This window comes from Aphidius gifuensis, linkage group LG5 (genome assembly GCF_014905175.1).
Source record: "Aphidius gifuensis isolate YNYX2018 linkage group LG5, ASM1490517v1, whole genome shotgun sequence".
NCBI classification, from domain to species: domain Eukaryota; kingdom Metazoa; phylum Arthropoda; class Insecta; order Hymenoptera; family Braconidae; genus Aphidius; species Aphidius gifuensis.
Genome location: NC_057792.1, coordinates 8,090,438 through 8,162,526, shown reverse-complemented (window position 1 = coordinate 8,162,526; position 72,089 = coordinate 8,090,438). Strand labels below are relative to the sequence as shown.

General features: G+C 27.6%; 2 protein-coding genes and 1 long non-coding RNA gene across 3 annotated transcripts; 2 read left to right on the top strand and 1 right to left on the bottom strand.

Moving 5' to 3' along the window:
• Positions 1-10,213: 10,213 nt before the first annotated feature.
• LOC122856332 lies at positions 10,214-13,538 on the bottom strand. The gene is made up of 3 exons (XM_044158019.1): positions 12,781-13,538; positions 10,465-12,627; positions 10,214-10,232 (listed from the first exon to the last, which is right to left on the bottom strand). The coding sequence occupies exons 1-3, from the start codon at positions 13,536-13,538 to the stop codon at positions 10,214-10,216; spliced, it is 2,940 nt and encodes a 979-aa protein (XP_044013954.1).
• A 30,179-nt stretch (positions 13,539-43,717) lies between these two features.
• LOC122856331 lies at positions 43,718-44,878 on the top strand. Its single transcript, XM_044158018.1, has 3 exons — positions 43,718-43,735; positions 44,043-44,503; positions 44,725-44,878. The coding sequence occupies exons 1-3, from the start codon at positions 43,718-43,720 to the stop codon at positions 44,876-44,878; spliced, it is 633 nt and encodes a 210-aa protein (XP_044013953.1).
• Positions 44,879-71,063: 26,185 nt separating this feature from the next.
• On the top strand, positions 71,064-71,843 carry LOC122857487. The gene is made up of 3 exons (XR_006374203.1): positions 71,064-71,172; positions 71,241-71,418; positions 71,494-71,843. It is a non-coding gene; the product is annotated as an uncharacterized LOC122857487 (long non-coding RNA).
• Positions 71,844-72,089: the final 246 nt, after the last annotated feature.

Here is a 72,089-nt window from a genome sequence, read left to right as displayed (position 1 = left end):
ACCTCATGCCGGAATAATTTCTCCGCCATCAATTTCATGCCGGAGTAATTTTTCCGCCATCAACTTCATGCCGGAATAATTTCTCCGGCACGAATCTCATGCCGGAGTAATTTCTCCGCCATCAATTCCATGCCGGAGTAATTTTTCCGCCATCAACCTCATGCCGGAGTAATTTCTCCGGAAATGGGCCAAAAACGGAGAAATGCCGGAGTAATGCCGGAATAATGCCGGAGTAATGCCGGAGTAATATTTCCACCAGGGATGGTGTAAAAATGGTATCAAAAAATTGAAAAAAATAAGCTTGTTTTTTGGACCAAAATACACCTTGAAAAAAATTTTCAACTGAATCGGTAGGAGTCAGGCCGACGACTCAGTGATTTGACCTGGAAAGCCCCTAGGAATCAAAATATATATAACATAACGAAAAGTTAAATAAAATTATATTAAATTATATTTTAAAGAAGAAAAATAAAAAAATACATGTTTTTTTATTTTATAATACTATCTTAGTGCCTTAGTAATAAAAAATATTCAAAATTTGGCCCTATTATTGGCCTTGTGACAAAAAAAATGGCCCCCATCTGGCCCTTTAGTACCACGCCAGTAACGCTTTGCCTTCCCCAACATCTGGCAACTCTGCTCAGTTCTTCAATGATTGAAACGATTTCATTAGTATGGTTTGGATTACCGGCTGCTTGAGAAGCCAATATTAAGGGATTACCTCGGACAGATTTTGGGGTATAAGAGAGGGGATAAAGCCTATGTTGAATACATTGGTCCGAGAGTCATTGCCAACCTCAAAAAGATGAAGTTTTCATTTTTTTTTTTTGATAAAACAATAGTTTTTTGAAATAATTATTGTAGAATAACCTAATATTATTAATCCCTGAAATATATTTTATCAACTTTTTACGTCACATTGCATCGCTGGCTTTTGTAATCTGATACAGATTAATTCTTTCTTCATCAAACATTTTACTCGTCATGTTGATGCTTCCACACTTACTGTATAACTATTTCTATTTCAAAAATTCTTTGAAATTTATAGTAACAAAACAGTCATATCTTTTACGATATCGGCCATTGTCAATTTCACTGTCCTTATCGAGAACAACGAATCCATGTTTATCACTATCCCAACAAGCTAGACATAAACTTCGAAATAGAGTATAGGACATGTAAGAAAGATAAAAAAAATAACATTTTGATGACGACCCATACAAAAACAAGCATTTGTTTTACCACAATTACCACATTCGACTGTCTATTTTTCTATAAATACCAGGTTATTAAAGCTTTGATTTCATTCATGACAAAACTATGCTTGTGCACAGACGTCAGAAGAAAAGAGGTAAAGGTCTTATTAATACTTCAATCAAAAAACTTTCTATTGAACTTTACGTTCCGGGTTATCAGTACTGTGGACCAGGTACTACATTATAGAAAAGGTTAGCTCGAGGTGATCCTGGCATGAATCAGTTGTACGCTGCCTCTAAACAAAACGATATTACTTGTTCTGGAAGCCGAGATAATATCGGTGACAGGAATCAAGCTGATCCGAATCTTGCTGAGAGAGTTTGGAAACGTGTAATGGCAAAAGACTATCTTATTGGTGAAAAAGCAGCGACGTGGAATGTAGCCAACGCAATGAAAGCTAAAGCAGATCTAGGTATGGTTCTATAGGAACGCAGAAATACAAAAAATAAAAGTCAAAATGTACAAATTAAAAGAAAAAAGATTGGTGAAAAACAAAAAAACATTATTCAAAAAAATTATAAATGCATCGAAAAAATGAATGAAACAAGGCGAAGACGTAATTAAATGTGCACTGGAAGAAGCACAAGATGCTGTCCAAAGTCATATGATTGGGGAGAGAAGAAGCCACATTAATATGAAGAAATTGAATATGAAAGACTCAAGGATGATGAAAAATCAAGTTTCTTTTAAGAGGAATGACAACCTTTCATTTTGACCTAACTGTTCCTTCATTTTTACCAGCAGAACCACATTCGCTCCATCTGTGGGTCCAAATTGTATTCAATATTGGGACCATACTTTAGACGATCTGGCGGTAAAATCACTTGTATTTATTTAGCAACATTCATTAAATATACCAATTTGTCCGTACATGCATTATAAACTATTATAAAATATTAATATTAATATTTATTTTAAACCTTATTTTATTTAATTTTTATACAAATTTCATGCGTATCAACTATCTATATATATCCCACCATTGCATACTCAAATGTAACACTTTTTTTATCAGTCAGAATTTATTAATTCATGATAAACATCAGGTATTCAGGTATTCTTTAAATCGAAAATTAGAATTTTTCGATGAAGGTCCACCTAATTATATAAAGGAGCAAATTTATATAAAAACTAGCGCATGCATTTTCTATATATGCTTTTCTTATCTGTGTTTATCGTTCCGATTTTGAATTTTTATGTATAGTTGAAAGTTAAATATTATCTCAAAATACTAAGAACCAATGCAAAATTTTACAAAATTTAAGATGTTAGAATAAAAAAAGAAGTTTAAATTTTGAGGATCAGTTTTCATGCATTTGATGCAATCGTTTCCCAAAAATAACATGCTGCCAATAAAATGTCAACCAATAGAGAAGAGATTAATTCTAGAGCTTTGTCTTACGATTTTTCCAGTCATATTTAGATTATCCACGATAAATATGCTTTTTTATATACTGATTCTTTTTGATTGTTCTTATTTTATCGATCAAGTTATTCATAACCACAAACAATTACAATGCTTACACTTGCAGTTTTATTCTAAACACTAATCCGATAATTAACCATATGTTTTGCGTTTCAAATTTACCTAACTTACATTTGATTAAGTATAAATTACTTAATTATATAACCATTAATTAATTTTAACTTTTTATGGAATTATTTTTGTTAAATAAGTCCCAAAACATAGCAAAAATAGCATACCCAGCGCCACCAATTTAATTTCGAGTTCCCCCGGATAAAATATCATTGCTGGTAAAAAAAATTTTTTTTTTGTAAAAATATAAAAAAAATTTTTTTAGTGTTTTGCAAATAAAATAGTGTCATGCACTACAGAATAATTTTTTAATCAATCTCGTAAAATTTCATAAAATTTAATTAAGTTTTAGAATAAAAAAAGTTGTTTGGAAATTTATTTATTGTAAACTCCGTCGATAAACGAATCTTTAATTTTTTTTGTTAAATAAACAAATTCTGATACTATCATGCACTGCATCATAATATTATTGAGTGACTTTACCAAATTTTAGGTCTTTATATTGTTTTTTACTAATTAAAAAGTTGTTTAGAAAAAATGACAGATAAGGTTAGATCTTCAAAGGATGTCATTCCTCTTAATTCGACACCTCAAATTCATATGATGTACACATGGTTGTATGCATACGAAGCTGCACGATGTAGAACATTAGAACAACTTGCTCGTGATCATGAACGTTTCAACATAAGAATTCAACGATTGAGTTAAATCATCAGTTCAATATTAATAAAAAAAATATTATCAATTTGTAAGACCAACGATATGGCACTGCGGTAACGGTTCGGACTTTGAGACAGGAGGTCTCGAGTTCGATTCCGACCACCGACGCCATGTATCGAGTGGTAGGCGCAAGCCGGCTGTACTGCCCAGGTTTTTCATGGTTTCCCTGGGCTATAATAGGAATCGGGTACAGTTCGAACGCATTACAAAGTCGACATCCATGTCTGTCGCAAAAATGGGTTGTAGGAATTGACGGTTGGGAAATGTTTAAAGAAGGAGAGGCACCGTGCAAGAAACTTCCTAATAAGAAGTATAGCACGTTAAACAATTCATTTTTATTATCAATTTGTAAAATAATATAAAATAAAAAATTTTTCCTGAAAAAATATGAAAGTTATTGGTGTTGTTTTTCATTTCACCTTTTTTATATATAATTAAGATAGGAAAAAAATTTGTAGAAAAAAAAATTTAAGTTTCAAAAATTCATTATTTTTCAAAGAGCTGATAAAGATCTGTCAGTCATGGTCGTGTTGTAGACAAATAAATCAGAGGTGCTTCGGTACCATACAAATCAAATACTTCTTCCTGATTTTTGACACCGAAATCTTTTCTTTGAAGCTTCATACTTTCCGAAAAGAGTTGTTAATTTTCACGAAAACTTTTTAATTGATTGAATTTATGGATGTATGTTGAGTATGATGATAAAAATTTTGAAGAAAATGTAGGTTTACCCTAGCAATCTACTTCTAATAACCTAAAAATGGAAGTTAATTTTTTTAAAATTAGATAAAATATTATTTTGACATATAATCATTTTTTATTTCATTGAACATATACTTACATTGATATATCCCAGTGTCGTGAATTCAAAACGTTTTTTGCAGCACAGTTTATATGCGCAACGTTTTCTCTACGTTTCATCTTTCTATATCCACATTTGTGATTTTCATAAAGAGGCATTCGTATTTTTTTAAAAGCTGAAATACCATAATCATGAAGATCAAGGACTTGTTTTGAATAATTGATAATATCTCCTAACCGCTTTTTCTTTTCCAATCCTTTGGCACAAATAAACTCAGCTTTTTAAAAAATTTCATTGATTTTTTTGAATGAACTTTCAAATGGTACATCACCTAGCCAGAATAGTGCATGACATTTGTGTTGAGTTTAATTATTTTATGATTGAAAAATGTTTCTATATTGCTAGGGAAATTTTTCGTCTTGTTTTCTTTGAGTTGGTAACATTGTTATTATTATTATCGAGTTACTTGAGTATTTTTATGTCCCGATCTCGACCCCTGCTCCGTAGAGCAAGCTTCACCCCCTTACCACTGCTCCAGAACCGGCCCTGTATAACTACTTGCATGTAGAACAGCATTTTGCCGAATTGAAAATAAATCAATCTGATAGAGTAGAAATTGAAAAAGATACAAGATCTCAAGCTTCATCAGCTTCTTGAAAAGGATACCGTAAAAATTTGATTCCAGCAACAAATTTTGAGGAAATTTTCCGTCTATTAGCAGCAACGTCATGTTCAAATATAGTTGAAAAAATTCGCTTTAGTATGAGCAATTGTACTAGCCAGGTGGATTTAGAAAAAGATTTCGAAAAAGATGCTCATGAAAAACTTTTAAACTCAATTGGCTAGAAAGTAATTCAATGTAGATTATTTATCGATGAAAATCGTAGTTTTCTTGATGCAACACCAGATATGTGCATCGAAGATAAAGAAGACAGATCAAGTTAAATGTCTAGCATCGGCAACTGAACAAACTGTAGACAAAGCATTAAAATTGAAAAACCGATGATCGACGAATTTCTGACAATAACGAGTTAGATAAAATGAATATAAATCATAATTATTATTTTCAAAGTCAAAAATAGTTGCATGTAGCTCAGAGACAATACTGCTATTTTGCAGTATATACATTAACTACTAAATTTGAATATCTGACAAACGAGAGTTATTGTACAAAGTATGACAATATGGAAATCTTTGATATAAAATATATTAAAGTCTCAAAGTACATTGATTTCATGAATACTATGGAACCTCCTCTTGAAAAATTTTTACATGAATTGTTCACTTCCTGAAATTATTGATCCAAAGTATGAATTAAAACTGCCAATATGAGATCCTCAATACATAATTGAAGCTCGAAAAAATATAGCTGAGAGAACGCCAGTTCAAAAACGTCGAAGAAAAGATAATGATATTATTAACGTAGTGTCTCCTATATTTAAAAGAAAGATTCAGGACAGTGCTAATAAAAATAATAAATGCCTTGACTACGACAATGACAAAATGTTCAGAAAAAGAAAAGACAGAAAACCCTAGGATCTTTGAAGGATAATGTGTCTCAAATACCTAGTGAGCTTGCTCAAAACTTGGTTGAAAGCATTGAAGCACGTTTTCTAGAAATGGATGATAAACTATGTCAAATAGCAACATTTTTGGATCCGAGATATAAAAATTTTTTTTTGGCCTCCCCCTATTGGAATGACCTCATACTCGCCCTGTATTTGTGGCGCAAAGTGACTGTTTGCGGCCCTCTTAGTAACTACTGATGAACTTGTGTTTCCCGCCCTCTCATTGCAGCACTAGGGCGACAAACGTGTTTCTCGCCCGCTATCCACATTGAAAAGAGAAAATGTCAGTGTGTGTGTGTGCGCGCAGTGAATGTGTGATGTGTTTATTTAATTGACTATTGCCTGTTGAAACCTGTCGACCTGTCGTGAACGAATATATAAAAAACAGTGCAAAGAAAGTGATATTAAATTATTATAAACAAAAACTAACTTGTGGAATAATTTTATTAATTTTTTGTTCTTATTATTCAGTTTTTTTTTGTTTATTAATTTTGAAAATTAGAAGTAATTTTTTTTTATTAAGTGGAGTCACTGAAAAAAGTGTTATAAAAATTTCGTTTTTTCTTCTCATTCAGTTTTCATTTTTGTTTAGCTTCGTCATTGAGTAATAAAAATTTTGTTTTTTTTTCTCATTATATTTTTTTTTTTCATCAATATGTTTTTAATTGTGTGCCATAATAATAAAAAAAATATTAACAATAATTTTGTCTTTATGTAATTTTTATTTCAACAAATTATTAATTTTTTTCAACAAATTATTAATTTTTTTTTTTTTTAATTCTGGGAGGGCTTCGCCTTTGAAAGGATCAAAAATTTATTGTTGAATGAGTTGATCCCCACTGAAAATATCTCGTTCCATGGAAGTCAAAGCAGCCATCACTCAAGTAACCATAAGAGTAATAATAATAGTATGTTATTTTATTTTTCTAGTTTTTATCATTCATTTATTTACATAAATTAGTTAATTTATCTTTTGATTTTTTTTTTTAAATTTTATATATTTATTCATTTTTTTTTTCAAATTTATTTATTCATGTTTGAATTGGTTTTTAATAAAAGTAATTATAATTATACAATTAATTATAATCTACATTAATTTTTTAATGATTGTTATATAAATCTATTCATGATTTATTGTGGTAATACTTTTATAGATGTTAGAGGGATCTGGGATATTTTATTACAACTTCAAGTACCTAGAACAACGTCTGGTGATACAAAAAAAATACTGATCACTAACTTGAATGAGCCAAGGATCAACCCTATCTCTGATTGTCCATTGGAGTGGTGGAAAAAAAACACCGAAAAATATCCACAGCTAACTCTTTTGGCTCAGAAATATTTAGCCATACTCTGCACATCAACTGAGAGTGAAAGACTATTTTCTGCAGGTGGAGAGATCGTTGAAGATCGTCATTGTGCTCTAAGATCAGATCGAGTTGAGCAGCTTGTTTTTATTTCAAAAAATAGATAGATAAATTTGAAAATGAAATTATCTAATATTACTATTATTTTTGATTATTCAATAATTAATAATAAATTATTATTTGTTTTTATTATTATTTATAATATATATATAATGGGAACATTTGTGAATGATTTATGCTCAATAAAATAAAGTAAATCTCAGTTGAGATGTATATTTAAGTTATATTCATTATAATTATATTTTTTTAAATATAATTATAAATAATTTCAAAACAAAAAAAATATAATGTTGAAAGAAAAAAAAAATAAATCATATATAAGCATATTTATGTTATTTTCCCATGAGTATCCACTTACATTAAATATCTATATTTTAATAACTTCGTTTAATCTATAATTAATAACTGCTAATATTTAATTTTTTATTACTTCTCGATTTTTTAAAAATATTTTTATATATTCTCGAGAATATGTAAATATTTTATATATAAAAACTACAAATCTATAAAAAATGAAAACCAAAATTACTGTGTAAGGAAAATTAAATTATTCAAGCTATTCGAATTATCGAATAGTTTCAATAGTTCGAATAATTCAAAGCTATTCGACTATTCGAAAATCGAATTATTCGAAATTTCCAATATTTACCAACTTCTATTTTTTTGTATAGAAAAGCATACAGACTTTACCGGTAAAACGGGACAACTTGTGTTTCCTATTAAGTAAAAGTCATCGAAATCAAAAAATTGAAAAAAAAAGAGTTTTATTTTTTTTTTTCTAGGAAACTATGAATCATAAAAGAATAATTTTATATACACTCCCACGGAAATACTTTATAAAAATTTGGCAAAAATTATATAAAAGTCATTTTATAAAATCACTTTGTAAAATATGGGCAAAAAAATTTAAAAAAGTATGTAAAAGATTTATAAAATTTTTATAAAAAATTTCAATTTTTTTTTTATAAATATTATATATATAATATATAAAAAGTTTGTAAATATTTTATAAATTTTTTGTAAAAATTTATCAGTTTATTTCGAGTATTTTAACTCACTCCTCCCCCCCTTTTTTTGTCAAATTTTTATAAAAGGATTATTTAAATTTTCAGAGAATAATTAAAAAAAAAAACTTTTCAACGAAGAATCGAACCCAGACTATCTTGATGACAAGCGGGTGCTTTACCACGATGCCACAAATCTTTTTAGAATCTTCAATAAAAATGTACATCACACAAAAAACAAAAATAAATTTTTGTACAAAAAGGAGAGTCAAGTATTCGAAATTAATTTTTATTTTTTTTTTTTAAACATACAAAAAAAGAGGATATCAAAAAAGTCAAGTACAAAAGTACATATTTCTTTACAAATCATTGACCCATATGAAAAGTCTTAACTTTTGACAAAATTTTATACTTGACCCCGCCCGGCGCTTCCCAAATAAAATTTTAAGCCTACACACTTTTATAATTGTTCATAATATATATTGACGACGACGCTAGGTGCTTTCTTTTGTGTATTTTTTTTTTTTTACTTTAATGCGCATGATCATGCACATGCGCATATTATGCAAACATGAGGAAGAGCAGTGGCGTCGAACAAATAATTCTTAAAAAATAAAAATTGAAACATGGCTGATCCAGCCCCTCATACCCTACGCTGTTGCAAACTGACTTTTTGCTGACTGCGCATTCGATTGCGCATGCGTGAAAATAAACAGGAAAAAAAATAAATACACAAAAGAAAGCACCTATTAATGATGTTGTTGCTCTACGATTTCACTGGATTTTCCCTTGTAAGGTGGTGTGTCCACAAGCTAGATTATTCATGCAAGTTCTAGTAGAAAGAATTCATATCACTCGGTAATTACTATTATATTTTACCTAGATATTACTGAATATATTTTGGTCATATCTAGTGAATAGTGATGCTAGATTTTGCATTGAATTTAGAAGTCTAGCATGTAAACAAACCGCTTTATACTGACCAGTGTTGGTAAGTATGATACTGGTGTATCATTATACATACATCTGTAGTTTCATACACATTAGAAGCGCCCCTACATTTTACTTTTAGAACTATTTTACTGACGTCATTTTTTGGCTGATCACGAACAATTGGAGAAAAATTTTTTTTACACATTTCTCCGTATAGTTTAATTTGCGAGAGATTCAGACTAATTATGGAGAAAATCGAAGTATACGTGGAGAAATATTATCACCAGTAGTTAGCTAAGTATGATAGTTCAGTATTATATACATATTTTTCATATGCGTGTTAATTAATTTGATACAGTTAAATTACTTCTACCTTTCACTTTTTATTGAGCCTACATTTGTGTGAAAGACTTAAAATTTTATTTGGGAAGAACCGGGCGGGGTCAAGTATAAAATTTTGTCAAAAGTTAAGACTATTCATATGGGTCAATGATTTGTAAAGAAATATGTACTTTTGTACTTGACTTTTTTGATATCCTCTTTTTTTGTTTAAAAAATAAAATTAATTTCGAATACTACTTCCTTTTGTACAAAAATTAATTTTTGTTTTTTGTGTGATATCATATCTTTTTGTAAAGTCTTTTAATCGTTCACAAATAAAAAATAACAACCTATCATACTTCCAGATCGTGAATCGTTATTTAAAATTTATTGAGTGAGCTTTGTACCCTTTTGAGTACGTTCTAAAAATAAAATATAAGAATTTTTTGCATTTCTTGGCCAAGATTCATTGGTAACAAACTGATCATCAATTTTTATCCAACGATTTTTATTACGGATATAACTTATGAAATGTTTGTTCGATCTACCGCTATCAGTGAATATAGCGTAATTAACTTTATATATAGATTTACAAATTTCTACTTTAGATGTGGGTATCCCTTTTTGCAAACGACCATTTTGATTCATTGACAAAGAGTTGACCTTTAAAACAACAACATCATTTGTCTTAAGAATTTCTAATTTTCTAAAAATTTTCGTTGAAGTTAAACAATCTAGACATGTACCAGTTCCTTCGTGCCACAATGAGAACGATTGATTTATAAGTTCTTGTAATGTGAAAGTGTTATTTCCATTTGGTATTAAAAGATTTATAATGTACTGGTTTGACAATGAGACATTTACGTATGAACAGGATTCACATTTTTCTAAATACTTTTCTTCATGGCCTAAATGCTTGGTAAGAACATGATCTTTTGTACAGAGTGCTGTTAAAAATTTAGCAGGATCATCTTCGTTATTATGGTTGAACGCTTCACCAACAAATGTTTTAATTTCATCTGCTGAAGAAGTCATTTTTGAAATGTACTCATTGAAAAATTTAGCTACTACCGAATGGTGTGAGTTGCTAATGTTTTTTAATGACTCATTTATAACTTCTGAGTGTAATATACATTGCATCACAGAGTTTACATAGCTCGATGAACCATTATCATTAGATAATCCATGTACATTAGACAGCGTGTTGATAACTTTGGATTTTTTTTCACATTCTATATCAACCAAAAATGATTTGAAACACCACTTGGTATCAAAATTTTTCGGAAAACTTCTATTCGAAATTGGAATTTCTTTCAAATCAAGTTTATAAATTTTCCGCAAACGATTGTATTCTTCGATTGCTTGCTGACTTGCTATTGCTTTTGATGGGTCAAAATTTATTAAATGCAAACCATTTAATGTTGTATCTCGCGAAAGTGCAACGTAAGTCATACCTTTGGCAAAAGACGTTTCACCGACGTCAACAATAGCACACTCTAAACTAACTCCCTGAGATTTATGTATTGTCATTGCGTAACTAACACAAATAGGAAATTGTGAACGTATTACGAACACTCCATCAGACAACTGGAATTTCACATCTATTCTTTCAACTATACAATCATGGCCTCCTTTAGTTAATTTAACGACAATTGATTGCAAGTTTTTACCATCCATACTCTTTGAAACAGATACAACTGTACCAAGTGCACCATTGACCATGCCTAATGTGTAGTCAATATTTCGCCTAATCATGATTTTTGCACCGATTTTATTTGTTATATTTTTTGCTAAACCAGCTGATCGACTAGCATCATATTCATTGTTAGCTTTTTCTGCATTTTTTCGATAAATAGGCTTACAATCGATGGTATCATTTGCACAGAGATTATATACTTTTTGTGTTTTTATTTTGTCTAACATAGCAGAATTTATTGCATCACACATTTCATTAGTTGGTAACAAGCATACAGCAGATGAAGGCAATTTTTGTATATAATTACACAGTTCATCGAGTCTGTCACCAACAGGGAATATATCTAAATTTATATTCCGAGTGCTTAACAGCTGAACATCTTTTTTCGTCATAGATCCAACTCTCAATCGAGACAAAAGTTTCCCATAGGCATCATCATTTCGCTGACGCATATTTATAGTAAGTTCATCATATTCAACCAATTGTTTCCAAATATTAAAATGTCCCATAGATTCAAGACATTTTTTCGTATCATCGGATGATAAATCCATGTAAACTGCGTCTTGAGCAACTGGCATAAGTTGCATTAGATCTCCAAAAAATAGGATATGTTTTTTACCGAACCATTCATTTAATTCATCAGAAGTATTAAAAATTTCATTCAATCTGCGATATACATACATTAACGTAACATTAGAAACCATTGAAATTTCGTCAACAATCACTAGTGCAATGTCTCTTAACTGTTCACGTAATACCTTAAGAGCACCGTCAGATAAAGCCATGTACTTTGGTGTACCTCCATGCTGAACCGGCAGTGAAAAAATTCTATGCAGCGTCATACCGTTAATACCAAATGCAGCAAGGCCTGTAGGAGCGGCAATTGCAATTTGACGATTTAATGTTTTTCGAATCCAAGTTTTAATAACGTAGATTAGAAAGCTTTTACCTGTTCCACCTTCTCCACTAATATAAATTTTTAAAGGTTCATCTTTATCATCCGTAAAAACATCAGTCACTTTCTGGAAGACTCTTAGCTGATCAGCATTCAACTCGCTGATCAGTTCATCTAAATCAACTTCTTCTTCTGCATCTGCATTACCAATATCTTTAAAATCTTTCATCGCTTCACCAGCAGCTTTTTCCGTAATACCATCATTTATTGGATCTTCTAGTTGATCCTCAGGTTTATTTCCGATAATTTCATTTTCTTTTTCTTCAATTAGTTTTTGCATATGATCTAATCCTTCTTGAAAATCATCTAGACGCTTGTAATAATTACACGCTTCTTGAAGTTCATCTTTTTTAGCATTAAATGAATCAGCGAATGTCTCAAAACCATCTTTCAATTCATCAGTGTTTCTCCAAGGTTTAAATAAAAATAGTAATGAAAAGTAAAAGTCTTTAGGGTGGGTTTTTATATTGTATATCCAATGATGGATTAAATAGCCTCGAGATCGTTTTTTGACCTATAATATAGGGTTCCCTTGATCATTTATTTTGTGTGTATAATACTCGACTTTATCAGACACAGGCTCAGATCTAACAACGTCCCACTCTTTGCAAAACTCATATAGACAAAGATTTTCCAAAACAACAGGACGTGAAGGATAATGGTCATCAATTAAAGACGGGGCAAAAATATCGGTTGAATCTTCATCCAATGTTTTAATTTCCTCAAACGGTTTTACTTTACGCCCTCTAATTTGTCTCACATTCAACCATTTTATTTTTGTATTACTATCAGTTCCACTCAAAAAAGTTCCTAATAATGTATCTGCTGCTTCAAGAGCTCCAATTTCTCTATTATTTAAACTTTGAAAAGCGAAATTCCATAATCTGGTGAGCAATGATGCTGTGGAGTCAATATCATTGACCATCGCTTGAGTTTTTGATCGCTCATGTTTCGTTATATATTTTGTAACATACCCTGTTAGGGCTGAGGAAGTTTCACCTACATATTGAATATCCACATTCCCTTCCCAAACTGTAAGAATAACAGGATTATAATCATTAATATTCCCTTCATCTTCGGTTTTAGGGAGATCATATAGTTTATTCTTAGACCGTGAATGTCTGTGATTTGCGATTGCGATTGCTGGATCACGTAAGACAAATGTCTCGGTAACAGGTCTAGGAAATCCAAATCGACAGCGTTTAATCGTTTGTCCGTATTCATTTTTTGATGACCTCATACAATAACCATTATGATGATGATTTTGATGAGTCGTTACCCTACGATGCAATAATGGTGCCAAATTTTTATTTGGCATTTTGCAGGTCACATATTTTTGGATAAACCCAACTATTTCTTCAATTTCGTTTGCACCTATCATAGGCGCATTATCAACCCATAATAATACAGGGTGTACGGTTAATGGCGCACGTGGGTAACATTACGTTATTGTTGACAATATTTAAAGAAAAACAGTTTTTAAAGCTAAGCTCTACGATCCTTTTTGGCCCTGTAATTAGGATTTTAAATTGGCCAATCAGAATCAAGCGTCGGTAACCATTGTTATTATGCCGTCGAAAAACATGTGCTGAATTACGCGCCACAAAATCAATCAATAATCCCCGCCATAATATTTTTAAATTCAAATTCATCCGCAAGATGTAGCTTGATTAAAATTATTGACAGTTGTAAATAATATAAAGGTAAGTTTATTTATTAATTCATATTAGCAAGAAAATAATAATAATAATAACAATAATAAATAATAATAATCATAATAATAATAATAATAATAATAATAAAACCAAAAAGATTAATTGTAATTAATAAATTAATAAACATAAAGCTGAACGTCTGCGCAACTCGTAACTCACTGACAGGTACTCACACATTCATGACAACCAAGTTAGCCCTCACCGACAAGCACTCACACATTCACAACAGCTAATAGCGTTCATTTGGCCCATTAAATAGATTTAAATTTAAAAAAATGTTAAATAATTTATTCAACAATTTATTTAACAATTTATTTAATTTAAAAGTTAAAAAATTAATAAAAAGTTAAAATTCTTTAACAATTTTTTAACTTTTAAATTAAATAAATTGTTAAATAAATTGTTGAATTGTTGGTTAAAATTGTTGTTAAATAGTAACTCGAAGTTTAACAATTTAATTAACAAAAAAAGTAACACGAATTTTAACAATTTATTTAACAATAAATTTAACAAAATATTTAACAATTTAATTAACAAAAAAAGTAACACGAATTTCAACAAAATATTTAACAATTTAATTAACAAAAAAAGTAACACGAATTTTAACAAAATATTTAACAACAGTTTTAACAAAATATTTAACAATAAATTTAACAAAAAAAGTAACACAAATTTTAACAAAATATTTAACAATAAATTTAACAAAATATTTAACACGAATTTTAACAAAATATTTAACAACAGTTTTAACAAAATATTTAACAATAAATTTAACAAAATATTTAACAATTTAATTAACAAAAAAAGTAACACGAATTTTAACAAAATATTTAACAACAGTTTTAACAAAATATTTAACAATAAATTTAACAAAATATTTAACAATTTAATTAACAGAAATAGTAACACGAATTTTAACAATTCAACTGTACAGTTAATGCCACAAAAAATAACAACATATCTTTATAAATTTACATCATTAAAAGATTTATTTATAATTTATCATTTATTTATTGTTTCACATTGAGTAATCCCGTGTGTCCAGATAAATATTGTTAAATGTATAGAAAAAAACAACATGATAGAATTATAAAATAGTTATTCCAGAAATTACATATTTATAAGTTTTATTTTTTTCAATTTTAATTACCGTTTCATACAAACAGTCGCCAAAGTTATAGAAAATCACGTAATAGAAATTATTACAATTGCAAATATAGATAAGTTTTTAAAAAAATAATATTACTATTTATTTTTAAAAACAAATATTTAATTTCCAATAAATGGAAAAGTTGAAACTCCTGGTAAATTTTTTGAAAATTGAACAAAACCATTGCTGATTCATTGGCGTACAATTATTGGCAACAATCTATACATTACTGTAAAAAATAATGATTATTTGAGCAAATCAATTGAAGCATACCCCAAAAGTATTGCATATGCACCAATTGGATCCAGTGAATTGTCATTGGCTTATTCAAATCGTTCAGCTGTATTATTCAAAGCTAGACTTTACGAAGATTGTCTTCTTGACATTGAACGTGCATTTAAATCAACAGGCTATCCAGATAAATTAAAAACAAAATTATTGATTCGTCAATCATTGTGCTTGAAGGCTTTAAATCTCAACTCAAGGCTTGAATGATGTATATCAAATGTAAATGCAATTGAGTGGCTCCCTGATTTAATGGAAAGTTATCCAAATTATAATCTTGAAGATGAGTATTTTAAAATGATGAATTAAATTGAAAAACCACGTGATATAATTAAATTTTCACCAGAAATAAAACATGCTAACTTAATAATAGTTAGTGGATCTGATGCAATTAAATTAAAAAAAACAAATGACAATAATCAATATATTGTTGCAACAAGAGACATTCTGGTGAATTTATTTACATTTTTAAGCCATTTGCAACAGTTTTATGCATTTTCTCCAATTGTTTGAATTTATATATTATTTTTATTAACAAAAATGGGTTGTAGGTTTTTTGTTTGCAGAATAATTTTTTTTTAAGAATATTATCATTGTGTACAAAATTTAAAAGGTAATTTTTGTTTTTTTTTTAAATTATTATATAAATCTTTTCCTCATTGTTTTTAGCCCTCTAAATTTTATGTACATTTTATTTTTTTGCATTGTACATTTATTACGTAAATTAAAAATTATTAACGTAGCATTTGTATATGCTTTCGTAAATATTCACGAGCCTGAAATAATTTTTGATTAATATATACATTTGAAAAAATAATATGATACGTTATATGTGCTATTTGAGCATATATAAATAGAATGCTTATGAAATCGTTCTATTTGATACCAAAATTTTCCTGGAGAAGATAATATCAATTTGAGTTAGAATTATTTAATTTTATAATCTTATGTACATATTAAAAATTAAAAAAATATGTGATACGATAAATGAGAAATGAGAATAATAATATTTCGTGTTTTAATATTCAATGAAATTTTGTAAACATATTTAATCACAGTTTTGAATAATAATTTGTTATTATATGAGATATATTAATTATATATCTGTATATTCTTTATATGTTTATAAAAACAATAACTGAGAAAAAAAATTATTTGGTTTTTTTTTTTTGTGTAGTTAATTTTATGTAAAGAAATTTTTTGTTTTTAATTATTTTTTAGGAGGTAGTTATTGATCTTGTATCAATTTTAAATGAGAATTAAAAAAAAAAGGAAAAAGCTAAATTTGAATTCGGCAATTTTAGAAAATATTAAATATTCATGAATTTGAAATTAGGAAATTTTTTTTCTCACTATAATTTATGAATTATTGGAAAATAGATCAATTTTTTATAAAATTAATATTCATGTGTATAAAATTGACTGCACTAATGATTTATTCAAAATTATATTTTTATTTAAAAAAAAAAAGAAATTTTTTTTTCTCTCAAATTTTTAATGTTGATTACACATAATTTTTTTGCACAATGATAAAAAATATTTTACTATGTGTAACGGTTTCAAATGAATATAGCTTCATCAGATTTAGTAACGATATACTTTTTTTTTTTTTTCGAACATTTTATAATGTCAAGTAGATGTCAACAACAATAATTAAATGCACATTTTTTTGTTGATAATATACTGCAAGTAAAGAAGTCCTTACAGATATTTAAAATAGAACAATTTATCTAGAATTGAGTTTTAAAACTTTTGTAAAACATATAATAGTTTAAACAAAAAAAAAAAAAATTGTTTAGCAATTAACTCCAATTAAAAGCATTTGGTTTATTAATTAAAAAAAAAAAGTATATAAATTTCTCTCAAGTATCTTAAAATGTTTAAAACAAAATTGCGATTGTTTAAAAAAATTACCAGTATATTTATGTTGAAAATAACCCTCGAATAATAACAAATTAATAAAAAAATTTTTGTAACTTAAATTAAAGTCAACAAAAAAAAATACTGTATGATTTACTGATTTTTATTTTTCATGTACTTGCTTGAGAAAATTTGATAAACTATTAATACTTCATTTAAGACGTATAATAATAATATCAAAATTATTTTAAATTATGTTAAATAACTATATAAATCAATGAACAATATTTTTCGAAATAATTAATAATTATTGTCTCATCTGTCCTTAAACCAATTTATTTCAATTTATTATTTCAAAGTGAAAAGAAAGTTCGATGAATTTTGAGAAGAAAAATCATGCTGATTTTGTAAATCTATCAATTTTATAATTCCATTTCCCATGGTAACAGTGCAACCAAATAAACTGTATAATTTTTTAGCATAAACCGTCCGATTAAATTTTCATTCACAAATAATGTGTCTGAAAAGCGATATCTATAAGCTGCGTACAATAATAATCGAGCTTTCATTTCACATAATTATATAATTAAAAAAAAATAAAATAACAAGCCCAAAATGAAAAAATCATTTTTCTTTTAAATAAATCTAAAATTTCCATACAATCGATTAATAAATATAATATACTAAATAAAAAAGCGAAAAAACAGAATTTTATTTCAATAAAAATACCTGTATTGGCATAGGCTTTTAATAAATTTTTTTTCGTTAATCAAGACTCTATTTATTGCATTTTATTAAAATTTTTTTTGTGTCTAAAATTCTACATCTTATCATGTATCAAATATTACATTGGTAAAATAATTTTTAACACACAACATGTCCAACAAAATTGCTGTCGTCAAACTTGCGCTCAACATTGTTCATCAGAATGCAAAGATGCAGCTTGGAATGAATATCATAATCTTGAATTTTTAATATTCGAACAACTTTTAAAATTCTCACAAATATCACTACACTATTTATTAACTGTTAAAATTATTTCAAAAGCTATCAAATCAGCAGGTGGTTTCATTGAATTGAAAAAAAAGAATACTATTCGTGTTAATTGAATTGTTAAATATTTTTTTAAAATTGTTGTTTAGTAAATTGTTAAAATTTGTATAAAATATGGCTACTCTAAATTTTACAACACAAAATATTAAAAATTATAATAAAATAACAACAGCAAATAAATTTATATTCATTTATTTATTTCTTGCGCAGGTTACGGCAGTATGCTGAGACAATTTCACGATACGCTATATCAGTTAATTTTTTATTTATATCAATTGAGTTTACAAAACCTGAGAAAATAAAAAACCAAATAGAATAATAAAAAATGAATGTTTTAAAAAAAATACCAACTTAATATGGCTTTATATGGTCTCAATGGAATTATATATTTTCCCTTTTGTCCAACTCCATAACCTGTCATATTTCGCAGTTTTGTATCTCCTATTATGAGTTTTAAAAGCTTGCCAACCATCTGTGGAAGACTTTCAATACATTGAAAAAATATATTTTCCAATAATTTTATTTCTACACCTCTCAAAACTGAAGAAGCTGCAATAACTTCTCGCAGTGTTTGAGGAAGAACATGTTTTTTTGATAATGGTGCTGGTTTTGATTCAATAAGTGGCTGTGTTTGAGATCGAGTAAGACTTCCATTACGATTGACATCGTAAGACGAAAGAAATTCCCGATCATCTAATGAAAATTACCGAAAAAGAAAGAGAAAATAAATCATTTACGTTCAAAAAAAAATTAACTACGATATCGGTTTACCATGTTGCATAAGCACTCGTCCATCATATGCTTTATTGTTATGGCTCCAAATTATTTTCGTTTTATTTCCAACTACTCGGACTCCATTTGATGGCTCAATGCTAGTTGTTCCATTTTGCCACAATATTATTGACCACATATCTATTTTAGATGATTAATGATATATCAAAAAAAATATTAATAATATTTAATTTTAATAACAAAAATATATGGCCATAAATTATGTAGCCAAGCAACCAAAATCAATAAATTTAAAAAACAAAATATATAAAAATAACAAACTAATTAATAAATTTATAATCGAATGATAGTTGATTAATTTAAATCGTTTATTATAATTGTTTAATTTAATAAATCTTATCTTGCATTTTTTTTATTCTACGTCATTTATGTTTAGTTTAGTGTTTAGTTTAATGCTAAGTTTATAATGTTCACGTATATTGGTGAATTTTGACAGTGCAAATATCGTGACGGTGTGCTGAGTTGGTCAGAAATGCCTTGGGCTGTTGGATAGTAGCTGGTAATTAATAAAAAAAAATTATATATCTTCAAAAATTTTTATGTATTTTTAATAAGCTTTTCTTTGTGTTTTATAATTTTTTATAATTTAGGTCTTGGATGGCTTATTATTCCTCTTGAAATATGTTACTATAGTGATTCATTTTTTTTTTTTCAATTCATGGAATATTTATATACTTAATGCTGCAATTTTAGCACCATTAATTGCATTGTGGATTGTATTTTTACCTGAAACACCAAAATATCTTGCTGAAACTGGAAATTTTATCACAAATGTATAGAGAAAATACTGGAAAAACTCATGAAGATTTTGTGGTAAAAAAAGATATTTTTTACTTACTAAATAATTATTTTTAATATAAATATATTATCGTTGCAGGAAAGAATAAAGAATTTACGTAATCCAGGTTTAGATGATTTGTTAAATAGTCAAGATTCAATACCAGTTAAAAAACCATTTAGTAAAATATTAAAAAATTGTTTAAGACAAACAAAAGAATTATTGAGACCACCATATTTAAAAACAACTGTGTTAATGTGTATATCAGCATATTGTATAACATTATCATATTTTACAATGGTTTTTTGGTTACCAGAAATATTTTAACGTTTTGCAGTATTTGAAAAACAATTTCCAGGTCAATCAGCATCTGTTTGTACAGTATCAACAATTCTTTATTCAAAAAATACAACACCAGTAAGAAAACTAATTATTTTTTATTTTTTTACGTATTATAATATGTGTATATTAATTATTGTATTAATTTTAGATTGTTGAAAATAATTGTACTAATTGTAGAAATACACTTAATCCAACAGTATTTTCTCACAATTTAATTGTTGGTGTGTTCCTGTTGCTCTTTGGTTACTACTGTGTGTTGATAGATTTGGGTACAAATTACACTTTAGTAATAATAATTATTATATAAATAAAATTTATTATTCATTTAAATAACATTATATAATTTAATTAATTTCTATTTGTTTTTTTTTTTCAAATTGGTGCATCATTCTTGGCAAGTATATTGGCTTTTGGTTTATTTTTAGTTGAAAATTCAACGCAAAATTTAATTTTATCATGTCTGTTTGAGGCACCTGCATCAATATCAATTACCATTGTTATGTGTATGCTTGTTAAACTGTATTCTACATATATCAGGTAAATATAATAATTAATTTTTTTGATTGATAAAATGATATTTTTCAATAATCAAAAACTAATGATATGGAAAAGAAAGAGAAATAAATTAACAAATGAAAATACGCCACAATAAAAATATAAATTAGCAAAAAAATAAGTAAATAATTAAATGACAAATTACTTAATCAGATTATAGAATAATAATTGAAGCAAATAATATATAATAATAAATAAAATAAATAAAAATTTGATGGAATATTTAAAATGTAAAATATAAATCAAATTAAATTAAAAAGAATATCAACATCAAGTAGCTAAAATAAAATAACAAATGAATTTATTTTTAAGCTAATTAATTTTTAATTTATCCAAGATGATATGATAAAAGTAAATTTAAACAAAAAAAAAAATCAAATAAATTATTAAATTCATGATTTATTTATTAATCATTATTTTTTTGACATTTTGAATTTATTCCATCAAATCATTATATTTATATTTGACTTGGCTTGGATTAATTTTATAATGATTAATTTTCATTTCAAATATATCAAATGTTTTTTATACACTAATACCTGCTGCATGATAGCTTTTCTTTTTCGAGATAATTATTCACCAGGATAATTAAATTTTTCAATTGTAATACCATATTTCTTTTCAAAGTTGTTGCTTCTGCATTTGCAACATTTATTGGTAGAATTGGAGCTTTCATTGGCATTTTACTCTTGGGTTATCTTATCGATGATTATTGTGTGCCACTTATTGCTCTCGTGGGAACGCATTTAATCAGTAAGTATACATCAATAATTTTATAACGATAAAACTAATAAATTCACTAAATTCACAACTTTTTTCACAACTAGAATTTAAATATGTAGATTTACTTTACGTCATGAGCGTATATTTTTTCTAAAATGTTTAAATATTACGTAATATAATAGTCAAGATAATAACCCTGGAAAACTTAACAATAAATAAATATTTCAACATCATTCTCCTTTCAAAGCAACAAAAATATTTAAATTGCTCATTACCAACGAAATAAATTTTTGTTTTTTCATCATTTTATTGTCAGCGATAATCATTATAAAGTTTTTTATTTTATTTTTGAGATTAATAAAGTTAAAATGGTTCTGTCACCAAAACCAACAAAAAATCAAAATCGCAAGTTATTTATTTATTGAAATTTAAATTAAATATATTTAACTGATTATTTATTTGCATTTTTTAGAAATTAAAGAACAAGTTATTTAACTGGCTGTTGGTTTAACTGGGTTTGGAAAATTTAGTATTAAAATAATATTACTTTGTGGATTTATATTTTTAAATTTGGCATTTAATTTTAGCAGTGTTGGTCTTGTGTAACCATCAACAGCATGTGATTTTAATCTCACGACAATTGACAAGGGTCGCATAACTTCATCACCAATGTTGGGTAAATTTAAAATCTTCATTTTATCAAAATTATCATCCACATGTACCATCAGAAAAAATCAGAAACACTTAAAATAAAAAATGTCAAAAAATAATTTTTATATTTGTCAATTTTTGTTTAATAATTATGTTAATTAAAATTTTTTTTTTTCTAATATCATTTTTATAATTGCACATTTATCCCACAAAAAAAAAATAAATTTTTATTTTTTTAATTTAAAAATTAACAAGTGGACGTCGATTTAAATTTGCCAAAATCTCAGCTCAATTATTAAATTTTCACAACAATTTCTAGGTATGTTATTTGGATTACATTTTTGGGGTTGTTCGGCTGATCTATCTGGACGTAAATCAGCACTTTTATTATCTCTACTAAGCCATGGATTATTTGAAATAATATTATCAATAACCCCAAATTACTGGATATTTATTGTCCTAAAATTTTTCAGTGTTTTGTGGTAATTTAAATAAAATTACCTAACTTAATTTCATAATAAATATAACATTTATTAACCCCTTCAATATGTATTTCAAGTGTAAAAAGACATAGTGCAATAGTATTCACATACCTGGGTGAATTTCTAGCTCCAAAAATACGTGAAAAAATATTATTAACAATGGAAAATGCCTGGTCAATTGGTCTTCTAGCAATGCCACGTAAAAAAAACTGTGTTCCAATGGTTTTATAATTTCATCAACAAAATCAATATTTTTACTGTTATTTATTGCTTTTTCAATTATTTTCATACTTTTATTATAATTACTTACTTGAACTTCAATAATAACCAATGATTCTTTTGATAATAATTAAATTTTGGTTGACCATTTTTTTTCAAATAATAAATTATCATCTAGAGAATTTTTTGGACTTTGTAAATGAATTTGTATGGATCTCATTACTTGTCTTCACAAACATTCTAAGTCTCAAAAGTTTTGGTACTTGATAATATTTATTTTTATTTTTATAATTGTTATTTATTAATACAGTCATTTCATCAAAATACTTTTCTACAATTAATATTCTTTTAATTAATAAATAATAAATGACGAAAAAATTATATTAAAAAATGACTGAATTTAAAAAAGAAAAATTGGATTATTATTTATTATAAGTTCGGATGTTTCGACACATCTGGCCAAGACACTCTCGATACTGAAGTCTTGTTAAAATATTTCCTGGTATTTTTTGATCCACAAATTCTAAAAAAAAAATAAAACATTTCATTAATAAATTTTTTGTAAATTATTTTATAACGTTTGTAAATTTATTTGTATTACTTTTAACAGCTTTTACAACGTCATCTGGAATTGATTTTCGTTCTTCTCCTCGACCTGTTAGTGTCATTTTTTTCATTTCATCAACACTGAATAATTCCTTCATTAATATAACGGCAAGTCTTCTGGGATTTTTAATTTTTCTTCTTTTAATCTGTGCAAGCTCATGCTTATAAATGAAGACTTGCTTCCCTGGAACAAGCTGAACACGGTTTTGACCAGCTTTGTTCCAAGATATATCATCAATATTTTCACGGTCATCAATCATATCATCATCATTGCTATTATTTTCAACAACATCGTCATTATTATTATCATTATTTTCAACATCATCGTCATTATTAATATTATTTTCAACAACAACATCGTCATTATTATTATCATTATTTTCAACATCATCGTCATTATTAATATTATTTTCAACAACAACATCGTCATTATTATTAATATTATTTTCAACAACAACATCGTCATTATTATTATCATTATTTTCAACATCATCGTCATTATTATTATTATTTTCAACAACAACATCGTCATTATTATTAATATTATTTTCAACAACAACATCGTCATTATTATTATCATTATTTTCAACATCATCGTCATTATTATTATTATTTTCAACAACAACATCGTCATTATTATTATTTTTATTTTCAACAACAACATCGTCATTATTATTATTATTATTTTCAACATTATCGTCATTATTATTATTATTATTTCCATTGCCATTAATTTCATTATTATTTGAAATGATTGGTGCCCCCCAATCATCTAATTCAATTGAATTTAAAATATTTTTATTATCTACAAAAAAAAATTTTTAATTTAAAAATAAATATATAAAAAAAATTTTTTTTTTTCAGTACTTACCGCCTATCGCCAAGACGCGACCCGCATACAATTTTCCATCTTCCCCCCATCTTATTTTCGTAATTTTTCCTGCACGTCGAATAGCTGTTGCTGGTTCCACAGACTTTTTAACTCTACCACCTCTCCATTTAATTAACGCGTACATGGTTTTGAAATATACTTTTTCAATCAGTAAAATTATATTTTAATGGTTATTTTATTTTATTTTAACAGAAACGTTTTGGTTTAGATGATATGACGTTTCAACTGTTTTTCAAATAACATGAAACTAGGCAATTAAACAACATTTTATGATGACGTTTATTTATTTATTTTTTTTTTTATAAATAAATATCAAATTAAGGACCCTAGAATTATTAGTAATAAGACCGTTAGTATTTGTCATTAAATATTTTTGACGGTACAAAATTTATTATTAAGTTTAAAAATGTATGGGATTTTTCGTGTCCCAACACTGTCTTTTTCAATGGAAATCTTGTTATTAGAATTTTAATCATGATTTTCAATTATGTATTTACTTAAATGAATTTAAAAATTACTTACCTGATTTATCAATATCCCAAATAACAACATGAGCACCAAGTCCAGCTAATTTAATTGCAATTAATCTACCAATTCCACCAGCTCCACCAGTTTTTAATACAACCTCACCTTGAACACTTTTACATTTATATTTGTTTGACAATTTTTTGATTTCTAAAGCCGAATAAAAATAATGATATACATGTAAAAAAATGTCAAATCAACATTTTTCTTAATTTTTAATATTTTTTTTTCATTATTTATTATCTAATATTTTTCTGAATTTGAAATTTTAATTACAATAGCTTTGTTTTGAAAATTTAAATACCTAGATAAAATAAAATTTATCGTGAGGGTAATTTATTTATTTAATTAGTAATTTCGAACAAGTAAATTCAAACATTTCGAATTAGCTTTCATCAGAGTTATGTACATTATATAATGAATTTTAAAAACTGATTTATAAATTTGTTTTGTAAAAATTAGAATACGAAAATAGTTTAAATAAAAAATATTATTTCTATAATACTTCAACTAATTTATTATACATAATATTAAAAAAATATATATATACATTTAATAAATTAATTTTATTAATTTAATTTGATGAAACAATTTTTCTTTTATCATCAAATAAAAATTTTTTTCCATCTGATTCATCATGTTTTTTTAACATCATCGTTGCTTGAGGACTTTTGACAACATCATGTATAAATGCCCATCATAATTTTGCCGGTAAAATACTGAAAAATAATAATTTTCATGTTCAATAAAAATTTGCATTACCATTTATATATTTATATTTACAATTCGTCTGGAGTAAAATCCATTCTAAATTTTGCATAATACTCGAAAACATACTGACCTTGGTGTAACGTTAGGAAACATTCCTGTGTTGATGACATATGGACATACCAGTGTCATATTGATGCCATGATATCCATGTACCTGATAAGTAATGTATATCCTGCATTATTAATGACAATAGTTACCTAAAATAGTTTGTATAAAAAGAGAAAAAAAATCATAAACGATAAATAAAAACCGGTTAAACTGATAAAAAATAATTAGAACGTTCAATGAATTAATAATTACATTTCCAATTTCAATTTGAACGGTTTTAGCAACTCTGTAAACCTCATTTTTATCTGATATATCACAGACATAGCCACTGCATTTTCCTTTCATTGATCTTATTTCATCAATCACCTCTTGAATACCTGAAAATGTATTTAACGTTTATGGAAATATTGATTGTTCATAGTCATACAATTATTTCCGGCAAGTTTATAAAAAAATTAAGTAATAAAATATAGAGTCATTTCTCAAAATTTCTTTATTGCAATTGTACATAGATTAAAAATAAAAAAGGAAAAACGACAAAGTCAGAGATCAGTTGCAATGTCAAATGGTTAAAACTTTCACAAAATAATGATGCATCTTTTTTTTCATGATGATAATTTATTCAACAAACAAATTTATTAAATTTTTATAAAAATATTTATTTGTCAAAAATGAAAACTGAATAAATAACTAAAACTAGAATAATATTTGATAGTTTTTCAGTCTTTTTTGTATTGTGGTATTTGATAAATAATGAAATTTGTTTAAGGAAAGATTTGGCTTTGAGGATCATTGCAAATAACCAAATCAAAGCCGAATTTAGGTAAATTTTACAAACATGGTCGGCTAACAGTTATTAAAAAAATCACGTAATTATAATTGCATCATTTAATGTCAAGTTCTTTCACTGCTGCAACGACTTTTGTTAATATAGTAATTAATTTTAGTGTTATACTAGTGAACAAGTTTTTAAGAGTCTACTATCATCAGGAAACTGTATAGATTTGTGTTAATTAATATTAGAAAAAAAAAAAACAAAGTTCTTTCGAATAGAATTGTTTTATTATGCATTTTATTAATGTCGCATTTTGTATTATATTAAATGTGGATAATAAATAATAAATAACTATTGATTTGTTTCAATCAAAAAATATGTATTTAATTATTTATTTATAATTCAAAGAAATTTTTGTTTCGTTATAAAAATGGATAAAAAATATTATTATTATTCAAATACAAATAGAAAATTCACATCATCTAAATAAATTTTATATAAAAATTTATTTCTATCCGATTTTTAAATAAATAATATTCAGTATTAATCAAATGTTAAAATTACAAGATAAAAATTTCTTTTTATTTTTCTCAATTTTAACATGTAAAATTCAATTATCCATGAAATTATTAATGATGAAAAATTCAGAATAAAATATATTGTGGCTTACCTGATTCATTGATATCCCAAATAACAACATGAGCACTAAGTGGAGCCAGTTTAATTGCAATTAATAACAATATTAAATTAATAAAGGTTGTAACATCCAAAAGTTATTTTTATATCGCAATAGTATTCTTCACGATACAGTTAAAGCTTTGCGTTTCTTTGCATCTACCACTGTCCATATGAATAGTGAATTTCAATATGTATTGTTTAGTCAAGTCAAAAATGAAGCATGTGTTACGAGAATACTCAGTATATGTTAAAGTATATTATTCAATAAATATGATTATAAGCAAAATAAATATCATCAAATTTAAAGTCGTTTTTATTTATTATAAATTCATGCATTTCGGATTTAATTTGTTCATCAATTTATTTATCAATGTTTGTTTTTTTATTGGAAAACAGTCTTTATTGGAAGGTCTTTAGAGATTTTTCAATAATTATTACGTCTTTGCTGGCATTAGTTTAGATAACACCGTTTTTTCAGGGATCTCTTGCACTCACTGAAATTTGGGGAAAAATTGATCAAGATCTACATGTATTTATTGTTACTAACAATGGCAATGGTAATATGTTATGTTTTTACATTACCATTGTAAGTGTTATTTGAAAATAATTATCCAAAATCATTTTTCTTTATTATTTGTCAAATGATTTATTGTTATTATCTAAATCCAAATAAATTTTTTTTTACTGGTAAACTTTATCGAGAATCACATCGTCAAATAATGTTTCCATTTTGTAAAAGACATACATCAGTTAAATAAATAATTATGTATTTTATAATTTATAAAAAATTTTTTTTTATTCATTCTAATAATTCAAAACTATAAAAAGTGAAAATGTAGATAGATCTTTTTTTTCAATTAAATATAGATAGTGAAAAGGAAATAAAATATTTTAAAATTTAATCTCATTTCTGTAATTTTCATAATATGCAATTACAATTTTGCTATTTTCAATCAAAAATTTATTATTTTTATCCATTAATTTATTAACAATAATTTTATTTACTAGGCAAAACAATCTACGAAAAAATACAACATTATGTATCATAAATGTATGTATTTCTAACTTAAATCTTTCAAGCTGGTTTGCTATTATGACTGTCACAATTAACAGGTATTTACTTTAATCTTACAGATTTTTTTTTCCATTGATAATTATAATGTTTATTTTTTCCCGGTATATTTTAATATGTAAACCAGAAATATTGCTTTTTTAAACAAAAAAAAATGAAGAAAAACATTTCTAAAAAAGCATTATTTAATGGAAAAATTTTGTATAAATAATTTATTTTTATTTAAAAACTAATTATAAAATTTAATTAATAAATTTTTTTTGTTATTTATTATTTATTAATTAAAAATAATTTAAGTAAATGGTGAATACATTTTAAACAAAAATAATTATATATATTAAATCAGCTATGTGTTATTTGATGATCATTTGTTTATTAGTGAAATTAACTAAAGCCAACTTCATGGTTTATTTGTTCATTTGTTTTAAAAATATAAAAATAATTAAAACATATGTTATTCAACAAAATTGTGTTTACATTTAAATTCATTTTGTTTATATTCATATCGTTTTATCGTTTTAAACAACAGGTATGTACATATTCAAAATCAAAAAATTAATAAATAAATAAATATGTATAAATTATAAAAATAAATATAATAAATAAATTATAAAATATTTAATTAATAAATTTTAGCAGTCATGGAGTATGAAAATATTGAATATTTTAATATGTTGATGTGTTTGGGTCGTGCCCTTGGGAATGAAGGTGAAGCAGCAAGATTATACGCTGAAGAATTTCCCAGACTTCGTCATCCAGATAGAAATGTAATAGTAAGGTTGCGTGACCGTTTAGTAAATCGAGGAGCTTTGCAACCAGTCTATGTTGACCGTGGTCGTCCACCAGTAGGTGATGAAGAAGCAATTCTGGAACATTTTGATCGTAATCCTCGTGACAGCACGAGAAGAGCAGCTAATTTTCTGGGCGTCAGTAAGACCAAGGTGTGGACAACGCTAAAACTTGACCAGAGGAAGGCATATCACTTCACGAAGGTTCAACACCTTGAAGATGGTGATCCAAGATCAAGAGTAGCGTTTTCCACATGGTTTATTAACAGACATCAAGAACGCCCTGATGATCACCAACGGTCCATCATGTACACAGATGAGGCAATCTTCAGCGAGAATGCTGTTATCAATGTACATAATGAACATACCTGGGCTGAAGAAAATCCTCATCTGACGTTGGACAGATCATATCAGCACCGCTTTTCTGTTCAAGCCTGGGCTGGAATGATTGATGGTCAATTGGTTGGTCTTAAATTAATTTTTTTTATACATTATTTGTTTATTTTTTTAGCATTAATTTTTAATAGAAAACTATTTAACCAGTTCATCAGGTTACTTCCACTGAGACTCACTGGTTTAAATTATTTGGATTTTTTAAACGAAGAAATGCCAAATATCCTGGATGAAATACCACTGGCTAACAGAATAAATATGATTTTCCAGCAAGATGGGGCACCTGCACATCGAACCAATGCTGTTATTGATTTTTTAAATATTCAATTTGGACAAAACTGGATTGGACGAGGTGGTCCAATTAATTGGCCCCCACGGTCTCCAGATTTAACCCCATGTGATTTTTTCTTATGGGGCTATATGAAAGATCAAATATATAAAACAAGGGTAGTTAATGAAGATGATTTGGTACAAAGAATTCATCAAGTAGCAGCGCAAATTCCACCAGAGATGATTCGACGAGCAACACACAGTGTTTTACGTCGTGCACAAGCTTGCTTACAACAAAATGGTCAACATTTTCAACAACTGCTGTGAATAATTTAATTGTGTTTTTTTTTTTTTTTTTTAGAGTTTATTCAATTTCAATAATTCAATTATTTATTCAATTGTTATATATTTTATTTAATTATTAATTCAATTTTATTTATCAGAAATAATATGCTTATTTTTTGTTTTAGAATTTATGATTATTTATTCAATCATACAAGAATTTTATTGTTATGCTGGTTAAAACAATGTTATAAATTTTTTGTTCATAAAAAAAAAAAAGATTAAATTCACAATAATTATAATTAAACTATAATATACGTGACTTGTATTGTATAAAAACAAAAAATTTCTTTACATAAAATTAAGTACAAAAAAGAAAAAAAAAACTATTAAACTATTAAAAAAATAGTTTTTTTTCTCAGTTATTGTTTTTATAAACATATAAATAATACAGATGTATATAGATTTATTATTATTATTAATATATCTCATATATTATAACAAATGATTATTTAAAACTGTGATTAAATATGTTTACAAAATTTCATTGAATATTAAAACACGACATATTAATATTCTCACATTTTATACAACCCAACATTCACACATTTTCATTTGCCTCAAAAAAATTTCTAAACATCCATTCCTCATTTATCGTATCACATATTTTTTAAATTTTTAATATGTACATAGAATTATATAATTAAATAATTCTAACTCAAATTGATATTATCTTCTCCAGGAAAATTTTTGATATCTATAAAATTAAAACCAAAATCAATAATTAAAAAATTACATCATAATTCACGAACATTTATTCAGGGAATGAAATAATAATTATTTTTTTGATGTACAATATCAACAATATGATAATATTATCATTGTTTGTTTAAAAAAAAAAAAACTGTCAATACAACCGTCGTATAAAATATTTGCTTTAAAAAATAAACAACCAAAATTATTATACACTTTGGGTAGATTAATTATTACACTTGATATTTATATTATTTTTTTTTTTATGTTATTATTAATTATTATACCGATTGCACTAGAAAAAGTAAGTCGTCAGATGAAAAAAAATTTTTGTATGTGGTTTGGGCCCATTTTGGAAGTGATGATAATTGAGCCACATGAAATTGAGGTATATATATTTTTTTTTCTTTATAAATTATAATTTATAAACAATACTTTATTGAAGAGAAATAATTTGAAAAAAAAATTTTCCTCTTAAGATTATACAGACAAGTCCATTGACAAATGGTAAAATGTTTGATAAATTGGTGGGTCCAACAAGTTTACTTTCAGCAGAAGGTTGATAATTTTAAAAAACTTATTAAATGGATATTTTTTCTTTTTTATTAATTTATTTAAAATACAAAAAATTTGAAAAATTATAATAACATATCCAACAAAATATAAATAAGAAGTCCATGAGTATAAACTAATTTTTTTTAATTTAAAAAAAGCAAAACATTTTGATTCAGTAATTATTTGTTTTTTTTATTTACTTGAATAATAGATAATAAAAATATGTCTTGAAAAATTAATTTCTTTATTACAGGTGATAAAACATATCGTAGTGATAAAAAATTATTTATGTCAATAATTAATATTAAACATATTTTTAAATTCATTGATACATTTAACTATTATGCAAAAGTACTTGTTCAAGTACTCGAAAATAAAGATGACAAAGGGGAATTAGACGTGTCAAATAATATATCACATTTTCTAGGAAACATAGTGTTTGAAACAATATTTGGTATACCTCCAGGTAAAAAGCAACACAGCTCTGAAGACGAATTCATCTCTCTTATGAAAAGGTACATGAATTCATTATAAAATATATAAATTGACTGTATGTTTTATAAATTTAAATTTTTAATAATTATTTTTATATTAAAAAAAATAAAAAAAAATAGAATATGGGGTTACTCTATCAAAGAGCAATGAATCCATTATGGCATTTCGATTTTTTATTCAATTTATTAAGCAGACATTCAAAAGAATGATATAACACGAAAACTATAGGATAGATTTATTTACTGGGAATGTAATATATAAATACTTTATTTTGTATTTTATTTATTATATCGTCTTTTTTTGAATTATTTAATTTGAATTATTTAATATTTTCCAGTTGATTGCTGAAAAAACAAAAAATTATCTAAAATGTGAAGATAATTGTAACTGTATCAATAAAAAAATTAAAATCATAATTATTGTCATAAAAAAATAATTATTCTTCGTAAAGTAATGTCTGTTTTTTTTTTTAAAGGATATTTTTGTTGGACGTGTTAAAAATTATTTTACCAATGTAATATTTGATACATGATAAGATGTAGAATTTTAGACACAAAAAAAATTTTAATAAAATGCAATAAATAGAGTCTTGATTAACGAAAAAAAATTTATTAAAAGCCTATGCCAATACAGGTATTTTTATTGAAATAAAATTCTGTTTTTTCGCTTTTTTATTTAGTATATTATATTTATTAATCGATTGTATGGAAATTTTAGATTTATTTAAAAGAAAAATGATTTTTTCATTTTGGGCTCGTTATTTTATTTTTCTTAAATTATATAATTATGTGAAATGAAAGCTCGATTATTATTGTACGCAGCTTATAAATATCGCTTTTCAGTCACATTATTTAAAAATTATACAATTTATTTGGTTACACTGTTACCATAGGAAATGAAATGATAAAATTGATAGATTTACAAAAGTAGCGTGATTTTTCTTCTCACAATCCATCGAACTTTCTTCTCACTTTGAAATAATAAATTGAAATGAATCGGTTTAAGGACAGATGAGACAATAATTATTAATTATTCCGAACAATTTTGTTCATTGATTTATATAGTTATTTAACATAATTTAAATGAATTTTAATATTATTATACGTCTTAAATAAAGTATTAATAGTTGATTAAATTTTCTTAAGCGAATACATAAAAAAGAATTAATAAATCATACAGTATTTTTTTTTGTTCACTCTATTTTAAGTTACAAAAATTTTTTTATTAATTTGTTATTATTTGAGGGTTATTTTCAACATAAATTTACTGGTAATTTTTTTAAACAATTGCAATTGTGTTTTAAACATTTTAAGATACTTAAGAGAATTTTATATACTTTTTTTTGTTAATTAATAACCCAATACTTTTAATTGGAGTTAATTGCTAAACTATTTTTTTTTTTTTGTTCAAACTATTATTTTACATATGTTAAAAGTTTTAAAATTCAATTCTAGATAAATTGTTCTATTTTAAATATCTGTAAGGACTTCTTTACTTGCAGTATATTATCAACAAAAAAATGTGCATTTAATTATTGTTGTTGACATCTACTTGACATTATAAAATGTTCGAAAAAAAAAAAAAAGTATATCGTTACTAAATCTGATGAAGCTATATTCATTTGAAACCGTTACACATAGTAAAATATTTTTTATCATTGTGCAAAAAAATTATGTGTAATCAACATTAAAAATTTGAGAGAAAAAAAAATTTCTTTTTTTTTTTAAATAAAAATATAATTTTGAATAAATCATTAGTGCAGTCAATTTTATACACATGAATATTAATTTTATAAAAAATTGATCTATTTTCCAATAATTCATAAATTATAGTGAGAAAAAAAATTTCCTAATTTCAAATTCATGAATATTTAATATTTTCTAAAATTGCCAAATTCAGCTTTTTCCCTTTTTTTTTTGATTTGCATTGAAAATTGAAATAAGATCAATAACTAATAAATAACCTCCTAAAAAATAATTAATTAATAATTAAAAGCAAAAAATTTCTTTACATAAAATTAACTACAGAAAAAAAAAAACCAAATAGTTTTTTTTCTCGGATATTGTTTTTATAAACACATAAATAATATACAGATATCTAATCAATATATCTCATATAATAACAAATGATTATTTACAACTGTGATCAAATATGTTTACAAAATTTCATTGAATATTAAAACACGAAATATTAATATTCTCATTTCTCATTTATCGTATCACATATTTTTTTAATTTTTAATATGTACATAAGATTATAAAATTAAATAATTCTAACTCAAATTGATATTATCTTGTCCAGGAAAATTTTGGTATCGAATAGAATGATTTCATAAGCATAGCTATTTATATATGCTCAAATAGCACATATCATATTATTTTTTTAAACGTATACATTATTCAAACATTATTTCAGGCTCGTGAATATTTACGAAAGCATATACAAATGCTACGTTAATAATTTTTAATTTACGTAATAAATGTACAATGCAAAAAAATAAAATGTACATAAAATTTAGAGGGCTAAAAACAATGAGGAAAAGATTTATATAATAATTTAAAAAAAAAACAAAAATTACCTTTTAAATTTTGTACACAATGATAATATTCTTAAAAAAAAATTATTCTGCAAACAAAAAACCTACAACCCATTTTTGTTAATAAAAATAATATATAAATTCAAACAATTGGAGAAAATGCATAAAACTGTTGCAAATGGCTTAAAAAGTAAAATAAATTCACCAGAATGTCTCTTGTTGCAACAATATATTGATTATTGTCATTTGTTTTTTTTAATTTAATTGCATCAGATCCACTAACTATTATTAAGTTAGCATGTTTTATTTCTGGTGAAAATTTAATTATATCACGTGGTTTTTCAATTTAATTCATCATTTTAAAATACTCATCTTCAAGATTATAATTTGGATAACTTTCCATTAAATCAGGGAGCCACTCAATTGCATTTACATTTGATATACATCATTCAAGCCTTGAGTTGAGATTTAAAGCCTTCAAGCACAATGATTGACGAATCAATAATTTTGTTTTTAATTTATCTGGATAGCCTGTTGATTTAAATGCACGTTCAATGTCAAGAAGACAATCTTCGTAAAGTCTAGCTTTGAATAATACAGCTGAACGATTTGAATAAGCCAATGACAATTCACTGGATCCAATTGGTGCATATGCAATACTTTTGGGGTATGCTTCAATTGATTTGCTCAAATAATCATTATTTTTTACAGTAATGTATAGATTGTTGCCAATAATTGTACGCCAATGAATCAGCAATGGTTTTGTTCAATTTTCAAAAAATTTACCAGGAGTTTCAACTTTTCCATTTATTGGAAATTAAATATTTGTTTTTAAAAATAAATAGTAATATTATTTTTTTAAAAACTTATCTATATTTGCAATTGTAATAATTTCTATTACGTGATTTTCTATAACTTTGGCGACTGTTTGTATGAAACGGTAATTAAAATTGAAAAAAATAAAACTTATAAATATGTAATTTCTGGAATAACTATTTTATAATTCTATCATGTTGTTTTTTTCTATACATTTAACAATAAATTTATCTGGACACACGGGATTACTCAATGTGAAACAATAAATAAATGATAAATTATAAATAAATCTTTTAATGATGTAAATTTATAAAGATATGTTGTTATTTTTTGTGGCATTAACTGTACAGTTGAATTGTTAAAATTCGTGTTACTATTTCTGTTAATTAAATTGTTAAATATTTTGTTAAATTTATTGTTAAATATTTTGTTAAAATTCGTGTTACTTTTTTTGTTAATTAAATTGTTAAATATTTTGTTAAATTTATTGTTAAATATTTTGTTAAAACTGTTGTTAAATATTTTGTTAAAATTCGTGTTACTTTTTTTGTTAAATTTATTGTTAAATATTTTGTTAAAACTGTTGTTAAATATTTTGTTAAAATTCGTGTTACTTTTTTTGTTAATTAAATTGTTAAATATTTTGTTAAAATTCGTGTTACTTTTTTTGTTAATTAAATTGTTAAATATTTTGTTAAATTTATTGTTAAATATTTTGTTGAAATTCGTGTTACTTTTTTTGTTAATTAAATTGTTAAACTTCGAGTTACTATTTAACAACAATTTTAACCAACAATTCAACAATTTATTTAACAATTTATTTAATTTAAAAGTTAAAAAATTGTTAAAGAATTTTAACTTTTTATTAATTTTTTAACTTTTAAATTAAATAAATTGTTAAATAAATTGTTGAATAAATTATTTAACATTTTTTTAAATTTAAATTTATTTAATGGGCCAAATGAACGCTATTAGCTGTTGTGAATGTGTGAGTGCTTGTCGGTGAGGGCTAACTTGGTTGTCATGAATGTGTGAGTACCTGTCAGTGAGTTACGAGTTGCGCAGACGTTCAGCTTTATGTTTATTAATTTATTAATTACAATTAATCTTTTTGGTTTTATTATTATTATTATTATTTATTATTGTTATTATTATTATTATTTTCTTGCTAATATGAATTAATAAATAAACTTACCTTTATATTATTTACAACTGTCAATAATTTTAATCAAGCTACATCTTGCGGATGAATTTGAATTTAAAAATATTATGGCGGGGATTATTGATTGATTTTGTGGCGCGTAATTCAGCACATGTTTTTCGACGGCATAATAACAATGGTTACCGACGCTTGATTCTGATTGGCCAATTTAAAATCCTAATTACAGGGCCAAAAAGGATCGTAGAGCTTAGCTTTAAAAACTGTTTTTCTTTAAATATTGTCAACAATAACGTAATGTTACCCACGTGCGCCATTAACCGTACACCCTGTATATGGAAATGGTGAATACCACGGCCTTGATATTCCCGTCGCCAAAAATAATGATTAATTTTTCCAAGTGGATTACTTTCTGAGTTAAGGAAATCTAACATGGCATGAAATTTTTGATCCATGTAGCGAGAACTTGACACAGGATCTGCAGCAATTACTTGACCCGGTAACATCTTGTCTAAGAATGGAGCATTAATTTCACGAACATATTGAATCAAATCATCACATAAATACTCTGCTGGACTTAGAGTAAGAAACCATGTAGCTGGACCATATTCTCTTATCATACACCTAAGATTATTTCTTGGCTTTTTCCAAAATTGTTCTGTGTTTGGGAGACGCTCAAATATAGAGCTTAACTCACTTTCTAACAGACCCTCACTTAATTTGTTCAAATAATTTTTTACAGTATAACTGTCACGTGGATTTGTAACATTTAACATGTGATAAATTCCTGACTTTAATTTTCGAATACTATCATTTTGTAATAAATAAAATATATATTGCTGGTCTAGTCTGAATCGTGGCTTAGGGGAACAGAGTTTTTGCTCTATAAAATCATGATCGCGAACCTGCTTAGCTCGGTCTTGGCACTGTCCATTTATCCCTCGAGGATATAGGTTTGAAAAGCACTGCAAATCTAAAGTTTTTACTCCTGAATCCAATGAATCGTCTTGAATTTTCAACATTTGATAAATGTCTGTAGCTGTTTGATTTATTCGTTTATCGTACAAAAGATATATTGTATATTGTTCGTAGTTTAATTCTGAATGATCTATTTGAGTAAGCATAGCTCGTTTTTTCAAATTCTCTGTTTCATTTTTATCCTCTGCATTCAGATCTGGCTTAAAATTTTTATTTGCATACTCGGTGATAATTTTTTCACTTTTCTTACCAGAAATAAGTGCACCTAGGCTTTCATTATCAGTTTCGTCATCATTGGAACTATGTTGAGTTTTTATAGCAGTTTTATCATTCTGACCACAATCATAGGCGTTCGCTAAAAGAAGGAGTTCATCATTATCATTTTCTAAGTATTTTGATAAACTATGATTAGAGTGTATTATTTCATTTTGTTCAGATTTTGTTTTGCTGTCATTGATATAAGCACTTTTAGAACACTGAAAAGCACCTTGTTTATCTAGACTATAATCCTGTGAAACATCACTGGCAGTTGATGCTGTTTTTCCACTTTTAGAACTTTTAGAACTTTTAGAATATGTAGAACATGTAGAAGACTGGGAATTTTGTTTAGGTACACGTTGACTAGAACTATGTAAAATATCACTGACTGTTAGTGTAGTTTCTACACTGTCGAGAGATTGAGAATTTTGTTCAGGTACACGTTGACTAGAACTATGTAAAATATTACTGACAGTTAATGTAGTTTCTACACTGTCAAGAGATTGAGAATTTTGCTCAGCTTTGTAAAACATCACTGGCAGTTAATGTAGTTTCTCTACTTTTAGAACTTTGAATGAAAGCATTAGATCCAGCTGGATTTTCGATATTATTTTTTTCAGTACTAGTATTGTTTTCTAATGCTCCTTCATTATTTTCGAAGTTTTCTGAGATATTCGTTTCAACAAAATATTCAACATCCTTTTTTTCTACATGTTGGCTAGAGCTTTGTAAAACATCACTGGCAGTTAATGTAGTTTCTCTACTTTTTGAACTTCGGATGAGAGCATTAGCTTCAGCTGGATTTTCGATATTATTTTTTTCAGTACTAGTATTGTTTTCTAATGCTTCTTCATTATTTTCAAAGTTTTCTGAGACATTCGTTTCAACAAAATATTCAACATCCTTCTTCATTATTTTCAAAGTTTTCTGAGACATTCGTTTCAACAAAATATTCAACATCCTTTTTTTCTAAATATTGAATTAACTCTTCAGCAGAGTCTGGCAATACAATGTCTTTATATAATAGATTGTTTAAACGTTACCATTGTAAAGCTTTGAATACTTTTTCTAAATTGACTAAATTTTGCCAAACAATTTTAGCTTTTGTAGGAATACTTCGTACTAGTATATATAGCTCATGGTTTGTATTGATTGGGTCGAATTTTGAAGCTAGTTTTCCCAAAGTTTCTGAAAGTGGTAGAGGTAAATGAAAACACTGCCCCTTAGATATTTGATATCTTGGAGAATGTGGCATATCTTTTTTTTGTACAGTCCCAGCTCTTTGAACTACTTGAAAAGCTTTTGCTTGTTGAATCAACATTACTTCATAGTTTGATAACTCTCTAATTTCTTCGGGAACATTACCGACCTGTAAATTGTTCAGTATACATGTTGGAGGAATATCTGATTTTCGGAAATATTTTAGACAATCATAACAAATATAATCGCTATCTTTTTCATCAGGATGATTGATGAAGAATTCTTCCATCTGATCCCAGTATGGATTTACAATTGGCAAATAAAAATTATTGATATTCTTTAAGGAACGTCCAAAAAGTAATCGTTGGCAAGATCTACAATGATTTCTAGGTAAATCCATCATTTTTTTTGTGTAAATTTTGAACGCTACACTATTCTCTGCAATTATCGAATCTTCATTCAAGCGATCCATCTCATGACTTGTGCTAAATTCTACATTTTGTTTTTTCATTTCGTTTTCAACTTCTAATAACGATTTTATATTTGACATATCTAAATCATGGCTCAATTTCAGTAATTTTCTATAATATTCATTTAATCTGTATGAACATCGTAACATTGACCTTATTGATGAGAAATGAGGTGATAAAAGATGCAGAGAGAAGCTGATTGATTTACATGGATATTCACTGCTATAACAGCTAAATGAATGACCTAACTTATCTTCTGAATGCGTAATAAAACATTGTTGTAGAAATTTTGGACAACTTGACAACGTCTGAGTTACTAAAATTTGGAGAAAATTTTTATAGAGATTAAAAAGTTTTTGGTCTTTCAATACTGTGCAAATAGAATCACAGCTCCAAAATTTTACACCCTTTTTATTTGTGTCAATTGGTAATATATTGACTGCTTAACCTTGTGGATTTATAACAAAAGTCTCTGAAAACTTTTTTTGCTTTTTGATTTCCATTATCATTTTATTTTGTTCGTTGTCTTCATGCCTTCTTTTTACTGATATAGCATTTACTTGTTTTGGTTTTTCTGATTCATATTAAAACTGTATGATCGATCATAAAAATATGGTTCAGAAGATGAGGTATGCTCTGGGTCTCCACATAAATTCTCAATGTCAGAATCATCAATCATATTTTTTAAACGTGAATCTGCCATTTTTATCATTCTTTGAAGAGTTTTAAATTGGACAGAATAATAATTTCTCCTTGCTTGCATACACCACTTGACCATTTTTTTCAGCTCTGAGCCTGGCTTCTATTTCGTTTGTAAGATTGTCGATAGACTCAACCAGAATTTTATATGTAAGATTTTGAATATATATTTCTATCGAAGATTTAAACGGAACATATGTATTATCGTCTTTTGGTAGCTCACTCTTCAAGATTTGAGGCTGTTTCGATACGTTTTTTTTTTTTACTTTGAATGGTCGCTGTTTGAGCATTGTTGTCTAAGCGTGTTCGTTTTAAATATGCTGTATGTTTTTTTTTTACTATCTTTTCCAGTGGTAGTGGAAGTGGTGGATCGCTATGCTTAGTCATCGGAAAAGGAGTTATTATCTGGGTTTCGAACATATTGAGCAAATGCTTTCTCAAATTGTCATACTCATATTCAATAGTTTCAGGTTTATGACGAAATAATAAAGAAACTCCAAATGCAATAGCCAGCACACCACAATCATCAGCATTTTGTTGTTGATGAACTCTTGGAAACCGCACATTGTTTTGTTCAACTGTATAAAATGGAAATAAACGTTGTAAATACATTTGATAATCATTATGGAGTATATGAATGTTTAATGAATCATAAATATGAATATTTTTACCATCGTAATAACTGCAAACCCAGTGATCAGTCATTAGGCCAGAAGCGCCTCTGATATGGAGGATTTGTATATGTTTTTTAATTTTTGGAATGGCTTGAATTTTATCTAAATTTTGGATATATAAAGTATCTCGCGGTACATAATCAGAACAACCAGATAGCAACTTTCCAAAGAACAGTATGTCGTCTCCCTTTAATCTTTGATTCCCTCCAATTCTGTTTTTAGATTCTTCTGAAATACTTGGAATCTGTATAATCTTTCGTTTACAAATGCGCTTTTGGCCACAATCATATCCTTTAGTATTTAACAAAACGTCACCATTAGTCGGGCATTTTCTTTCAGAAGTTTGGATATTTGGCAGAAAAGTAGGTACTTTGATATTTTTTTTCTCTAAAGTATTCTCGTCATCTCTCAGCTTATTATTAGTTGAACTATGAATATTTGATCGAGGAAAAGATAAGATATCGCGAAGTTCAAACATTGATAATAAATGGGTACGCATCTCTTGAACTCTATATGGCCTATATGTGGTCATTTCGGGGTTTCCGCCTAATGCAAGAGTTACTGCATTTGCAATAGCAAACACTCCACAATCATTACCGTTAGTTTGTTTCTGTACTCTGTGAAATTCTACAGTTTCTTCATCAACTGCATTGCCATATAACATCCGCAAGCTTTTCAAAATTTGATCATCTAATTGTAAATTGTTTAAGGAATCATAAATATGAATCAAATCACCATCATAATAACTACATATCCAATGACCGCCGATCATTTCATATGCTCTCGGATGAGCAATATCTAAAGCTGCTGAATGTAAAATTTGAATATGTTTTCTATTAGTCGGTATTTTTACTACGAGATCAGCATGGTGGAAAGCCCAACAGCGTATAAACTCATAATTGAATTTTTCATGCAATAAATTGGCGAAAAAGTCAATTTCCTCATCTCTCAGCCATGAATCAGAACTTAAAACGATTCTACTATCGAATTCGAATTGATCGAAGTCAGACATTTTTTTTCTAGTTGAAAAAATTATATGTATATAAAAAGAATTACGACTCAAATTTTTTAATGTATATTTAATTTTATATAATTAAGACGTTTTGAAATATTCTCTTGTCAAGGAAATGAATCCTTCTAAAAAGAAAAAAAACTCTTGACAAGGTTAATAAAACTTTCTTGGAACAAGAAGAAAAAATACTCTTGTCAAGGAAATGAATCCTTCTAAAAAAAGAAAAACTCTTGACAAGGTTAATGAAACTTTCTCGGGAGAAGAAGAAAAAATACTCTTGTCAAGGAAATGAATCCCTCTAAAAAGAGAAAAACTCTTGACAAGGTTAATAAAACTTTCTAGGGAGAAGAAGATGAAATACTCTTGTCAAGGAAATGATTTCTTCTACAAAGAGAACAAACTCTTGACAAGGTCAAAAATACTTTCTCGAAAGAAGTAAAAATTCTGAAAATAATATAAAGATAGGAAGTAGGCAATATGGACAAAAAAAGATAGGTTAGATAAACGTCAAACGGGGAATAACATACACAAACGAATAACTATCAACAAAATTAAATTAAAAAGTTTCTAACATAAAATAATATTTTAGCAGATAGATGTGAATCACTTTAATATATTTAATGAACTATTCTATGAACAATATGAATAAAACACATTAAAATTATCACGCGCGTGTCAAAACGTTATCTTAAGTGCGACGAGTCTATGTCAACGGTGACAAGGAAAAAGGGTGTGGTCTGTCTGACAAACGTCAGGGTTAGGATTGGGAAAGTATCATACTACTGTATTATACAGAAAAAACATACATCATGGCTTGTACTTAAAGAAGATCATTTGTAACACCTTATACAAGTCAACGTTTTTTTAATCCATTAAATAAATATTTTGGATCAACTTCCTGGGTGCATTTTTTTAATAAAATTTTTTTTACGCTTTGCAATTTCACCCTATAATACTGACCAAAGTTATATAGGAAAAAGCTGTTTCTTGTAGTGGTAGTACTGGCACATGACATTTTTTTCTTTTGACTCCAATTATTGACAAAATAACCTGGATAAATGTTTAATGTTTATATCATATCAATTCATCATAAACAAAAAATTGACTCAATTTGTAATTGTTTGTTATTGTCACAAAAATAGTACAAGAAGATATTATTATACATGTTAAAAGTCTGGAGAATTACATAGGGAATTTTATCACTTTCGTCGTTAGTTCTGTTTCTAGCTTTTAGTCAGTATTAAGCGGTGTTTCCACGCTATAGAAATTTTATGCAAGTTCTTGCAGCAACATCTTGCACGAAAAAATAGAACATGTTCCATTGGCTGTGATAGTCTTGCAAGGCTTTTTAAGGCCGATTTCCACCAAAATTCTAGTAATTATCTAATTCTAGTAATGATAGATCTTGCAAGCATTTCTATAGCGTGGAGACACCGCTTTACAGGGCAAGATTCCAGAGCAAAAAATTTTTTAGGAATGTACCCATGGGGACGTTCCAAAAATCACTCGGAAACCCGGAAGTTCAAGATTGTGATCATAGAAAATTTTGGATATTTTGTTGTGGTAGACATGATTTTTTGTTCATGTATTTTTATAAGCACAAATCAATGAATTATTATTGTTTAATTATTAATAATAATTATAAAAATATTTTTCACACCTGTAATAAGTAACAAAAGCAAATGGATATGCAATATGGTTGTTTTTGTTGTCTATAATATCTACAGTAACCTCTAGTTACTTTTAAGTTTATTTTATAACTATATTTTTTCGTCTACTGCGCCGCTTCCAGGTTTCCGAGTGATTTTTGGAACCCCATAAAGTTTATGAGAGTTGAAAGTGACCTCTTTTTTCTTTGAAATGAACTAACTTTTTTTATTCAACTCACACTACTGCACAACTGTCGAAACTTTTTTTTTATTACACAACAATAAATGATAAATTAATGCATTGGCGTCTATAAAAAATTATGTTATAATTATATAATTGAATAATGAATTAATTAATTTTACAATTTTACAATCACTGATTTGATTGATTCTAGAGATTCTAGGGTCTCTAGTCTTTTCGCTTATTGTAAACACAGCCATAAGCGGTTCGCAAGCATAAAGCTTTTGTTATATTGTCATATATATATAATTTTGCAGTGCATTGCAGTGGTAAATGGTAATAAAAAAAAAACAAACCATGGCTCAAGAACCAAAAGTAAGTTCGATTATTAATTATTATTAACAATTACCAAATAGTTATCAGTTATAATAAAATAAATAATTAACAGTCGTGAATACATGAACTTTTAGGTTAAAATAATGAATAAAATTTGTTTTTGTAAGATATCTGTAACAAAAAAATAACATAACCTTCAATTTACTTTCGTTTATAATTATAACATATATTTTTATTATAATATTCATTATTTGAACCTAAAAGTTTATTTATTTACAACTGTTAATTATTAATTACACGATTATTATTATAATATTAACAATATTGGTACTATCATTATTATCAGGACCTCCTAAGTGCATTGACAGCTTATGAACGTGCTCGTGAAAGAAAGGAAGCATCCCGGGCACGACGCAGAGCTGATCTTGCTCGACGTCACGAGCAAGCTCAAGCTAGTCTTTATTTGATTGAAGCAGAAGCCCTTCAAGAAGGCTACGAAATGCCAGCTTCAGCTTTTCGTGGTGTTTATTTTCATGATCCACTTGCTGATAATCGTGGTGATCTTGATGGTGCTGTGGAGCTTGATAATGTTGGAGGTGCTGATGCCATCGATTTGAGAGTTGCTCGTCGGGAAGAAATGTTGAGAGGTGTACCAGTCGGTGGTATTGCTGGTGGTGCACATAATATTCATGGTGTTTTTGCTGCTGGTGGTGCTGGGGCTGGACGTGGTAATGGTGGTACTCTTGAAGGTCGTGCTGGAGGTGTCATTCTTGGTCAGATGCCAGTCAACGAGTTTGAAAGTTCCAGGTAAATGAATAAATAATAATAAACTACTAAATTAATAAATAAATAACAATAAACTACTAAATTAATAAATAAACAACAATAAACTACTAAATTAATCAACAATATAATAAAAAAAATAACAATAACAACAATAAACTATTATAATAACAACAACAATAACAACAATATAATAAAAAAATGATAACAACAATAAACTATAAATTTTTATTACACTGTTTTAGGTACTGGCGAAAGCAGTACTTCCAATCAATACTTGGTGGTGGTGGTAATCAAGGACCAGGAAATTACACCGGGAGACGAGGACGAGAACGAGGACGACAAGGTAGACAAGGTGGTCGAAATGGACCCGCCAATGTCTTCTATTTAGGACAATAAATAAACCAAACTATAAAAAAGTCTTAATTAAAAAAAAAAAAAAAGTGATAAAAAAAGGGGTGATACGAAAGTACAAATTCAATTTAAAAAAAAAAATATATTATTAATTATGATGATAAATGAAAAATAATATAATAAATATTATTGTTAAACGAAATATTATACTTAATAATAAGAATTAAAAAAAAAAAACGTACTGATAAAATAACCTAATATTAAAATAATTAAGACTTAATAAAAATAACTTGAATTAAAACATTTAAAAAAAATTTGTTGTCAATTTCTTAATAATTTATTTTTCATGACAATTATTGTTTTTATGTAATTTGTAAATTAGGCTGATTATTCAAAATTCCTTGTGCAAGATTTAATACACATATTGTTTCTAAACAATCAGCTCATTTAAATTGAAATTTATGTTATAATAGCAATACCATTAAATATTATTTGTGCTATATATTAATGCTAATCTATTAGATCTTAATAAATCAATAATTTTATTTTTTTTAATAAGATTCATTTGTACATGACAATACTTAGCTGGTGGTTAGCTGTTTAAAATTTTCATTTTTAAAATAAACAAGTCACATTAAAGTTAATGAAATATAATTATCTATCAACCTTTAATATAACAAAAAACAAATTATTTTAAACAATTTAATTAGTTATTTTCTTGACAAATTAGTTACTTTAAAAATTTCTACATAAATTGAATTATTTTTGCAGTGACAATTTGCTTTCAAACTTTTACAACAACATTGTCAAATATTTAAATTTTTTTTCTCAGTCTATAATCACCTGGAGTTTACAAAACAATACATAAATTTATTTACCAATAAACAATGTCAATATTTACAGTAAATTATTAACAATATAATAAATATCAAAAGATAGAAGTAAAAATATAAAAATGGGATGTAAATAAGTATCAAAAAAATTAAACACATTTAAAAATTTATTTAAATTATCAAAAGGACAAATAAATAAAACTGATAAAATAAATGAACAAGTTAAAGAAATTGATGTATCATTATTAAATACGACAATTGAATTATCAGCACTTATTGATAATTTATCAAGATTTAAAACTCCAAATGAATTGGCATCAATAACATATTATGAAAAAAATAATTCAATTGGTATATTTACATCAAATGAAAATATAATAATTGTTGATGGTAGTACTGGTCCATCATTACGTTCAAGATTTTGTATTGGTAATTTTGGTGATAAATTAAATAAACAACAAGAATTTAGAAAAGCAAGAAGTCTTATTAGAGTTGGTGTTAAATTTTTTTATGATGGTAATGATGTTTTTGTTACAAATAATTCAGCAACTGATTTATTTGTTCATCCACTTGGTTTGAATAAATCGAGAGGCACGGTAGTGCCTCGCGTCAAGTATAAGAAAAAAAAAAAAGTGGGAGAAACGAAATTTAACTACCGTGCCTATATATTATCGACACAAAGCTAACCCCAACCCTCCAATTCCTCGGGAAAGTATTTTAATATATGATTGATCAGATAAATATATCATGTCTTCTGATCATTTTATTAAATCAATATCACACTTTTTTATAAAAAAAAAAACAGATTTTTTAGAAGTATACTTTTCTTTTAAACTTCAAAATCATTTTCAGAAATTGCGCTTTTCTTGAAATTCTTATAAAACCTTACCGCACTCTGACAAACATTATAAAACCAAAATCAGATCAAAGCATTATGGCTGCCAAGTCCAGAGCAATTCACAACCTTATAAAATAAAAATTGAGCAATAATAGTAGAATGGTGTGAAAGAACCTTTATTTATATCATATACAGTATTCAATATCGCATCGTTGGTGCTACAGTATTCAATATCACAGCGATGGTGCGCGCGCCATATGCCGTTGGGATATAGGCGCGAATTCTACTCATCAAGAGTGCTAATGTGTGCTAATATACAACATACACATGCTTACTGATAAACGTAACCTTTTGTTTATACATCCTTTTGTCTTTATCGTGCCCTTGTTTCTTGTGCCTTTTGGAATATATTATTCGATTGATGTGAAAAATATTAGATAATTATATATTTATTTGGTGTAAATTGGATAACAACTGTCAAGGTAATAATATATTATACTATATAGTAAATAATACAATTGTAATATCAAGAGGCACGGTAGTGCCTCGCGTCAAGTATGAGAAAAAAAAAAAAAGTGGGAGAAACGAGATTAACTACCGTGCCTATATATTATCGGCATAGAGCTAACCTTAACCCTTCAATTCCTCGGGAAATTATTTTAAAATATGATTGATCAGATAAATATATTATGTCTTCTGATCATTTTATTAAATATCACACTTTTTTTAAAAAACAAATTTTTAGATGTATACTTTTTTTTTAAACTTCAAAATCAATTTCAGAAATTGCGTTTTTCTTGATATTATCTTAAAAACTCAGGGCACTCTGACAAACATTAAAAACCAAAATTAAATCAAAGCATTATGGCTTCTAAGTCCAGAGCAATTCGACAACCTTATAAAATAAAATTGAGCAATAATAGTAGAATGGTGTGAGAGAACCTTTATTTATATCAGTACAGTACAGTATTCAATATCGCAGCGATGGTGCCTCCGCCGTATGCCGTTGGGATATGGGCGCAAATCCTGCTCATCAGGTGTGCTAATGTACTAATATACAACATACACATGCTTGCTGATGAACGTAACCTTTTGTTTATAGACCTTTTGTCTTTATCGTGCCTTTGTTTCTTGTACCTTTTGGAATATATTATTTGATTGATGTGAAAAATATTTTGTCTTCTGATCATCTTATAAATTAATTAAATCTTTTTAATAAAAATAAAAACAGATTTTTTAGATGTATACCTTTTTTTTAAACTTTAAAATCATTTTTAGACATTGAGTTTTTCTTACCACAGTATCCAATATCGCATCGATGGCGCAAATTAAATAATGATACTTTAAGCTATGTTCCCAAGTCACATGTTATTGTTTATTTTTTTTTCCATTAAGTTTAATGAGTTTTTTTTTTTACATCATGTGTAAACAAAATAATAAAATATTTTTATTTACGAAAGGATTTATTTTCGATTATCTTAATCAGCTGCCAGAAGCATCGGTCTATAGAGCAAGAAAGCTAACATATTTAGATGGTGTGAAAAAACCTTTATATATGTCAGTATAGTATTCAATATCGCATTGATGGCGCGAATCAAATAATGATACTTCAACCTGTGTTCCCAAGTCTCATGTTGTTATTGTTTATTTTTCTTTCCGTCAAGTTTAATGAGTTTTTTTTTTTACAGGATATGTAAATAGAAATATAAAATATTTTTATTTACGAAATTATTTACGAAAGGATTTATTTTTCAATATCAAAATCAGCTGCTAAAAGCATCTGTCTATAGAGCAAAAAAACTAACATATTTAGATGGTGTAAAAAATCCTTTATATATGTCAGTATAGTATTTAATATCGCATCGATGGTGCGTGCGCCATATGTTGTTGGGATATAGGCGCGAATCCCAGGTCTGTAAAGTTAGCACATACATTTATAGCACAATCAAACCAGACTATAAAAAACAAAAAAAAACGCACAAAAATTGCGGATTCCGCACAAAAAACGCATATAATTCGCACGTAACTCCTGATATAGTCCGGTTTGATTGTGCTATAATGTATGTGCTAACTTCACATACCTGCAAATCCTGTCATGCTAATTATGCTAATATATACAACATACACATGTTTCCTGATGAACGTAACCTTTTGTTTATATATCTTTTCGTATTTATTGTGCTTTTGGGAATATATATATATTATTATGTTATTATATAAAAAATATTAATAATTATATATTTATTTGATTTGAATTTGGATATTAATTGTCAAGGTAATTAATATTATAATAATACAATAAATAAATAATATCAATATAGATTGATGCATATAGTAATTAAGTAAATTTTATAAATTTGTATTGTGTGCAATTGTGTGTTATTTTATTCATTGTAAAATATATTATTTATACAGATTTCATGGATTGGAAGGGTAGAGTTAAAACTAAAAAGGCTGCTCCTTTATAATAAATGATACGAAAAGCAGAGTTTTGGTAATTCCAACACCAAAAGACAATACATCTGCAACTGCAACTTTAAAAAATTCAAAACCACTGTATGTCCATCTATGATGGATGTTACAGGTGTTAAAGATCCTGACAATAATAATCAAAGTAAGGGTGCGTACTCACGACAAGCTAAAATTTCCGCTTATAAACATGGCAGCTATAAAAATAACCAAAAAGTAATTGAATTCACTAAATTATCACTGAATTAACTACTATTTACTGAATCGACTGCAAATCCGTGGTGTCTCTCCGTGACTGTTCTAAAATCACGGATTCGCGATAAATTTAGTAAATTTAGTTACTTTTTGGTGATTTTTATAGCCATGTTAACAAGCGGAAATTTTAGCTCAATTCACACCTAAAATTGATGTCAAGTATTGGTTATTTGATTGTAGAAAACCCTTAATCTTCGAAAAAAAACTGTTTTTGAAATATTTCCATGTTAAATAAAGTGTATTTTATATTTTGTTATTTTTGGCTTATTAATATTTTTTTATTATTGTTTTATCAATTATCGATATTTTATATATTTTTCTATTGTTGTCAAGTGTATTTAATTTTAGAGTTGTGTGTTCACACGCAAGTTTTTGCTGCAATGCTTTATGCTTCATGCATGAGTGCCCTCATCGGTAAGTTTTCTCGCTCACTGACGAATCGAGTCTCCGCTCGGTCTCTACGACTTCACAGCTCTATGGTGTTATTCATTTTTCATTAGCAATCTACAATTGTAGCTACGAACAAAAGTAAAAATGTGAATCGTGTTCATATGCAAATGTTTCCTTGTCAAACGAATTTATGATAAATCTTTTAATACCAAATAAAAATAACACATCCACTTTGCAAGAAACTTATCGATCAATCACTTGATAGTGGCACGAAGGGGTTGGTACATGTGTCGATTGTTTTAAATCAACGAAAATTCTAAGAAAGATTTAAGTCCTCAAAATTAATGATATCATTGTTTTAAGTCTACTCTACATCAATAAATTTAAATGGTCAAGTAAAAATGATAATTGCTTAATCAAAGGAATACCTACTTCTAAAATTCACATTTGTGGTTCTACCAAAAAGACTAGAAAGGAAAAGAGTCAACTCTGTACATTGGAAATGGGACAAAATATGTCTTGTACCTCGAGCTTCTTAAATTTGCCAATTTGGCGCTGATTGGGTTCTACGTATAAAGTTAGTTATTTTGTCAGTTATTTCCGCAAAAATACTAGCTGGATAAAAATTGATAATTTGTTCGTTGCCAGCAAAAACTGGTGAACTAATGCAAAAAATGCTTACATAATTTTTTTTTTAGAACGAACAAAAATTAATACGGATGGTACCAAGTAATTTTATATACTTCTTAATATTATAGTTTTTTCTATCGAATGATTGAAGGACTTTACAAAAAGATGTGATATCTAAACAAAAAAAGAAACACAGTTTTTTTTACAAAAAGGAGCGTCAAGTATTCGAAATCCCCACTAATTATGTGATTATAGTAATTTTATTTTATATTGATATTTATTAATTTTTTACATACAAAAAGATATAATACCAAAATAAGTCAAGAAGGAAATATTCAACGCATATAATTAAGTCTTAATCTTTGACAAAATTTTATACTTGACCCCGCCCGGTTCTTCCCAAATAAAATTTAAAGACTTTCACACTAATGCAGATCTACTGAAATTTAAATTGTGTTAAACTTAAGAATTAATGCACTTTAAACTAGGAATTCTCAAACTGCTGGATCGTATATTTTGCGCTTGCCCATAGACGTTATCCAGTGATTTTTTCTGATTTCACACAAAAATGACGGTTTTTTCCATTAAAATGGTTTACATGAACTGTAATCACGTTTTTTCTATTAATTTGAAATAAACTACTCGAAATTATGGTAAAAGTAATATTCCGTAAAACATTCTACAGAAAAAATTGTGATCCATTATTTTAACAGCAAAACCCTGGTGAAAATATTTCTCCGCGATTTCTCCTGAATTTCTCCGCGATTACTCCGAATTTCTCCTCATTTACTCCGAATTTGTCCGTGATTACTCCGAATTTCTCCCGAATTGACCCATGCGGAGAAATGAGTGGAGAAAGGTATCAAAATTTTTTTCCGAATTTTCTCCGAATCGACTTGGGTAGAGAAACGTTCGGAAATATTTTTCCACGATGAGAATACGCGGAGAAACATGTGAAAAAGAAAATTTACCGCGGAGAAATTTTTTACGAATTTTCTCCGAATCGATTTGGGCGGAGAAACGTTCGGAAATATTTTTCCGCGATAAAAGTACGCGGAGAAACGTGTGGAAAAAAAAAAATTATCACAGAGAAATTCTTCCGAAATCAACGACGAGGAGAAATTTTTCCACTTATTTTCCCACATTCATCAATTTGATGAAACGATCACGGGAGTTTTGTAGACCAAGTACCTCAGGTATATCAACTTTTTTGAAAAAAAGTGTCTTCGAATTTTCATTTTTTTCAAAAAAAATAAACATCATTATGCTTTGCGTTATGTAACAATTAATAATTAGTCATTTTTTTTTTTCAATAATTGAAAATTAAAAAAGTTAGAAAAAAATTGAACAAATGGTGGAGAAAGTTGGAGAAAGGGTGGAGAGATTCGTCCGCCATTTCTCCAACTGTGTGAAAAAAAAATTTTACTGCTGAGAAATTTTTTCTAAAATCAACGAAGAAGAGAAATTTTTCTTTCGTTTCTCCGAATCAACTTGGGTAAGAGAACATTCGGAAATATTTCTACGCGAAAAAAAATACACGCGGAGAAACATGTGAAAAAAATAATTTTACCGCGGGGAAATTCTTCCGAAATCAACGACGAGGAGAAAATTTTTCCACTCATTTCTCCGCATGGGTCAATTTGGGAGAAATTCGGAGTAACCGCGGAGAAATTCGGAGAAATATTTTCACCAGGGAAATATCAAAAGAATAGCAGTAGCTAAGAAAAACATGTTTCTAAGAAATTAATGTTGCAACAAACATAATTATTTTGGCTACATTAATTCCTTAGCTCCATTTTTTCCTAGGTCCTGCTTGTCCTTGAGATTTTCATATATTAAATAAATAAAATACATGTAATTGTATTTTTAAAAAATACAAATGTCAAAAGACAAGCAGTAGCTAAGGAAAAGATGTAGCTAAGGAATTACTTAAGCCAAGAAAAGTATGTTTGTAGCATTATTAATCCCTTGGCCACAGCTTTTCTGTAGCTACCGCTTTTCTTCAGACATTTTTGTTTTTGGAATAATCAATCACAGGTATTTTATTTATTAAATAAATAAAAATCTCAAGGACAAGCAGAAGCTGAGGAAAGAAAGGACTTACTTGTTCTCGGATTTTTCATTTATACAATAAATAAAAAACATTTAATTCATTATTTCAAAAACAAAAATGTCCAAAGAAAAGCGGTAGCTACGGAAAAACTGTGGCCAAGGAATTAATAATGGTACAAACATACTTTTCTTGGCTTAAGTAATTCCTTAGCTACATCTTTTCCTTAGCTACTGCTTGTCTTTTGATATTTGTATTTTTCAAAAATAAAATCACATGTATTTTATTTATTTAATATATGAAAATCTCAAGGACAAGCAGGGTAAAAAATAGGGAAAAAATGGAGCTAAGGAATTAATGTAGCCAAAATAATTATGTTTGTTGCAACATTAATTTCTTAGACACGTTTTTCTTAGCTACTGCTATTCTTTTGATATTTTTGTTGTTAAAATAATGAATCACATGTATTTTATTTATTAAATAAATAAAAATACCAAGGACAAGCAGTAGCTAAGGAAAAGATGGAGCTAAAGAATTATTGTAGCCAAAAAATTGTGTTTTCAGCAACATCGATTTCTTAGCAACATCTTTTTCTTAGCTACTGCTATTCCTTGCCCATTTATATTTCTTAAAATTGAAATTACATGTATTTTATTCATTCAATAATACGGAAAAATTTTTTCTGTAGAATGTTTTACGGAATATTACTTTTACCATAATTAGGAGTAGTTTATTTTAAATTAATAGAAAAAACGTGATTACTGTTCGTATAAACCATTTTAATGGAAAAAAACCGTCATTTTGTGTGAAATCAGAAAAAATCACTGGATAACGTCTATGGGCAAGCGCAAAATATACGATCCAGCAGTTTGAGAATTTCTAGTTTAAAGTGCATTTATTCTTAAATTCAACACTGCAAATTTCATATTTTTCCGATTTTTTTTACGACCTCCAGAAAAAAAAAATTGAAAATCCCAAGAATGCAACGTTATTTCAAATGCAAAAATCAATATTCCAGCGGCACGGGTTAGAGTTGAGATAAGGCTTCAAAATTTTGCCTATTATTTTTTTTCACGGAATAAAGAAAAAAAAACCCCTAGGAGCAGAATTTTTCGAAAAAAAAAAAAATAACGGCCACCCTAATGTATATATATATTTTTTTAAACACGCCGGCAAGGTAACAAGATTGTACGCTGCCAGTCCTAAGCCTAGATAAAATGTGAAGGGTATATATATAATAATGGATAATTGGAAAATACCATTAACTCTGTTGTCGAGACGTGTGTAGGCTTCAAATTTTATTTGGGAAGAACCGGGCGGGGTCAAGTATAAAATTTTGTCAAAGATTAAGACTTAATTATATGCGTTAAATATTTCCTTCTTGACTTATTTTGGTATTATATCCTTTTGTATGTAAAAATTAATAAATATCAATATAAAATAAAATTACTATAATCACATAATTAGTGGGGATTTCGAATACTTGACGCTCCTTTTTGTAAAAAAAACTGTGTTTCTTTTTTTGTTTAGATACAATAATAGAACAGATAATACTGTTTATCGTGTAATATCAAAAAAAATATTTTTAATATTTAACAAATCAATATTTCAACGGCATTTGTTGGATCATCTACAAGAGAGTGATGAAGCTGCTGGTGAATGATATAATTCATGTATCATAAGGTAATTGAATTTATTTTTATAAAATAATTAATTATTCTATTTAATTAATTATTATTTAATTTTTTTAGAATGTCATTTACAAATGGCTGGGGTTTTAATAGATCTATCAATGATATAACAGCAATACCATGTTGGCTTGAAATTAAATTACATATCCCAATTGAAGTACTAGAATCAGTACCGGGACCATCAATAAAACCACCAGCTAACCACCAATACATACATGATAATTTTCCCAATATTATTATTATTGTGCTATCCATATTTTTAAATAATATATTTATATATCATATAAATTTGTTATTAAATCAAATGTTGTACATATTTGGTTTTGGTGATCTTCATATACATCACTTAAATCAATACCATGTAAATTACTATATTATATTTATTATTTATAACTGGCTCACTTATTGCAACTATATTTTTACAGTTAAATATTGCAATTATTGTATTTTTACAAAAAACTTTACCTTGAGATTCTTTAGCCAACATTGTGTAGATGAATCTTTGAGTTTCTCTTGTTACATACATTCTAGGATTTAATTTAGAATATTTAACCATATCAATTCAAATACCTGATGATTAAAAATTAAAATTCATATGATTGTTAAATTAATATTTATATTTTTAATATTTACCATTATTTTTTATTATCCATTGACGCCCAATTTTGTGATCAATAACACCAACAAGTGATGATGTGTATGCTATTTTCATTGATACTGATAAATCATCATTTTGGAATAAGTTAAATATATAGCAAGCAATTATTATATTTTTACAGTTTTTAATCAGTAAATAAATCAGTTTTTATTATATAGTATATATAATATATAGATTTTTTTTTTGACGTTTGACGTGAGAGTTCAACGACGTATTTTGGAGGTTATGAAAAAAAATAAAAAATAAAATTCTGCAGTGCAACCAATATGGCAACACCCTTGTAAAGTTTTATACCATACCAACTGAACGAACGAAATGTAGTCGATTTGATAAAAATGAAAAGACGGTAAATATCAATTATGCTTTAAATATATATTATCGAAACGGAAAAATATGATTTTTTTTTAAAAAAAAAGCTTGACATCGATTTATGAGATCATTACCAAACCTCAGCATCCTCACTTGAGTCTATCATATTTTAATTAAATTTCTAATGGATTCGCGACGGAAGGAGACAAAATATTTGATGTATAATAAGGCACGGTAGTAGTAGTTGATCTCATCTCACACATATATTCTCATCGACACACATACTTTCTTTCTCATACTTGACTCGAGGCACTACCGTGCCTCTTGATAAGAATACTATTTTGTTAATTTCAATTACTTTTCAGTTTTAACTGTACTTTTCCATCGATTTTCATATGAATCCATATAAGAGTAATCAGAATTTATTTTCCAACATATAAGTATATAAGAATCGATGAAAAAGTATGGTTAAAACTGAAAAGTAATTGAAATTAATAAAGTAGTATTCTTATGTACATTCTTATTAAAGATTCTTAAAAAATTTGTGGCATCGTGGTAAAGCACCCGCTTGTCATCAAGATGGTCTGAGTTCAATTCTTCGTTGAAAAGTTTTTTTTTCTAATTATTCTCTGAAAATTTAAATAATTCTTTTTCAAAAATTCGACAAAAAAAAGGGAGGGAGGGGGAGATTAAAATACTCGAAATAAACTGATAAATTTTTACAAAAAATTTATAAAATATTTACAAACTTTTTATATATTATATATATAATATTTATAAAAACAAATTGAAATTTTTATAAAAATTTTATAAATATTTTACATAATTTTTTTAATTTTTTTGCCCATATTTTACAAAGTGATTTTATAAAATGACTTTTATATAATTTTTGCAAGATTTTTATAAAATATTTCCGTGGGGGCAGTATTTGAAAGACGCATTTTTGAAGCCATACATGAAATCACTGTGACTATTTTATCAAGAGTTATCAATTCCCTATCGTTCCGCTAACAACGGGTACCTTGATAACTCTCGATAGAACTGTCGTAACGTTTTCGCGTATAGATCGAAAAATGTGTCTTTTGAATCATAGATGTCGAGAAAAAAAAAAATTGTTTTTTTCGATTTTCAGTTTTTTTTTTTTATTGAAGTGAAACGTCTTTACGGAGGGTAGCAACAAAATTCGAGGCCTCACTAGCGTTACACGCTCTCGTATACTCTCCGTCACACGCTTTCGTATACGCTTGGTCACACGCTTTCGTATACTCTCTCGTATACTCTCTGGTGTACGCTCGGTCACAAGCGGATAAACTGGGAGCGTCAGCTGCTATGTGTGTATGCGTGTGCGACTTTTTTTTTTTATTTAATTATTATTAAACAGTTAAACTGAACATACGCCCTTTTTTTTTTTTCTTTAAGCCTTAAAATAAGATGCAAAGCTCGAAAATTTATAAATTTGCACTTACGCCCTTTTTCTTTTAGAAAAAAAAAATCCCCGAAAATCGCACTTACGCCCTTTTTCCAATAATGTGACGATATGAATAATAAAATTTATAATAATAATATTCGAAATATGAATACTAATAATTATTATTAACTAATAATATTTATATTTGAATATTATTGTCAGTATTAATATTATTATTATTATTATTTTTATTATTTAGGGTGACATGCAACGACTCCGAAAGAAGTTTCACTTCCCCCGCGCGTACTCGCAACACGCTTAATTTTTATGGATGATTTAATGCGTGAAAATTTTAAATTTGACCCCACCTGTCAATTGGTAACCTGGTTCAATATATATTATATATAAATATGAAATTCAAATTGGAAAAAAAAGGTGGGGTCGAGTTTAAAATTTTGTCAACAGTTGAGACTTAATTATATGCATTAGAAATATATTTAATTCTTGACTTTTTTTGGTACCACATCTTTTTGTATTAAAAAAATAAAATAGCTAAACGATTTTGAATACTGGACGCTCCTTTTTGTAAAAAAAAAGTAGGTTTTTTTTTTCGTCATGATATCACATCTTTTTGTAAAGTTTTAATAATAATATATTTTTTTTCATACGTTGACGAATTAATTTATCATTTATTCTCATGGTGTTTTATAAGGAGGGTAATCTGTGACGTCACATTGTGTATTAGCTATTAGCATAGGCAGCTGTTCACTGACAGCAACCATCTTTCATTGTCATCATCAAAATTAACATGTCATATCTCAATTATACCATCGAGAAATTCGTTGATCATGATGTCTTAGGAATCATTGTTTTAAATATTATTCACTTTATCTGACATTTCATTATTAATAATATTTGTTACTTAAACTTACTAAATAGTTGTGCATCACAAAAAGATGAACAGATCACAAATAGTATTTAAAAATATGATAGCTTTTTTGCTCTATAGACAGATGCTTCTACTCTAATTTCTACTTGGGATCCAAGTTTTTTTATTTTTTGAGGAACTTTGTTTTTTTTTTGTGAAATTTAATTTTTTTTTCTAATTCCATTATTTTGAACTTGGCAAAACTAGACCAAACTAGTCGAAAAATAAATATGACAAGGATGGTCATGAAAGTCAGAATGGACGATAAAGAGCTTACGAAAATTTTGTATTTTTCTAAAAATGATGCTGAAAAATGGAGCGAATATCGTGAGCTGTCCAGGTAGTTTTCATTTTTTAATAATAATAATAATTATAATGATAGGCTCCTCACAAAATTAACATATTGAAATATAGATGGTAATACACCGAATAGTTTTTCAGAAATGAACAACGAGATACCACCTAAATTTAGTAGCATTAGAAATTCTCAGATACCTTCAGAAAAACTGAAACTGAATTCGTTTCGATAGCAATAACTGAAACTATTTGTTAGACATTTAGAGAAAAACCGTTTTCTTTATTTACGAGTTCTACTCAAACTTTCTTGGTGTCCACGAAACCGATATTTTTCCGTTTTTTCCGATATATCTCCAATTTCCTCTGCATTGCTTGGATTTTCTCCGTATTATTTTCTACGAATTTCTTCGGTTTACTTCGATTTTCTCCGCATATTGTTGAATAAAAATAACGAAAAAAAATCGGAGTAAAAAAAAATCATTTCTTCCGATTATCTCCGACTTGTTCCGATTTTTGTCCGCATTTTCTCTGATTTCCGGAGAAAATTGGAGAAATTATTTTCACCAGGGTAATCTTTTTAACCATCTCAATTTACTTACAAGTTGAATTCTACTTTATTGACGTAGTATTCAAAAGTCGTCAAAACTACCAAACCATAAACTTTTCCCATCAGTACTTTTAGGAACATAAAGCCCTAACTGAAATTCATGCAATCGTTGACGATGACTCAAAAAATGGCATCATTGTATGTATAAATTTTTTATTGCAAGTTTAAACGATAATAATTGGAGAAGCTGAGTGAACAGATATAAAAATGTAATAAAGGGATCAAGGTCATCAATGTAGGATATAGAAATAGTGTTCTATCTTGATTAAATTTATGTTCAGAACTTTGCTTTTGAATTCTGCTTACATGACACGCAAGTGCTATCGTATTTGATTTGTCTCAAATTTACGTTATCATTGCACGGATCTTACCCAAATAAAGTCCTTGTAACCATCTTTCTATAAGTTTTAAAAAAAATGTATCGGAGAATTTAAGGACTTTAAGTTAACATAATATAAAGAAAGTATGATCATACGGTAATTATAACTTTTTCTTAAGTACTATTGGCACCATGACAACAGTATTCAACTTATGTTAATGTGGTCATTAGAATTCCGGGAAAAAAGTCCTTGAAACCTCCATTTTATAAGTTTCGAAAGAAATCTATCGAAGGATTTGAGGACATCAAATTAAAACGATAACAACGAAGTTCTATCATAGAGCTTTGATACATTTTATCAATTAGTATTCAATATGAGTATTAATCGATAGATATAAGTACTATTTCCACCATCTAAACAGTCATTGGGTTATATTGAGGAGATAACTGAAATTTAAAAAGAAAAGTCCTCGAAACCTCTATTACATAGAGAAATTTTTCATGCATCGGTTGTTTTGGGGACTTATGTCAAATCTTAAATTTTATGTATTAAAAATGTAAAAATTACTGCTTCTATTTTTTGTACCTTCTAAATTCATGCCAACACAATACTAAAATACAAAGGATTCGAATAAAAAAAGTAAGTAAAGGGTTGAAACAGTGTGATAACGATAGTCCTCGGAAGAACCAACCAAGGAAATTTTTTTTTCATTTTGGTGTATACAATAAAATCATCTTCAAATTATAAATAAAAAGTAAGGTGAGAGAAAACCACGCCTTACATTACTGTCCAGTTATGCAAATAAATCAGTATCACATTCATCCTGAATCTCACATGGGTTGATTCATTATGGAGGGTTTTCTCTATTTGCGGCTCTTTTTCCTCAATATTTGTGAAGCTTATTGAATCATCATTACAAGCAAATGATGTTGTAGAAGTTGATATGCTTGGAAAAGTCTGATTGTTGAATTCCATGCTAACTTGATCTCTGTGCTGTTTTATCATTCTGTTGTCCAACTTTTCTGAAGTTGTTTTTACATTTGTTCGTTCTATGAACTTTAAGTTTTTTTTTTTTCTAAAATCATATTAACTTCCGGATCTAAACCATATTTATTCAAAGATACTATTTTTGACACTAAATTTTCTCTCCTGGTTGTATGTGAAAAAATATTCGCAAAACTAGTATTATTTATTTCAAAGAAAATGAATTCATATTCAAGAAAAAAAAATAAATAAAGAGAAATGAAATTTTGATATTTAAGATGAAGAGTAGAATAAAAATAACTTACTTACTGCTTGTTTTTACAACTCGTCCGTGTACTTGTTTGTCATTTAAATTTTGTTAAAAAAAATTCGTTAACACATGTGTCTTCAACATAAACAATAGGAAAGACAATAAAAAATTATAGAATCGAGATTTCTGGAAATTATTACTTTGTTTGAACAATTAAAAAATACTTTGACACAATTTACAAGTACTTAAAATTATTTGACATCTGATGCGTAGTTCTATGTTCTAACACTCTTACTTTCTTGAAAGATGCACTTAAGTTTAGACCAAGTATCACTCCCCTACTTGAGTTTTTGTGCAGAGCTTCCTCTTAATCTTTTGACGAGAGGTAGACATTTTTATGATTTCTCAATGCCTCCGCTGTCATAATATTTCAAGTGTTACAATGTTAACCTATACATTTATTGTTGCACTAGTAAACAAGTTATTGTTTATTTTAATTATGAATAATTAATAATAATATCAATAAAAAAAGATATCACGGAGAAAAATAATTGGTGGATTTTACCTTTTTTGTGTACGATTAGGGGACGCCAAGCAAAAAAATGCAACTCTTACCCGAAAAAAAGGTAAAACTAAAAAAACTATTTTTTTCGGTAAATTTTACAAATTATGAGGTCAATTTTTAATTTTTTAAGAGCAAATCTTACTCTTTTATTTTGTAAAAAATATATGACAAATTAATCAGGCGAAATTTACCTCTAGACATGCGAATTCCACCTGATAAAATAATGAATTTTGTTTTACATTTTTGAAAGGTAACTTAGGCATTTTATAACGGTAAATTTCGCCTGATTAGATAGTAATATATTTTTAACAAAATGAAAAAGTAAGACTAACTATAAAAAATTTAGAATTTACCAAAAAAATTGTAAATTTAACCTAATGAAATTGTATTTGAACGTTTACATTTATTTCGGGTAAAAGTTGCCACTCAAATTGGTAACGAAAATAAAAATGAATTGCGTGTATTTTATTTGTTAAAAAATTAGAAATCTAGGAACCTTGAAGTTTACTTGAGACGGTTATTGATTTAACAAACGGAATACATGTAATTTATTTAATAAATAAAAATCCCGAGGATAAGCTAAAGCTAAGAAAAAGATGTAGCTAAGGAATTGACGAATTGAGGTTGCCAAAGAATAATATTTCAAGCAAATATATTTCCTTAAAACAGAATTCTTTGACAACCTCAATTCCTTAGCCACATCTTTTCCTTAGCTACTGCTTTTCCTTGGGATTTTTATTAATTGAATAGATAAAATACATGTTATTTTATTTTTGAAAAATAAGAATGTCCAAGGAGAAGCAGTAGCTAAGGAAAAGATGTGACTAAGGAAAAGATGTAGCTAAGGAATTAAGGCTGCCAAAGGATTATAATTTAAGGAATGATGTTGCTTAAAATATAATTCTTTGGCAACCTCAATTCCCTAGCTACATCTTTTCACCAACTTCTTCCTGGACATTTTTATTTATTTTATAGATAAAATACATGTAAATTTATTTTTAAAAATACAAATGTACAAGAAAAGCAGTAGCTAAGGAAAAGATGTAGCTAAAGAATTAGGGTTGCCAAGGGTATGTTTCAAGGAAATAATTCCCGAGTCACATTAATTCCTTAGCTACATCTTTCATTAACTACTTTCACTACACATACAAAAATAAATTTACATGTATTTTATTTATAAAATGAATAAAAAATATCCAAGGAAAAGCAGTAGCTAAGGAAAAGATGGAGCTAAGGAATTAATGTGACTAAGGAATTATTTCCTTGAGACATAATTTTTTGGCAACATTAATTCCTTAGCTACATCTTTTCCTTAGCTACTGCTTTTCCTTGGACATTTGTATATTTTTAAAAAATAAATTTACATGTATTTTATTTATAAAATAAATAAAAAATGTCCAAGGAAAAGCAGTAGCTAAGGAAAAGATGTAGCTAAGGAATTAATGTGACTTGGAAATTATTTCCTTGAAACACAATTCCTTAGCCACATTAATTTCTTAGCTACATCTTTTCCTTAGCTACTGCTTTTCCTTGGACATTGTTTATGTATTTTATAGATAAAATACATGTAAATTTATTTTTTACAAATACAAATGTCCAAGGAAAAGCAGTAGCTAAGGAAAAGATGTAGCTAAGGAATTAATGTGACTAAGGAATTATTTCCTTGAGACATAATTTTTTGGCAACATTAATTCCTTAGTCACATTAATTCCTTAGCTACATCTTTTCCTTAGCTACTGCTTTTCCTTGGACATTTGTATATTTTTAAAAAATAAATTTACATGTATTTTATTTATAAAATAAATAAAAAATGTCCAAGGAAAAGCAGAAAATGTCATGCCGGGACCACTCACAAACCGGTGGTAATAATTAGCGGTCTTACCCAATCAATCGCACAGGCTTATAGACCACTAATCATTATTGGGAGCGCAAGATCTGCCAAATCTCGATACAATATATATGAAAAAATAAAAAAGACACAAAGATGGCCGACTGATCAAATAAATAATGGAGTTGCCATTTAATTCTGACAACCTCAATTCCTTAGCCACATCTTTTCCTTAGCTACTGCTTTTCCTTGGGATTTTTATTAATTGAATAGATAAAATACATGTTATTTTATTTTTGAAAAATAAGAATGTCCAAGGAGAAGCAGTAACTTCAAAGATGACAAAGGAAAAGATAACAACTAAGGAATTAAGGCTGCCAAAGGATTATAATTTAAGGAATGATGTTGCTTAAAATATAATTCTTTGGCAACCTCAATTCCCTAGCTACATCTTTTCCTTAGCTACTGCTCTTCCTTGGACATTTTTTATTTATTTTATAGATAAAATACATGTAAATTTATTTTTTAAAAAATACAAATGTACAAGAAAAGCAGTAGCTAAGGAAAAATGTTAACTAAGAATTAAGTTACTTAAGGTATTATTTCAAGAAATAATTCCCGAGTCACAATTCCTTAGCTACATCGCCATAGCTACACTTTTCACTGCACATTTTATTTTAAAAATAAATTTACATGTATTTTCTTTATAAAATAAATAAAAATATCAAGGAAAAGCAGTAGCTAAAAGAAAAGAAGATGGAGCTAAGAGATTATTTAAGGAATTTTTCCTTGAGACATAGTTCAGCAACATTAATTCACTGCTACATCTTTTTCTAACTACTGCTTTTCCTTGCACATTTTTATTTTTAAAAAATAAATTTACATGTATTTTATTTATAAAATAAATAAAAAATGTCCAAGGAAAAGCAGTAGCTAAGGAAAAGATGTAGCTAAGGAATTAATGTGACTTGGAAATTATTTCCTTGAAACACAATTCCTTAGCCACATTAATTTCTTAGCTACATCTTTTCCTTAGCTACTGCTTTTCCTTGAACATTGTTTATGTATTTTATAGATAAAATACATGTAAATTTATTTTTTACAAATACAAATGTCCAAGGAAAAGCAGTAGCTAAGGAAAAGATGTAGCTAAGGAATTAATGTGACTAAGGAATTATTTCCTTGAGACATAATTTTTTGGCAACATTAATTCCTTAGTCACATTAATTCCTTAGCTACATCTTTTCCTTAGCTACTGCTTTTCCTTGGACATTTGTATTTTTTAAAAATAAATTTACATGTATTTTATTTATAAAATAAATAAAAAATGTCCAAGGAAAAGCAGTAGCTAAGGAAAAGATGTAGCTAAGGAATTAATGTGACTCGGGAATTATTTCCTTGAAACATAATTCCTTAGCCACATTAATTCCTTAGCTACATCTTTTCCTTAGCTACTGCTTTTCCTTGGACATTTTTTATAAATTTATTTTTTAAAAATACAAATGTACAAGAAAAAGCAGTAGCTAAGGAGAAGATGTAGCTAAGGAATTGAGGTTGCCAAAGAATTATGTTTTAAGGAAATAATTCCCGAGTCACATCAATTCCTTAGCTACATCTTTTCCTTAGCTACTGCTTTTCCTTGGACATTTTTTATTTATTTTATAAATAAAATACATGTAAATTTATTTTTTAAAAATATACAAATGTCCAAGGAAAAGCAGTAGCAAAAGATGTAATAAGATAATGTGTAAGGAATATGTTGCCAAAATTATGTCTCAAGGAAATAATTCTAGTCACATTAATTCCTTAGCTACATCTTTTCATAGCTACTGCCTTTCCTTGGACATTTTCATTTATTTTATAAATAAAATACATGTAAATTTATTTTTCAAAAAAATGTTCAAGAAAAACCAGTAATAAAAAAACTAAGAAATAATGACTCGGAAATATTTCCTTAAAATAATTCTTTGGCAACCTCAATTAGCTACCTCTTTTCTTTAGCTACTGCTTTTTCTTGAACATTTGTATATTTAAAAAATAAATTTACATGTATTTCATCTATGAAATAAATAAAAATGTCCAAGGAAAAGCAGTAGCTAAGGAAAAGATTAAGCTAAAGAATTAATGTGACTAAGGAATTATTTCCTAGAAACATAAGTTTTTGGCAACATCAATTCCCGAGTCACATTAATTGCTTAGCTACATCTTTTCCTTAGCTACTGCTTTTCCTTGGACATTTGTATATTTTTAAAAAATAAATTTACATGTATTTTATTTATAAAATAAATAAAAAATGTCCAAGGAAAAGCAGTAGCTAAGGAATTAATGTGACTCGGGAATTATTTCCTTGAAACATAATTCCTCAGCTACATTAATGCCTTAGCTACATCTTTTCCTTAGCTACTGCTTTTCCTTGGACATTTTTTATTTATTTTATAGATAAAATACATGTCAATTTATTTTTCAAAAATACAAATGTACAAGAAAAAGCAGTAGCTAAGGAAAAGATGTAGCTAAGGAATTAAGGTTGCCAAAGAATTATGTTTCAAGGAAATAATTCCCGAGTCACATTAATTCCTTAGCTACATCTTTTCCTTAGCTACTGCTTTTCCTTGGATATTTGTATTTTTAAAAACTAAATTTACATGTATTTTATTTATAAAATAAATAAAAAGTGTCCAAAGAAAAGCAGTAGCTAAGGAAAAGATGTAGCTAAGGAATTAATGTTGCCAAAGAAATTATTTTTTAAGCAACATTAATTCCTTAAAACATAATTTTTTGGCAACATTAATTCCCTAGCTTTATCTTTTCTTTACCTACTGCTTGTAAAAAGTTCGCAAAATAAATTTATATAATTGTGGTAAGTGGCTGAGTATCTGATTCATTTTACAACACAATTTATTCAGTTTTATCTTTTTCTCAGCCACATTTGTTATATCAAATTTAAATATTATTGGGAAATGTGTAAGAATATGATGATACTTAATAAATTTTATTTCAATCTTCCTTAACTACTAAACCATTTGCCACAATAACTTTAATCGATAACAATAAAATTCTTATACGTAAGCTCTCAGCATAGAGTCAATCCAAATAGTATAAAAATCTGTCGTGTGTCAACTCGCGTTCGTGGTTAAGTCGGTTAAAGCACGGTTTTAGTATTAGGTAGAATTAGGTAGCGTTTAAGGCAGAGGGGTTCGATACCAGGCAGTGCCATAATTGCGAACAAAAAAAAAAAAAAAAAAAACAACTAAATATCCTGTTGTTCTAACAATTTTATTTTGCATTTTTAACATCGAAAATTGGTAAGTTTTACCTACTAAGAGAGTAACACAAACTTTACTAATTAAAAATGTAAAAACAACTTTAACGCCTTAAAAGGTAAATTTTACCTTTTTTCGGAGTAATGGAAGCGATAACAAAAATTAAATGTAAATTTAACACTGTCCATAGGTAAACTACAGCTTCAATCTTATAACAAATTTTTTTGGTAAATTTTACCTTTTGTCTCTTGGCGTCCCTCGTTTCATCTCAAAAAAGGTAAATTTTACTTTTTTTTTTGTAAATTTTACCTTTTATTTTTCTCCGTGATCCACACCACTATATATGGTGAATATAAAAGAACACGTCCTTATAAGATACAAAGAAGGCAGCTCAAATATAAAGAAGTTGAGCAACAACAAAGGCATTTATCGTTAAATTATTCATTTTATTTGTATGAAATGTATTAATATATCTGAATAGAAATATATGACTAATATGAATTTACTCAAAATGATACGTTGAAGAAAATCAAGTCGACACATCAAATTGTAGTCACCGAATAGATGAAAATGTGGAACATCTAGGTAAAAAAAAGCTGTCATTCTTGAATAAATTATCATCATTGTTGGAAATAATTGAATTTCAATTTTCGATTAGTACTTTCAAAAAAATATGAACCTTTGTTTTTTCAGATATCGACAACTCTTATGTTAATCCAAACGAACCAGTCAGAAAAATTAAGAAAATAAGAGTATATCCGGTGTTGTTATTGTCCTGATTGATTTTTGCGTTCTTGATTTTATTTCGAAAAAATATAAATTTGTAAAGTTAATTTATTTTTTCCAGATGATGGAAATAACTGTGATAATAATGAAGATCGTCATGATTGGTTTTAAGATGTAAGATTCCAAAATGATTATAATGATTATATGAGAGAAAGAGGTAAAATTGAACTTTCTAAATCATACATTAATAATTTGGCTTTCATTTACCACATAAAAAATATGTCGAGATATTTTGATTTTTCTGAATTAATTTAAAGATGAATACTTTATTTTCGTTTCAGCTGAAAACTATAGAGATAGTGATGTGGATGATTTGACCAAAGTTTTTTTGGCAGTTTAGTGACTTACTAAGTAAAGAAAGAAATACATGTAACCCCCTGGCTAGCTCCGAGAACCAGCCGACGACTGGCAACGAGTGCTAGCGTTCACTGGTTTCATGGACTCGCTATCCATTCTTCCGTTTGACCTACTCCGAACGACCGTCTGTGCGCACAGCTGATGCAACACTGGTGGGAGGATCGAAGTAGGGGATAGAAGTCTAGCATGGTCAGGGTAGACATCTAGATTATCCGCTCATGGCGGATGTGTACCAAGTCGACACTGATTTCAGGCTAGAAGATGTCATGCCGGGACCACTCACAAACCGGTGGTAATAATTAGCGGTCTTACCCAATCAATCGCACAGGCTTATAGACCACTAATCATTATTGGGAGCGCAAGATCTGCCAAATCTCGATACAATATATATGAAAGAATAAAAAAGACACAAAGATGGCCGACTGATCAAATAAATAATGGAGTTGCCATCTAATTTTGAGCATTTCTACAGCCTTATCTCTTGAAGATAGATATGGGGTTAAGCGAAGTTTATTATTGGTAATTTATGTCTAAACAATCCATCACAAATGACTTTCTTTTGATCGTCAATAAGTTTTCAAGTTTTGAGCGTGTGGATGAACAGAAAAAAAAATGTTGCCAGGAATTGATTGCTATTCTCCGTGAATCTAGCACAAACTACCGAATTTAGCAATGAAAAATGTGAAACTTTAAAATAGAATTTACAAGAAAATATAGTAAAATTTCGTACTAGTAGTTGGTATATTCTCAGTATACTAAATTTTGATAGTAAATAATTCAGTCATTTTTTGAAGAAGAACTACAATTTCTCGCAATGTATATTGTAACGGAAGTTATTATTTCGTTGGTTCTCGAAATAATTGATCCGACCAAATTATGAATCATTGAGCTCTGATCATTTATTTGTTGTCGCTTGGATTGTTAATAACAAATCGGAGTTGGTTGTTAATGATTTAACGGAAGTAGTATATATAGGAGAGTTCTGAGACACCCCCCGCTGTGTCCACTCCCGCGAGACCCGCGACCTCCGCTGTGATTTGCGGGTGATTTTCCGGAATCCGCGAGGACTCAGCCCAGGGGTCCGCGAATTAATTAATTGGGTCAAATCGCCGCAAGGGGTTCTTGAATTGTCTTGATGGTTTAAACTGAGGACCAATCATTTTATAGGTTGGAACCTTAGCTCTTGCATTATCAAGACAAATTACAGAAAGTATTGTAAATAATTCCATTATTTCATCATCTATTGATGTTTGTAAAATAAGTTGTAGAGGGGGTAAAAATGGCAGTAGTAAATAGGAAGTGGAAGGGATAGAAAAAAGAGGGGAGTGGTTATTCAGGAATATAAAAGGAATATCATCAGTTCAGAACTGGTCACTATACAGTTGAGTTGAGTTGAGTTGATATATATTGAAACAAAATGTCAGCATTCATTAATTTTCAAGGATTTCAAGAACCTCAAGGTTTATTTATTGTAAAAGAGTTAGTTATCCAACCTATAAATTCAAGATCTTGACCAACTATAAAAATATTCAAACCACCTTGTGAAAAATCACATCTATCAGAAGAATATAAAAAAACTGTGAATAATTGTGGAAAAAATTATCAGTAGAGATGCACACGAGACGAGACGAGACGAGATTTGATCGAGTCTCGTCTCGGTCTCAAAAAATAACCAAAAAAACAGTCTCGTCTCGGTATCGTCTCGGCTGAAAAAATCAGAGTCTCGTCTCGGTCTCGTCTCGAGTAAAAAAAATTGGAGTCTCGTCTAGTCTCGGCTGTATAAATATAAAGTGAACAAAAGTAAACTTTTTTTTTTATTATCAATACAACATTTTTAAATATATACATTCTTGTAATATATGTATATAAAATATTTTTTTTTTCTTTTATAACGTATGAGTACTTTATTAGTTTTTTTTCAATTATTAATGAACAATGAATATTGCATTTATTTTAACTCAAAAATTACGTATCGATTGTACTAAACAACAAACAAAAAAAATATATAAAATGAATATAAATTAATAATAAATAAATCAAGTTTGAATTAAAAAAAAAAATGCTTATTTATACTTTGCTTTAACATATATAATGAAGATGTTCTTTATTTATTTCGTACGTCTAAATCAAAATATAATTTACCATTATTTTTTTAAATTAAGCTGGATTTCAATTTAATTTTTATTCATTTTATATATTTTTTTGTTTGTTTATAGTTATTATATAGATGCACGGAGAAAAATTTTCAGCAAATTTTGCTATGGTGCCATATCATTGAGGGTCTATCTTCTGACTATAAAAATATTTACTATCATGTTAACAGAAGAAAACAATTTTTGCTTTGAAAAATTAAAATGTACCATAGCAATTTATATAATGTTTTTTTTTTTGCTATGTTCAGAAAAAAAATTACAACGCATTAAGAAATTTTTACCGAGGCCAAATTTATAAGTTAAAATAATCTAGCCTAAAAATTACATTGTACCATAGCAAAATATATTTATTTTTTTTTTTGCTTTGTTATTCATAAAATTTTGCGTTGTTGCTGTGGACAAAATTAAAATGATCCTCTGAAAATTTACAATGTGCCATAGTAAAAATTTAATTCTCTTAGAAATCCTATAGGTGTCACTGATAAATACAAAGCAACATGGTTAAAATTACAATGGGCCATAGCAAAAGCAATGACAGACTCAGAAATGTCAACCACCCCCACTTTTTAGCCGACTGCGCAGGCGTGTCTTTGCTTATGTTTAAGTTGTTAATGAAAAACAAATAAATGTTAGCGTTTGTAAATGTTGTTGTGGCGCAGCGGATAACGCGTAAGGATTCTGTTCGGAAGGTTCGGGGTTCAAACCCTGGTTTGGGTTAATAAAATAAAATGAAATAAAAAAAAAACAAATAAATAAATTATAGATATTGACAATAAAAAAAAAATTTTTTATAATATTTTCAATAAATGGAATAAATTTTGCTTTTGACCATAACAAAAATTACTATGGTACACAAAAAAAAAAATAGCCACGCCCACACGATATTTTGCTATGGCCCATATGAAAATATCATGAAACCGATAGATGGCGCAGCTCAGCTGGTTACATGACCAAGATCCCAAAGACACCCCTCCCACGGACGTCCCCCTTAAAGACACCCCCCCTACAGACACCCCTCCCACAGACGTCTACCCCGTGAAGACACCTGTCCTGTAGACACCCCTTCCACTCAATACAGAGTTACATACAGAAAAAAATAAATACAATAAATATATTTCTTTAATTTAACATATTTATTTATTAATTTATTTATTAACTTTCGACAAAACAGAGTGATCTATTTAAAAATACAATTTTTTTTAAACAATTATCATTTTAACATATCGACGTCGTTTATGCGGTACGACCACCAAATCAATAAACATAAATTATTAATTACATTTTTATATTAATATAAATTTTACAATGTAGCTGAGGGAAAAATTAAGCTGGTAAAATTATGTAGATATTGTGTGTTTGCCTATAATTGAAGCTAAGGGAAGGATGTAGCCAAATGAAAAATCTAGCTAAGGAAAAGATGTAGCTGAGGGAAAAATTAAGCTGGTAAAATTATGTAGATATTGTGTGTTTGCCTATAATTGAAGCTAAGTAAAAAAACCAAGCTGAGAAAAACATCTAGCTGAGTAAAAAATTTAGGTAAGGAAAAGATAATATCTAAGTAATACCAAAAAAAAAACTAAATTGTGGCAAAGTGGAGGAGACACGGTAGGGGAAACGATTGGAACAAACTCGGATTTTTTTTTCGGGAACGAACTCGGATGAACGGGCCTCGCCCTCCAAAATTAATCCGGGCATTCCGAGGAAGTCGGAACGAACTCGGCAATTGCCTGACAAACAATAAAACTGAGCTGCACTACGAAGATAGACATACATGTACATTTAGAAAATAGAGCCAGATACAATGGAAGATAATACACGACAAAATAATACCAGACCATAAGTGAAAAAGAATATAACTGCACAACACACAATTTTCACGAAAAAAAAAAAAAAAAAATAGATCTCAAACAAAAATTAAGGAAAAAGTCACGTGGAACAAAAGACATTGTGAAGAAAGTCAGGTGGGAGGGAAGTCAGGTAGGGGGGAAGTCGTCAGACGGGAAATCGTGGAGGGGAAGGTCGTGGGAGGGGTGTCTTTGGGATCTCGAACATGTCACCGCTCAGCTATGGGCCATTGTAAAATTTGCTATGTTTTTCTCGTAAAAAAAAATAAAAAATTCTCTCCGTGTGCAATTTGTATATAAGAACTTAATACTAAAAAAGGCACCACAAAAAAAAAAAAAAAAATTAAGAAAACCAAATTTGATATTATTGATGACCAGGGTTGGACATGTATAAAACATAATGTTTTAAACCATGTTTAAAACTATGTTTAAAACATAGTTTAAAACATCCTTAGTTTTATCCATTTGTATAAAACATCGCCATCTGGCGGCGAAATTTGGAACTACCACCAAAACAAACAAACCAAATAATAAATATTTTTTTTTCTCTCTCAATCTCAACTGTCAGATTGTCTGAAATTGTTTTGATAGTAAAATGTTGATTGTTGCTGGTAAACATAGTTGAGGTAATTATACTTTGTTACTTAATTGTTTATTAAATTATATTTGATTACTAATGAAAATTATGTGTTAGTTGGAAAAAGTTTTTTATGAATAATACATACAATGAAACCTGGTGGAAGACCTCTTCATGAAATTTGGACCCAAGGCTTCAAAAGAACCTCCAAATGTGATGGGAAATTCACAGCGAATTGTCAATATTGCTTTAAAGAGTTCTCAAATACTTCAAGTGAAAGATTAATAAACCACAGGTAAATCATAAATAGATAATAAAATTATTATATTTATTATCATCATTATATTTGAACGTTTGTATATATTTTTAGAGCAAACTGTCAAGCAATTGATACACTGGCATCATCATCAAGTGACAATAATAACAAAATCACATCAACAAATTCAAATTCTACAATAATTACTGAAGATTAAGTGTCAATTTTAAGTTATGATTCAGATGCATCCGGTGCTAGTTCACCATCCATCTCTTCTAGACCATCTAAAAAAAGAAAACTATCCAACTTAAGATCTTTAAATCAATACTTTTTGTCTTTGACAGACAGTGACAAAAAAAAGATTGATAGAGCTGTCTTGAACTTCTTTGTCAGCTGAAATAGCAACTGAGTGTTTGAATAAAGCTTATGATCAACTTGATGAATCAAGATTTCTTTTATCAGCATCTGAAGGAATTTTAATGATTAGTAACACGACTCAAGAAGATAATATACATATTATAATTCATATAATATGTTCAAGTAAAAAACTGTTGTTTCTTGATCAGTTTATTAGAAAAAAAAATGAATATGAATTAAGCAGCATTGTTGATCAAGCAATATTTGATGCTCAGATCAAAACCAAAATTAAAATATATGCAGTTATTACTGAAGATGAATATCAATACGTAAATCTGCTGAATTGGTCACTA

Excerpts from the sequence above, each read along its gene's own strand:
- LOC122856332 (XM_044158019.1), bottom strand. The coding sequence starts at position 13,538 with ATGCCAAATAAAAATTTGGCACCATTATTGCATCGTAGGGTAACGACT. Across the intron at positions 12,628-12,780 it reads CCTGTGTCTGATAAAGTCGA|AAACACTGATGAATTGAAAG; the intron begins GTATTATACACA and ends TAAACCTTGGAG.
- LOC122856331 (XM_044158018.1), top strand. Across the intron at positions 44,504-44,724 it reads AACGAGTTTGAAAGTTCCAG|GTACTGGCGAAAGCAGTACT; the intron begins GTAAATGAATAA and ends ACACTGTTTTAG.